Genomic DNA, 71,964 nt, shown 5'->3' with positions numbered 1-71,964 from the left:
GTCAGTGGCAGAGCTGGGTTTTGAACCCAGACATTTTGGCTCTAGAGTTTGTTCATATAATCTCTTTGCTCCTTCACCTCTGTCAAGAACATGTAGCCTCTTCCCAAACCGTGCATCTGGTTCTAAAACACTAGCGCAGTTAAAGATGACCATGAATCCAAGAGTTAGGGAGTCTAACCCTAACTGGTGGGCCAGTGGCTGAGACTCCACGCTCCCAATGCAGGGGGCCTGGGTTCCATCCCTGGTCAGGGAACTAGATTCCATGTGCCATGGCTAAGAGTTCACATGCCACAACTAAAGATCCCATGCAGCCAGATAAATGACTATTAGAATCCAAGAGTTAGTCATGAAGTAACTCTACAGAGATGAAAGGCAAGTATGATTACATACCAAATTACAGCAGCAATAGGTACTGGGCGGTGAAAAAAGGAAAAAACCGGCTCACTGAAACTGAATTTTGAATTTTTGTTCTAGAACTCTGGAAAAGAATACCTCTGGTAAGAGTTATGATCCTTATACACTGTGGCCCAGAAGGTCTCCCCTGAGGCACATACCCTAGTGAGACACATCCTTGCCCTGATAAGCTTGAACAAGAATGTTCAGAGTAGCACTGGAGAATTGGTAGGTTCTGGAATGTCTTTGTCACATTATGCTGTGGTTAGTATGGGTGAAATACAGCTACGTGACATGTCTCAATGGTAAGCAAGTTTTAAAAGATCACAGAATAAAACTTACAGTTGGATCTCCTTTATGTAACTTGAAACTGGAAAATGAAAGAATAAATGTATATAGATACACATCTAAAAAAATTAAGAGGATAGACAAGATTCAAGATAGTAGTTACCTCCCCGTCTCTAAATCCTTGTACTTAATCACCCCTCATCTAAAAAATTCTGTTTCCTGTATGACATGACACTGTCCAGGGGTTAGGACGTGGGTATCTGGATATCTTTTGGGGGAGTGTCATCAGCTCACCACAGTATGTGATGTGACACTTTGGCAGACGGGTGAGTCAGGGGAATCTGAGGATGGCCTGCCTACTCCTTCTTTCATTCACTCATTCATTCACACTTGGCAGATATATTTTGGGCAACTACCACAGCCAGGGGGCTTCCCTGGTGGCTCAGACAGTAAAGAATCTGCCTGCAATGCAGGAGATGTAGGTTTGATCCCTGGATTAGCAAGATCCCCTGGAGAAGGGAATGGCAACAACCCACTTCGGTATTCTTGCCTGGAAGAGCCTGGCAGGCTATAGTCCATGGGGTAGCAAAGCGTGGGGCATGACGGAGAGACTAAGACCTCGTGCCAGGCATTGTGCTAAACACTGGCTCAGCGATGCCACCTAGATTATCTCTTACCAGCAAACACACACACAAACACACATTTATTTTAAACAGCTAGCCATTCTTTGGCTTCCCTGGTGGCTCAGACGGTAAAGAATCTGCCTGCAATGCGGGAGACTTGGGTTTGATCCCTGGGTCAGGAAGATCCCCTGGAGAAGGGAATGGCAACCCACTCCAATATTCTTGCCTGGGAAATCCCATGGACAAAGGAGCCTGGTGGGCTACAGCCCTTGGGGTCACAAAGGGTCAGATATGACTGAGTGACTAATGCCTTAACTTCAGTCATTCTGTACACAGAGAAGAAATAGGCTAAAGACCTGCCTGAGGGACTTCCCTTGGCGGTCCAGTGGTTAAAAGACTCTGAGCTCCTACTGCAGGGGGCATGGGCTTGATCCCTGGTCTGGGAGCTAAGATCCTGCTTGCTATGTGGCCAAAGAAAGAAATAATGACCTAAAGATCTGTCTGGTATTATTCTGGGCTTCTCTGCCCGCAAGTCTGCTGGATATTTTCAGACATTCCCAAACCTAGAATTTCTTTTTACTAGATTACCTTTCTGTCTTATTTCCACACCCCCTCCCCAACCCACCATCGAGTTTCTACTGATTTTATAACCCAAATTGGGAGTTACTCTGCTTCTTTTTTATCAGGGCAGAATGAGCACAGGGTTAAACGGTCCTGTGCTGGCCTCATTATTATGTGACCTCAGGCTGGTCACGTCGTGTCTCTGGGCCTCAGTTTGGTAATGAAATGCAGTTTGAACTTTAAAATGCTATGATTCTACTATCTAAATAGAGGGCCCCTATCACTAACTATCCCCCATAGGTGCTATTTCCACATCTGTGCTCCATCCTGAAAAGACCTTAATCTCAAGACTTAATTACAATGAATTATCTGCTCTATCAATCTGGAAAATTTTGTCAGATTGAGTTTAATCAATTTGAAGTACATCTGACTTTCATTCACGGATTCAGAAACAAGGAGAACTGTAATAAGGGTTTTAAGATAATTTTTTATGGACACAAAAGTTAACTTTGGCTCACTCAATCAATATTAAGTTTTCTCTTATGTTTTAAGGTTCTGGAGATGTCATGGTAAACAAAAGCAGACAGTTTATTGTTCTTGCAGAATTTATCACCAAGGGCACAGATTGGAATAAAAAACTACTGGGCTTCCCTGGTGGCTCAGTGGTAAAGATTCTGCCTGCCATTGTGGAAGACATGGGTTCAATCCCTGGTCTGGGAAGTTCTCACAAGCCACAGAGCAACTGGAACCCGTGCGCCACAACCACTGAGCTGCAACTACTGGAGCCCTAGAGCCCATGCTCTGCAAAAAGAGAAGCCACCGCAATGAGAAGCCTGAGCACCACAATGTAGAGTAGCCCCCAGTCACCACAACCAGAGAGAAGCCCTCACAGCAACAAAGACTCAGCACAGCCAGACAGAAATCAGACAAACTGCTGCTACTAACTCACATGATTATGAACTTTAATAAATGCTGACAGGGATTTGGGCTTTGATTTGAGATACAAAAATAAAAAGCAGTTAACCAGGTAAAGGGTCAGGAGGAGAGCATTTTAGGAAGAGAAACAGAAGATGCAAAGGTTCTGTGGTGGAGGGATCACAGCTTCTTTGAGAAACCGAGGAAAGCCAGTGAGGCTGCCGTGCTCTGGGGTTGCGTTTCACGGCCCGTGATTAGCTTTTCTCACGGACCTCTCCATGAGCTCACTGTTCCATAACAGAATCCCACAGAGTGTTCACTGTATGTATGTTTACACTGTAATTCATCTAAGGATTTCTCCAGTATCGGTTATTTTGATCATTTGCCATTTCCACACTTTGGATTCATTTTTATAAGGGATTAAATAGAAGCTTGATCCTTGGAAGAAAAGCAATGACAAACCTAGACAGTGTATTAAAAAGCAAAGACATCACTCGGCCAACAAAGGTCCATATAGTCAAAGCTATGGTTTTTCCAGCAGTCATGTACAGATGTGCGAGTTGGTCCATAAAGAAGGTTGAGTGCTGAAGAATCGATGCTTTGGAATTGTGGTGCTGGAGAAGACTCTTGAGAGTCCCTTGAACACCAAGGAGATCAAACCAGTCAATCCTAAAGGAAATCAACCCTGGATATTCATTGGAAGGACAGAGGCTGAATCTCTCATACTTTGGCCACCTAATGTGAAGAGTTGACTCATTGGAAAAGACCCTGATGAAGGCAAAAGAAGAGGGCAGCAGAGGATGAGATGGTTGGATGGCATCACCAACTCTGGACATGAGTTTGAGCAAACTCCAGGAGATAGTGAAGGACAGAGGAGCCTGGTGTGCTGCAGTCCATGGGGTCACAGAGAGTCAGACACAACTTAGTGACTGAACAACAACAAATATGTGGAATATAAAATATGACATGAACGTATCTACAAAACAGAGACAGACTCACAGACATGGAGAACAGATGCACTAGTACTAGTCCATCCATATAGGATGGATAAATAACAAGGTCCTGCTATATTTTTAGCACAGGGAACTATACTCAATATCTGTGACAAACAATAATGGGAAAGAATATGTGTGTGTGTGTGTGTGTGTGTGTGCGTGTGTGTGTAAATCACTTTGGTATACAGCAGAAATTAACACAACACTGTAAATCAATTATACTTAAAGAAGTAAATCAATGTGATTAGTTTTATCTGTTTGGGAATGCTGTTTGCATTTATCAATTAGTTTTCCTTTCACAGTTGTATAAGAGCTATAACATAAATTGTCATGGACTGAACTCTGCATGCTAAGTTGCTTCCGATACTTTGCAACCCTGTGGACTGTAGCCCACCAGGCTCCTTTCTCCGTGGGATTCTCCAGGAAAGAATACTGGAGTGGGTTGCCATTTCCTACTCCGGGGGGTCATTCTGACCCAGGGATTGAACCCAGGTCTCGAACCCAGGTCTCCTGCATTGGCAGGTGGGTTCTTCACTGTCTGAGCCACCTGGGAAGCCCAAAGTCATAAAACTTGGATTTTAATCCTGACTCTACAACTTACTATGTAATGCTGAACAAGTTGATTAACTTCTCTACACCTCAGTGTTCTCTTCTGTAAAATGCATAGAACCACAGTTCCTACCTTTTAGGGTTGTTGTGAGGAATAGATGAGTTAAATGATATAATCAATGAGAATACCCAGCACAATATATAGAAACCTACATTAAAGCTGTGTCTTGTTTGAAAATTATTCATGCCATTTTGCTCCTTATCTTCCTAATTCTGATAAATTTCCCTAGTAAAACAAAAAAATTGATAGAGCCATATATCTAACTTACAATTTTTCTGTGCTATTTGTAAATAGCTCTTATAATTGAAAAAAAAAAAAAAAACCTTAGAAATAAAGGATATAGGACATTTTAAAATTTCGAAGCAAAAGGGATTTAGTAAAGTTGCCAACAAGAAATCTTGGGGGAAAAATAGCATGAGCTATCCTTGGCAAGATTTAGCTTGGGTTGCTAGTTCTAACAAAGGTGCAAATTATTTGCTTGGAAAGCTGCACATACCTTTGGTATGGAAGAGTTGTAATGCGGCTCACTTCACATGGTTTTCCAAGGACCCAAAGGATTAAAAATTCAATTTCCTTTTTGCATTAGGCAACTGAATCATAATACTCTCTGAAAACATAATACCATAAAACACATACTTGGACTTTTGGGGCACTCTGTAAACTATATACCCAAAGTTTCAACTTCCAACTGGGAGGAATATGAGATAGAACACGGGAACTTTTCACCTAGCTGAGGATTTGCCATCTGTATTAGATTCCTACTGCTGCTGTAACAAATGACCACAACTCAGCGGCTTAAAACAACATCAGTTATTAGCTTAGAGTTCTGGGGGTCAGATGTTTGGAACGGGTCTCACAGGCTCATCAAGTGTCATCAGGGCTGCTTTCCTCCTGTAGCTTACAGCAGGGGACTCATCTCCTTCCCTTTAAGCGAGGGATCTATTTCCCTGCAACCCCCGGATGCCACCTGCACCTGCACCCCTCGGCTCCTGGCTCCTGCTTCCATCTTCAAAGATGGCAGCGTGTCATCATGTTTAAACCTCTCTCCACCTCTGGCCCTCCTGCCTCCCTCTCCAGTGTAATCACTGGAAAGCCCAGTGTAATCACTGGAAAGCCCATGATACCCTCCCCGTCTCAAAGTCTTTACCTTCATCACATCTGCACACCTTTTGCCACCTGAGGTGACGTGTTCACAGGCCCTGAGGGATGAGGATGTGGGCATTTCTGGGGACCGTGGTTTCTGTCCACCACACCATTTGAGGCTCTGTTCTTCCTTGAAGTCAGATTTACTTGGGTGTGTTTCTGTTCTGTGCTACCTTGGGCTCCGTGGATGATGACGCTACGTGTGTGACAAATGCTTTCTCTGCCAAATCAACTCTGCATGCGTTTTTGTACAACTCGAATGCAACTGACATTGTCCTAAAACTGTTTTTAGTTTACAGCTGAACACACTTCTCCCTGTCATCACACAGGACACGTGGAACCTACAGACAAGAGGCCCCCTGACATTTCTGTAACAGCTCATCATGTCAGTTTGCACACGATCATCACCTCCTGGTGTTCTCACATTTTGTTACGGAAGGTGGAGCACCTCAGAGAAATGCTGGCAACAGGGTGACGTGAGAACCGCCTGGTGATGGCTGGAAGCCAGCCTCTTTTATTATGCTACTGTTTCTTACTGTTTCCAAGGATAAGGTCTCTGGATTGGCCCTTAAGATGCTCAGCACTAGCTAATTTAGAAAATTTCCACAGTGGCTCTTTAGGAACTACAGGTAAGGGAAATGACCTTATGGATGAAATCATAGCTAAATTTAAATAGACTTCCAACAAACAGTTTTAGAAGCCTTTGCAAAAATTGAGTTCATTGCCACTTTCATGGGGAATTCTATTCCAAGAGATGATTTCAACTGCAATTCCCACTAAGAGTGAAAGATGGATTTAAACAGGGATATTCTGAAAAGCACAACTTAACAAGAAAAGTTCCGCTTTTGCATTGTGTGCCATGAATGACACGAGCCCTCACTATGAGACTTACGAATGTGTTTTTCTGGCAGGAAACCTGGGAGTTCAAAAGAAGAAAAGTAACTGAGAAACACGCTCACCAGCCCAAAACCAAGGGATGGACTTAGAGACACAAAGCACAGCAGAAATGACACTTTCAATGATGGTCTTGCAAGTTCGGGTGTCTGGTGGGCAGGCACCCTCAGGGCAGTTACAACAAGCAATTTGTTTCCTAACACGCAGGTCCCTCCCCCCAGTTCCTCATTGCCCGAGTACTATGGGATGTATAATCTTTCTAGATGTCACCTAAGTTTCATTATTTCCTTACAGGATATCGTTCTTTCTCCCTTCCCAACTTACATCCTCATTTTTCAACAAAGATTTTCTTGCTAGTTTGTCCCTTCCCCAACATCCTGTTTACTTAGGGACCCTCCAGGCACATGAGCTGCATCACATCCACAAGCCATCAGGCAAGTTCACTGCCAGGGCACAGGCCACAGGTGGAGTCCTGTCTCTTCAGGATCCAGTCTGATCTCCCTCCCCAAACCTCAACTTTATCTAAAGAGTCCAGGCATCAATGTTGTCTTAAAAATGGACCATTCAAGTTTCTATTTCTTACAACTGTTTTCAAATGATTGCATTTAAGTTCTATTATTTGCACTTTGAGGGAGCAGAGAACCAAATACCAAATCCCTGAGGAAACTGCCAGGCATCTGTGGGCCATGTGGTACCTCAGGTCAGATCAGACAGGCCCACAGAGAGTTAGGAAGGCTCGACTGGTAACAGCCAACTGTGGGGAGGGGGAGCACAGGTTAGAAAAACACTGTGATAACTCAGAACCGTTCCCTGGAGATACTGCTTCTACAGAAGATGGAGGAGCCAGAATCCCATGGTGACTCTGAAAAGAAAAGGGAGCAGATCGGGTGGCTAGTTGCTGTAGCACACACAAAAATCACCTCAGAAGAGAAGTCTCTACCGAGTACAGAAATACAAAGAACAAGCCCGTGTTACTGAACGCTGGAGGAAAAAGAAAATATGCTGGTGTCTTTGGGGGTGTGGGGGTCACTTTAAATATTTTCCACCTTTCCCAATTAGGTGCCACCTCCTGGCCTCTGCCACCCCTGGGACCCCATAAATCACACTGCATTTAGAGACTCCAGCTCTCTGGTAGTGGATCCCACTGCAATTTCTGCCCAAGAAGAGCAACCACACAGAGTTCAGGGATGCTGCGGCCCCTCCCAAATCCATCGTCCACGATCATGGTAATGTTAAGGTAGTTAGAACAGAAAAGCGAGTCCAAGACGGTGGCTAGAAGAACCGCTCATTGGGTAAACAAAAGAAAAAGGCTGTGAAAGAGGAAGCCAAGGACTGGTCTGAGAACCTCTGACAGGATAAACATGCCCCAAACAGCTCCCCTCCTCTGATTGGCCTTAAGCCTATGCCCCTTGGCATTCCCTTCCCTGATTGGTGGTGGGTACAGCCCTATTTTGCATAAGGCTGAACCAATCGGGTTCCAGAGAGAAGAGACAGAACCTATAAGATGGGAAGCAAGAGGGAGCCACTCCTATGGGGTCAGTCCCGGTGCATTATCTGCTGCCTACTGGAACTGTAAGTAGTCTGTCGAGACAAGAAACTTGAGGGTACACTGTCTGCTGCCTCTTTAATAAATCCTGCCTACTTGAGCTATAATTAGTTGTTTCAAATGCTTGCTAGGATGAGACAAGAGCAGAGAAATCCCATCTGCTCTAGTTGTAGGTTAGTCTGTCGTTTCAAATCTTTGTTACAACAAGACAAGAGCCAAGGGAGATGAATAAACTGAACTGACAGTAATAGTGTGCTCTCTGGTCCCACTCAAGGTGGGAGAGCAGGGTCTATATGATAAATCCACTTTAACATTCCAACATCCCTCAATCTTGGATGCCTTTCTCTGCAGTCCACCAAGGCAGTCCTGGCATATGCCATCGTTAGTCCATATTTCAGACAATCCACCAAAAAGAGCTCTTCCTCTCTGTTCCAGCTAAAACATTGTATTCAGAATTGTGCTTTGCAAGCCCATCTCAGCCTTATCCAATTTTACATTCCTTCCACTGTGATTTCATGCCCTTGAGATCCATTCCCACACAGACTGTTTTCTATCTATATAAATGGGAATGATCAGAGAATTCTTTTGGTAAGTATCACACAGCCTCAAATATTGGATGTCAGGGAAAACAGCTTATAAAGGACTTGACTAGAATAAATGATGAAATTTATGGATCAGCTCCTATGTTAAATTTTCTGAGTTTGATCCTTGTGCTATTCTTTATGTACTTGTTCTTAGAAAATACACATAAATCTGGGCAGAAACAGCCTACTAATCCTCTGCTGCTAAGTCGCTTCAGTCGTGTCTGACTCCCACCAGGCTCTGCTGTCCCTGGGATTCTCCAGGCAAGAACACTGGAGTGAGTTGCCATTTCCTTCTCCAGTGCATGAAAGTGAAAAGTGAAGGTGAGGTAAGTGTCCAACTCTTCATGACCCCATGGACTGCAGTCCACCAGGCTTCTCCGTCCATGGGATTTTCCAGGCAAGGGTGCTGGAGTGGGGTGCCATTGTCGTCCTCTAAAACATGGCTAAACATAAACCACATACTTACACTTAGAGCATTATTGTTCATGTAGCCCTTAAAAGAATTTTGAAAAATTACATTATTCTTACCTTTTCAAGTTAACATTTAAACTATCTCATCATAAGCTTTCCAAGGAGAATAAGATAAAGATGATTCTACGAACTTTTAAAAAAATTAATTTTTAATGGAAGGATAATGAAATCTAGAAAGATGGTAGTGATGATTTTGTGAACTTTTAATATCTTGCTAAGAGTATTTTTTAACAAGTTAGTTTTAAGGCAATCTGACTGTTTCAGGGAATGGAAGTTTGACTTAGTTTTACACTTGATTAGAGTCCAGTCATTTTACAATTTTACATTTCTGTAAAATTAGAGGTTAGCTTGTATAAAAACAATAAGGTGCATTGATTTTTCTTCTGTCTGCTAGAGCAGATAACCTTAAGGGTCATGATTTTAATGCAATATAGGAATTAGCCACTTTTGTTTCTAATTTAATAGTCTTGTTTCATCATTCCTTCTCTTACTAACTACATAAAACCCCAGAGTCTGATAACTTTTAAAAAATGGCTGGGCCTTCCCTAGCCATACAGCGGTTAAAACTCGGTATTTCCATTGCAGAAGGTATGGGTTCAACCCTTGGAGAACTAAGATCTTGCATGCAAACCACCCCCTCAATATACCCCCGCCAACAAAAAAACTTTGTCTCGTGTTGGTCCCTTCTTTAATGGGTTAACTAAAGTGTTGATTCATCTGTTTGTATGGTAATTATGTTCTTAACATTTTGAGTTATGCTTTGACAGTTTAAATAGTCATAAAACATGTAACTGCAGTATACTGTAAAAAATTTTAAACTGCTAAATCACCCTTTTGATCCATCCAAATGAATCCAAATACCACAGTGATTTAACACCTATCATCATTCTCTTAAAAAATAGAGAAATGAGCTCATTTTTAACAAGCTGAAGGTTAAGTCACTGTTTTTCCTCCTTAAACCATGCCCACAATTCTCAAAAGTCATTAATAATCTTATCATACTTCTTGGCAAAAATGTATATATATATAAATTATTTTAAAAAATTTCCTTTGACTCTAAAGATATAGATGTTAAAATAGTCTCAATTGATTTATCATAATTATTATGAAAGCACAATAAGTCAAAATAAGAGTTTTATATGAGATGTTTTGATAGTTATTGATTATAAGAAAGTATTTTATTGGAAACTCAGCTCAGTGAAATTAGTGGAGCTTTATACAATGTTTCTATATATTCAAAGATGAATATTACTTTTTGTTATTTTAATTTTGCTAATCCAATGTGTAAGCACCTCAGTAAGTAGATGGAAATGGAAATATTATCAATATTATAGTACTGTCATTTAATTCTTTGAAATCCTCTGAATTACACGCCAAAAATTACAATGTAGTTTATTCATATAAAATGATGTTTAGTGATCTGTCAGCTAATAACTCCATTGCATCATCCTTCAATTTTGTTGACAGCAAAGAACTGGAAACCACCTGATTTACATAAAGATTTCTAGCTGGTCACTTCCCATGGCTGATACCAAGATTTTGAATGGATCTTTTATTTTGTGCCTAGGGGGCTTTCTCGGAGAAGGCAATGGCAACCCACTCCAGTACTCTTGCCTGGAAAATCCCATGGATGGAAGAGCCTGGTGGGCTGCAGTCCATGGGGTCACTAAGAGTCAGGCACGACTGAGCGACTTCACTTTCACTTTTCACTTTCATGCATTGGAGAAGGAAATGGCAACCCACTCCAGAATTCTTGCCTGGAGAATCCCAGAGACGGAGGAGCCTAGTGGGCTGTCGTCTATGGGGTCGCACAGAATCGGACACGACTGAAGCGATTTAGCAGCAGCAGCAGCAGGGGGCTTTCTACCCAGAGCAATGTATTCTAGTGAGATTAGGGGTAGTAGAGTGCAGGCCTTTCTATTATAGAGTGAGAAGGGAGAAGTGAGAACTCTGCCCTGAAGTACAGAGTTCAGAGCACGGATGCAAGTGCAGGTCTGGAAATGAATTCTGTTAAAAATCCCAAACTACTTACAGTTTGAAAGCTGCTACTCCAGAGAACTTAGCTCACAGTTTTGTGATGCTGCCAAGCAGGATTCCCTTAGCCACCAATACTGACCTTTCCAGGGGTTTAAATGACTTCCCAGCACAGGTGTACTGAATCCATCCCACCGTGCCATTTGTGCAGTTAGCCAATGTAATTCCAACAAGAAACTCATAAAATGAAGAAAACACAACCTAGAAATTTGTATCAGCATTTGACAACAGTTTTTTGAGGTAAGCACTTTAAAAAAGATGAAAAATATTCTCTGTCTTCAGACACTAATGGCAATGTTTTATTCTGACATTAAAGCACAAAGTCATACTGACTCATCTGCGTGGGATTAAGATGCAGAAATGTCATATTACATCCCCAGTGATATGAAGAAAGGCAGTCAGTCAATCAGAGAAAGTTAGCAGAATGTTTCAAGAGTCTACTTAGAGCTATCATCATTTGCCAGAAAACATCAGTTCAAACCATACACAAGGGGAAAGATATGTAGTCCCTCCCCTTCTTCTTCCAACAATCTCTCAAGAAGCTTGTATTTAAATTTCAGTGACCGATCTTTGAAATGTAAAGGAAACAAGTTTTTATATTCTCTTGCTACTGCTGCTAAGTCACTTCAGTCGTGTCCGACTCTGTGCGACCCCATAGACGACAGCCCACCAGGCTCCCCGGGATTCTTCAGGCAAGAACACTGGAGTGGGTTGCCATTTCCTTCTCCAATGCATGAAAAGTGAAAGTGAAGTCACTCAGTCGTGTCCGACTCTTAGCGACCCCAGGGACTGCAGCCTACGAGGCTCCTCCATCCATGGGATTTTCCAGGCAAGAGTACTGGAGTGGGTGCCATCCACTTGCAAATCATTTCACTCTACAGCCTCACATGGGGCTTCCCTCATGCTCAGACAGTAAAGAATCCACTTGCAATGAAGGAGACCCAAGCTCGATCCCTGGGTCAGGAAGATACCCTGGAGAAGGGAAAAGGCAACCTACTTGCTTGGAGAATCCCAGAGGAGCCTGGTGGGCTAGTCCATGGGGTCACAAAGAGTCGGACACAATTGAGCAACTTTCACTTACTCACGTGGAAGTCAGGGCTAATTTAATTAATTAGAAAAAAAGCAAATACATATAAAGCTCCTCGAACTCATCCTAAGGCATGCAGTGTTAACTTGTAGATGAGTCTTTGCTAATGAGATTATGTATTTTATACACACACACACACACACACACACACATATATATATATTCCAAGATTTCAGATTAGAGTATTTATCTGCCCTCTGATATTATGAAGGAAGGCTATTTTAATGCAAGAAAATGAATATGCTTCCTTGGTATGGACCAGGGGCCCCTGCCGGTCCCCATCTGTGAGGGGTCAGTGGTGAGCACACTCGCGTTTCCTTCTAGTCCTGGGACTCACTCGTCATCACGCTAAACTAACCCAGCTGAGAGAAATGAGGAGACGATAGCTTCCTGTGCCTGCTGATGGCTTCCTGTGCCCGGTGGCCGAGGGGGAGGGGGCACAGCAAAACACCGTACTCCCCTCACCTCTGACCTAAGGAGCAAGGAAGTGGGAGGCAAGCATTGAACCGTTCAAGTCTGTATGAGTGAGTCCCCGTGGAGAGGAGGTCGGGCTGTTCTCCTAATTCTTGGCTTTCACCATCTCCAGATGGGACTTTGAAGGAAAATGATCCATTACACCCAACCTTTCATCCTCCCCACTAAGCAAGTGGCTTGGCCTGGGACGCGGATGGAGGGTGCAAAAAGAAAGCCATGACCGAACAGTTTGCCCCAAACATTTTCCCAAATGTTTCAGAAATTCAGGAAGTTTACGAGGTTTCTAGTGAGGAAAGGGAAGGTTTCTCTTTTTCTTGAATAAATTTTTTTTGTTTTGTTTCATCTGGTGCTCTGAATCCCTTGACTGCAGAACTGAAGAATGCCTTCCTCTAGTTAGTTAATGGGTTCATTTTCAGGCTTCTTCAACTTAAGAGCTTTAAGTCCTCACCTCTCAAGGATCGTCAGGATTTCTTGAGTGGCTTTAAAAAATGCAGATGCTCAGGCTCCGTCCCTGCAGAGTCGGTGACTACAGGTGTGGCCTGGGGACCCTCCACAGCACAGCAAGGACTGAGCTCTAGACACGCAGGCCCTCTGAGACGTCCCCTCACATGACTCGGATAACAGTGCCGGGAGGGCGCTGCTGTTCACTCCTGGGAAGAGAGGCCCACGGTCTGACGTTGTGTGTCCCGCTCCGTTTGTTTTAAGGATTTCTGCCAACCTTAAATGCGAGAACACCTTCCTCCTGCTCTTCTGGGGTGGCTCCCAGTTACGCTACGAAAGGCTATTTTGCTCCTGAGGCTCTAACTTCAGAGATACGTTGCTTTTCGTTTTTATAAATAAGAAACATCTTGTAATTGTTTCTGATTATAAAGGCGTATGTTCATTATTAAAAGCACAATGCAGAATATATAAAGAATAAAACCGTCTGAAGAAGATAAAAGGCACATGTAATACGTGCACCTGAAAACAACCGCCATTCACACATATCGTGCAAAACACCACTTCATGTCTGATCACAAAGTTGGGATCATATGGTATAAATGGGTTTGTTACTTGATTCTTTCATCGGGAAGATGCTTAAGGTCAACAAATAAATACAAAACCACGAATGTGTGTGTGTTTGCTCTCATGACGGTGTAGTATTCCACCACACAGATGTACTGTAGTTTATTCAAAGAACTGGATGTTGATTTCACTGACTTTCTCTAATTTTCTCTTTATTTTCTATTTCCAGCTTCCCCAGACATGATTTCATTTCCCTCTAGACAACAGACTCGGGGCAAAAAACTTGATCCAATCAGGATTTGAGGTGATTTGAGGGAAACTTCAGGCTTTCTAAGGGCTGTCCTTATATCTGGGGCTTGGCACTGCAGGATCTCAGGCTAAAAACCTGAACTGTTCATCAGGGCCCTTGTTTCCTGCCACACCCTGATGTGCAGTTTTACCTCCTCAGCTCTGTTAGACTGTTCAGGCTGTTTAATCAGGCAGCCTCTTAGCAACTATTTTCTGCTTACTTTCTTGGCTTCGAGACCCAGGCTCATCTATGGTGTGGCAAATTCCTTGAGGACAAACGCAACACACAGTAGTACAGATCGTTGGGGCTCACTTTTCTGCATTTCCCTTTACTTTACGACCTTGGCACCTCAAGCCCTGGCTGCCTTGCTAACTGTGCATTCACTTCTGCCTCCAAACTTGAAAAATCTCTAGGCAACTATTCTCTGCCCGGTCTCAACCTCCTGCACAGAAAATGAGCCTTTCCTTGAGGGTAAAGGGGACCAAGAAAGGTCAGCCCACCCCAGAATATTGTCGTTATTAACTTTGGGCTCTTAGCTCTTCAATATTAATTTTCTTGGGCTGTGCAACAAATTATACATAAACGTAGATGCTTAAAACGACACACTTTATTTCACAAGTTCTTAGGGTCAGGAATCCAGACACAGCTTAGCTGGGTCCTCTGTGTCCACTAGAGGCAGGATCGCCTCTCAAGGCGAGACCAGGGAAGGTTCCGCTCCCAGGTACACTCAGGAGTCATACTTGTGGGCTGCAGGGCTGAGGGCCGTTCCCAGCCAGCTTCTGGCCACAGTCCCTCTGTTCCCACCCCATGAGCTACTCCCCTGCGGCTGCCCGCTCCATCAGCATCTACACGCTGAGAAGCTACACACTGGGAGAGCTTGCTAGCCAGGTGGACCTTACAGTCTCACGTCGTGGAATCACAGAGTGACAGCCTGGCACTTTTGTGATAACGCTGGTTACAGACCACTTAGAAGTCACACCTGCACTCAAGAGAAAGGGATTGCACAGAGGCATAGACTCCATAGCTGGGGACCATCTGAGAGTCCACTATCATGGCCTGCCTGCCCTGGCCAATTTTTGATGACCAGATTCAAAAGCTTTCCCCCACCCCTCAGTTTTGTTTTTATAGTTTTCTTGGTAGAAAGTTGGGTTTAATACAAGTTACTCTATCAGTGCTGCAAGCAGAAAAGTATACGTGAACTTTTTTGTGGGAAGATACACATAACATATAATGCACCATTTTAACCATGTTAAAGTGTATGATGTAGCGGCATTTAGTTCACTCTGCAGGGCGTGCAAGCATCACTACTACCAAATTCTAGAACATATTCATCACCGCACAGGGAAACCCTACACCCATCCATCGACTCCACTCCCTTCTCCCCCAGGCCCTGGAAACCATAAGTCTGCTTTCCGCCTCTATGAATGAGCCTATTCTGAATATTTCATGTTAACTGAATCATACAGTGTGTGGCCTTTTGTGTCTGGCTTCTTTCAGCATCACTGAAACCAAGGATCACTCATGTTGTAGCATGGTGTCCAGGCTTCTTTTCTGTTTATGGCTGAAACATGTAATTGTACAGATATGCTGTGGCTACTTTTAATTCATGCAGATAAATCTGACTATAGATCTCATTATGCTTTTTACTCTGTTTTGATTCAGGAACTTAAAAAAAAATTATTTTCTTTGAGGTACAATGGTCAAGCGTTACAACTGGATGAGCTTTGATAAATGTATGCATTTATGAAACTACCACCACAATCCTTATCACACAGAACGCTTTGATCTCAATGTTCTCTTGCGCCTCCTGTAGACAAGCGCGTTGGCCTACCAGGGGCCCGGGACGGACACTGATCTGCTTTCTGTCACCACAGTTTTGCTTTTCCCAGAATTTCATATAAATGAAACCATTCAGTGCAGCATCCAATGATTGGGGCTTCCATGGATAATATGGAAATTGGAGAGGAGAAGTTATCAAAGAAACAATTTTCCATTACAAAATTCCCCAGAGAGATAGAGAGACTTCAATGTTATAATTAAAAGGTCCTATTCTACGTCTAGCATGATAAATAAAAAACAAGACATAAAGCAACACATAAGAACCTCTGACGCTTAGACACAGCCATGTGAAATTTAACAGAACAAAAAAGGGCCAATCTGAAAGATGAAGAAAACCACAGGACTCCTACAGGAGGGAGAGTAAGATGGGTGTCAAGCAATACCAGATGTTGGAATCAAAAGGATCAGTGCCTTGTAAGTGCTGAGAGTAAGTGATTCGGAACCTAGGATGCTATACAAGCCACACTGTCAATCAAGTCTGAAGAGCCAGTAAACAAACTATTAACTGTGCCAGGATGCAGACATTTTATTTCTCACGTGCTGTATACTGCTTCTTAGGAAGCCCTCGTGTCCCAGCCAAATGAGACAGTAAACAAAGTCTCCTCCTCAGCTGAACAGTAAGGGTTCCAGAGTTGACAGAACAAAGCAGGTTTAGAGAAAAACCAGTCCAGCTTGCTGCAGGAAGACGGACAACTCCAGCGGGGAGCTCTCCTGGGGAAAAGGAGGTCCATATGGCTTACAGAACTACTGAGAGGCGGGATGAACTCAAGAACGTGATGAAGGGAGGAAACACTAGATAGTCCATAAAGTAAAAGCTGTCAAGGAGACCCACGTGATCGTAACACACTAGCTTTGCAGTGAACAGTCTCCACACAGATAACAATGTCATTATTTTATTGATATGGAAGACCTTAAAAATCCACCTACAGACAAAGAGGAGAGCAATTAATTTTTGTTCCAAATAGCATACAAAGCGTGTAAAAGTGCTTATGACAAAGGGGTGAGGAGTGCGAAGAGGATGTGATAGGAAGGCTGTATGCTTATATTACAACCTGAAGTGTTGACAGATAATGTTCTAGACTGATGTTCTGATGTTCTAAGAAAGAGAAATTTAACTCTACTATCTGACGTTAAGGTAATTAGCAGAGAGATAAATAGGTGATATAACTACATTGGGGGCAGGAGGAGAATACAGGTAAGGGGATCCCTAAATTTGCTAAGTAAATAATGATAATAAAAAGTATATCATCTAACTAGCAGTGTTTTAAGTGAATGGGTGTGTGTGCGTGTGCGTGCTGAAAGACGGGCTTGGTGTGTTCGGGAAGTCAGAAAAATAAACACTGCATATATCTTTCATTGGGGCACTATTTTTATGAACATTTTTGGTAAATAGTAAAGCATTTGGTAAATGGTAGATTAAAAAAAAAGTATATCATCTAGAAATACACTGGCAAACACAAGAAGAGTTAGTGATGCCTGGGGATTTGAACTAGGGAGAAAAGGACTAGAATAAGAACTTCTGCTTTTCAGTACTTTCCCTCTGATTTTTAAGACTATGCATATGTGTTATTTTTTATAAAATGTGAAAACACAAACATTTCAAAAGCAAGGTAATTTAAAAGATGGTACTGACTTGAGAACTAAGGTCCAGATTTATGAAAAACTCAGCAGACTGTAAAAATGAGTCAGATTTTACCGTAGGTTATGATATGATCTTAAAAATTTTTTATCCAGGGAAAGACTTACTACACTTTGCAGAAAACAAAGATTCCGAGGCACTGGGTGACGTGGTTTAAGACATGAGACAGGTTCCAGCAAGGATGCTGCTGCCCTGGAACAAGGCAGAGGGGACGAGGGCCTGGGCCAGAGCAGTGAGCACTGGGGGTGAGGAAGGCTGGTGGGGGCTGTGCGGGTGTGCTGGGGTGGGAGGTGAAGAATCAAGGGTCACAGGTGGGCTGACTGAGGGAGCAAGACGATGAGGGCCTTAGACTTGGTTATAATGCACCTGAAATGAATCAAGTGGCCTTGGGAAGGTCACCGGGTCAGATGGAAACAGGAGTGTATGGCTCCGGAGGGAGGGGTCAGGCAATAACACAAATCTGCCCAGTGTCCACTGAAGCCATGATGGTGGGTTAAATGGCTCAGACAGCGCTCACAGGAGCAGCCTTGGCCAGGAAAGCATCACCAAAAGCATCTGATCACCACGGCGCGTGGAGTGGTAGCAGCATCCCGGGGCTGGACGTCTCAGTGGACACCCAGCCACCTGGCTTGGGCACACCTCTCCTAGCCGGACCTCCTCCTTCAAGGCTCAGCTTTTACTCTTCATCTCAGAACTCCTGCCACAGACACTGTGGGAGACTCCTTTTATCTTCATGTTCTCTATCACAATTGTCTTGTTGTGTGGCATGTAATGAACAGTTTATTTAGTGGCCAACAGAATACACAGGCTGTGAAAAATAACCAGAAAAGCAAATGAATTTTTCATTTAATCGTTCTGTAGGTAGAATTTTAGGTGGAGAAATGAGGGCAGCTGGTTCTCTCGGTCAGTGTATTTACTGGGACTTATTTTCCACGTAGTGCTGGGCCATGCTGCCTTGGGTTTTGATTTCAGTACAGGCAAGGTATCTCTTTACCTCTCACGGAATAACTTCAGAAGCAACTAGATATTTGGAAAAAGTGACAACGGTCTGAATGTTAAATAATAATCTGAACAATTTACTGATACACTTAAAGGGAAAAACAAGTGGAATTAAAGTGTTCAACTGCACTGCAATAGGCAAGGCTTGATAACTGTCTCCTTGGAAACCAATTACTGCTTGACTTCCTGTGGCCACAAAGACAAGGAGAACTGGGGGAACATAAAAACCAAAGGAAACTTTGAGTTGACAGATGGGTCATAAATATCAAGTTTTCTCAGTGGAGGCATGCATGCAGTCTCCTGCAAGATGATCCATACCAAACGCTTGGGCACACGGCTTCCAGGTATCAAATACATCATGAGATGGCTTACTCTCCTCCACTCTGGCCCATTACTGCAGACTAACAGTTTGATATTGCCTTCATTATTCCACAGTACCTGATTTATATATTTTCATCTTAAATGGGTCCAGAGAGATAGTGGTTTGAATCATTTTGTTGACCTGAGGTTGAATGATATGTCATTTGAGTCAACAGACACACTCACACACACACACATAAATGGATAAGAAACAAAGGTAACCAGAAAATCCACAGCCAGCACAACCATCTCACAAAGAAAGGATCCTTCATTTGGCATTAAGTAAGCCAAACTCTGGGCTTCCTGGGTGGCACTAGTGGTAAAGAATCTGCCTGCCAACGCAGGAGATGCAAGAAATGCAGGTTTGATCCCTGGGTCGGAAAGATCCCCTGGAGGAGGAAATGGCAACCCAGTATTCTTGCCTGGAGAATCCCATGGACAGAGGAGCCTGGTGGGCTACAGTCCATGGATCACAAAGAGTTAGACACGACTGAGCACACAAAACAAGCCAAGCTGTCCCAGACAGGAACAATCATTTTTCAAATCAACCTGTACAGAAAGAAACAAACATTTGAACTCTGTGGTTTTAACTGACCAAACAAGAAAGTTCACAGAGGAGACAATGGGAAGTCCAGTCCTGTTGTGGAGCATTGACGCTCTTTAGTGTTCATTCAGGAGTCCCTCTTGGGCTGACTGGGTTCACCAATGAATTTGGATAATATAAAATTAGGTAGCAAGAGAATGCCGCAAGACCGAATTTAAACACTTGATAATTTTGCAGTTATGAGAGCCACTGTTCTGTGTCATGGTCTGGAATAATGAATCACAGCTTTGTTTAGACAGTAGAACAACTTGAAACCAAAGAATTTGTTTTAGAAACCCACAAATACTGGGTCTACTTCCTCACGACACCAGGAACCATTTCAAACACACATAATGATATATTTGGAACACATGCAATCAGGTTAAGCAGGATCATCCAACTAGGAGTTTTCTGTTAGTATATCTGATGCTATTGATTCCTTGGGTTTGGTTGTCTGCTAACCTCTTAACAGATCAGGCGGCAGCAGCTCACGTGGGTGTGGGCACTATGGGAGAAAAATCTTAAAATCTAGAAAACATTACAATTCATTTAGTTTCCCCCTCCCCTAGACAATCAGAAAAACAAAAACAACTGTTGTTAAAATCTGAGTACTTGAGCATGATAACCTTGGCAAACTATTCTGTAGGAGTACCTTTTGGAGAATCGCTGTTGTAGCAAAAATAGAAATCAAGGCCTAGGCATCAGAGTTGTGGGGTTCAAATCTGTCCTTTATCGAAGGCAACATTTGCTTAGTTTCACTTCAGGAAAGTTACGAGTCTTTGATCTGTCATACTGACTCAAAAGTCAGCAAACTCTTCTGCCTGGTTGAATTAAGAGAACAGCGCATTGTCTTAATCTAGAAATTCAAGGGCTTCTTCCCTGGCTTAGCGGTAGAGAATCCACTTGCACTGACCATGCAGGAGACATGGGTTCGATCCCCGGTCCAGGAAGATCACACGTGCCCGGGAGGAACTCAGCCTGTGCACTGCAACTACTGAGTCTGTGCTCTAGAGCCTGCGAGCTGCAACTCCTGAAGCCCTTGTGCCCTAAAGCCCTTGGATCTGCAACAAGAAAAGCCACGGCAACGAGAAGCCCTCGTAATGAAACGAGAGAGTAGTCCCTGCTGGCTGCAATGAGAGAAAAAGCCTGTGCGGTGGCAAAGACCCAGCACAGTCCACGATAAACATTTTTAGAAAATTTAGAAATTCAAACCCTTTGAACTACTGCCAATTTAAATAAGTAAAAATTGCCATCACTCTCCCCCAGCCTATTTACAATATCTATGATTCAGGTAAGAAAAGACATACTGAAACTGTCAACATGTACAGGGTAGGGCAGTGGATTTTAGGTGATAGCTGGCAATGCACAGAGTAGGAGGCTCAGGAGGAGGGGGAGAATACTAAGAGGGCAGGAGAGAAGAAGAATTAACAAGAGATGCTGAGTTTTAGAAAGAGCGGGAAAAAATGTATTGCTTTTATTGAAGTATATTTGACTTACAATATTACATTAGTTTCAGTGTACATCACAGTGACTTGATATTTTTATATATTACCTACCACAGCAAGTTATTATAGCACTGACTCTATTCCCTGTGCTGTACATCACATCCCTGTTGTTGATGTACTCCTGGGTTGCTGCAAAATTGTGGTTTTTGCTGTTTGATATTGGAATACATTCTAAATAATGTATGTGGGTTATGTTATATATCATTTTAATTTGCATTTCTTGCTCTATGTTTTTTTGCTAATAACTTATTACTTTCTCTTTATTTCATGTTTAATTTAGACTATGGATATGATATTAGACAAAAAGCAAATTCAAATAATTTTCTTATTTGAGTTTAAAATGGGTCATAAAGCATTGGTGGTTCAGTGGTAGAATTCTCACCTCCCAAAATGGGTCGTAAAGCAGCAGAGACAACATACAACATCAGCAATGCATTTGGTCCAGGAACTGCTAACGAACGTACAGTGCAGTGGTGGTTCAAGAAGTCTTGCGAAGGAGACGAGAGCCTTGAAGATGAAGAGCATAGTGGGTGGCCATCGGAAGTTGACAGTGCAACTGAGAGGATCATCAAAGCTGATCCTCTGAGAACTACATGAGAAGTTTCTGAAGAACTCAACATCAACCATTCTATGGTCGTTCGGCACTGGAAGCACATTGGAAAGGTGAAAAAGCTTGATAAGTGGGTGTCTCGTGAGCAGAGTGCAAATCAAAGAAATCATCACTTTGAAGTGTCATCTTCTCTTATTTTACACAACAACAATGAACCATTTCTTGAGCAGATTTTGATGTGCGACGAAAAGTGGATTTTATATGACAATCGGCAATGACAAGCTCAGTGGCTGCACCTAGAAAGAAACTCCAAAGCACTGCCCAAAGTTAAACTTGCACCAAAAAAGGCTCATGGTCACTGTTTGGTGGTGTGCTGCCCGTCTGATACACTATAGCTTTCTGAATCCCGGCGAAACCATTACCTCTGAGAAGCATGCTCAGCAAATAGATGAGATATATCGAAAACGTCAACTTAGGCTAAAAAGACATTTTTCTTTTTTAAAAAAAGACTTATGTTTTTACCAAGATATCTTTTTTGTCTCCCCTCCAAATTTGGCAGGCCAAGAAAAAGCAGGTGCGTAATTCTAGATCTAAAACTAGGAGTCGTCATTGGACTGGAAATCAAAACCGCAGAAAGAGCAGGTTGAGAGAACCTTACAAGAATCTCTGCTGAGAGACAGGTAAGTTAGACAGCCTGCCTGCCAGCCCCCTCCCCTATCCCTCCCATGAGCACAGGTACCGGGCCTTCTGACGTGGGCAGAACAGGGCAAGGGAGTCCAGCACACTCAGCGCCCGGGGCCAGTCAACATCTATACCCACACCTGTCCACCAAGGGAGGAGCTTTCAGCTCCCATTGGGAATACAGTCTGGTGTGGTGACAGGCTCCTGATGGGAGAAATGTCTCGAGTCTGTGTTGACTCTCACTGGCTAACCTTTCCTGAAGACTAGGCCAAGCCGGCTGAGCACACTGGAGCTGGACAAGTCTTGGACCAACTGCAGGTAGGGACACCCACATTCATTTTCTCCCTTTCTCTCTCCCTCCTCTCTTTCAGCAGGGCTTTTGAGCCCCTGATGTGTGCCAGATCACTGTTCTTGGCACCCAAGATGGCTAGGAAACCGTCAAGGAGCTTCCATTCAAGAGGAGGGAAATGGAAAATTAAGGTCCAATTTATTTTTCAGATTTAAAAAACCTCTATGAAGGAGAATAACTTGTAGGAAAGCGGGTCAGGAAGACCCTTTCTGATGAAGTGACAGAGGGAAAGTGGCCCTACTGTTAAGGAAGGAGGGGAGAGCCTTCTTTGTCCCGTGACTTAGCCAGCTACTGTTTCATGGATGCTGACAGAAGACACATGATGCTGGGAGACAAAGGACTTTGTTTTTCATGGCACAGAGAACAGCAGGAACTCCACCTGTCTGTGTCAGTTCCTTTCACTTCCCAATCCCGCAGGGTGACATGTGGATGTGGTGAGCACCGTGGGCTGGCATTACACGTGAGCAACTTGGAGCTCAAAGAGCCCTGATCTTTTTAAGGAGCTCCAAGCAAACTGGCCTACTGCTGTCTTAGGAAGACATTGTCTGTATTACATTGGCCAGTAAACAAACCTGCCCCAGGCTCCAGAATGAGGCATAATTCCTGGCTTCTAAGGCTCTGAGCTCTCCAGACATCCTTCAAAAATGGTCTGGAAGAAAAGCTGTCAGTGCCTCAGCTTGTAAGACACACATCAGACTGGAGTGACCTGTCTACCCACGATGCAGTTCTGAGAGATGATGGCCACCAGTAGGGCCAGACGGGTCCCCCCTTGGTTGGGTGGGCCTTACGACTGCTTCCAGCCAATGAGCTGTAAGCGGCTGTTACTGACATGGTACATTCCGGAACCCTCTTTTCACTCTGGCTCGGGGATGTTTGAGACAGTGGCTGTTCAACCAGTCTGGGTCTCAAGGGGTTCACAGGGAGCAGAACCCTCAACTAACCCATGATCAACATGGAACATAAACAAAAATGAAAGCTTTGTTTTTTAAGTCAGAGATTGCCAAACTTCAACCCACAGGCAAAATCTGGCCTGTAGTCTGTTTTTGTGTTGTCTATGAGCTCAGGAATGCTGGGGTGATCTTTTTGTTATGGTTTCAGATAGATGAAGCTCCATTTTTAACGTATGACATTTCCCTCTAGGGATGTGAAAGAGTTAGGCATCTGTTGCGACCCCATGGACTATACAGTCCATAGACAGCAAGGAGATCCAACCAGTCCACCCTAAAGGAAATCAGTCCTGAATGTTCATTGGAAGGACTGATGCTGAAGCTGAAACTACAATACTTTGACCACCTGATGCAAAGAACTGACTCATTTGAAAAGACCCTGATGCTGGGAAAGACTGAAGGTGGGAGAAGGGGACGACAGAGGATGAGATGGTTGGATGGCATCACCGACTCAATGGACATGAGTCTGTCAGGAGTTAGTGATGGACAGGGAGGCCTGGCATGCTGCAGTCCATGGGGCTGCAAAGAGTCAGACACGACTGAGCAACTGAACTGAACTGAACTGATGAGCTCAGGAGTTTTTTTTTTTCCTAAGTGTTGTGAAGAAAAAGCAGCAGCAAACAGAGAAGAACATGGTTCAGAGTCCTGCATGGCCTGCAAAGGATAAAACATTTACTCTTTGGCATGTAATAGAAAATGCCCTCCAATCCATGGTTGACCTGGCCAATCTATCTGATGTGGAAGAAAATAAAAAAGATACAAGGGAAACAAAAATAAGAAAAGTGTTGGAAAAAGCAGTCAGTGTCAAAGGCTATCGTATCAATGGAATAAGGTGAGTTTCTGAGGCGTTGTCATTGGCTTTGAGAACATGGCAGTTACTGGGGGCTTGATAAGTGCAGGTCCGTTTGGACCGTCAGGGACAAAAAAAAAAAAGACCAATTGGAGTGAAGAAGTTGAGTCTCAAAACGAATACAACCGTTATCAAGGTTCACTGTGGACAAGGACAGAGACGTGACAGGAATGGGCTGTGGGGTAAAAGGAGAGTTGCTTTTAAAGACGGGAGAAAGCAGGGCCTCTGAATAATCTCAAGGATCAGCCAGGTGGAGGAGGAGCTGACCCAAGAGAGCAGGAGAGACATCAGGTGACTGAAGGAGTGAACTCCAAAGAGCAGAGAGGAAGTGATATGACCTCAGTGGGAGGACCCGCCATCGTCAGGAGGAGGATCTCTTCTCCCGTTGCAACAGGAGAAAAATGAGTCTGCAAATGCAGGAGGACCTGTGGCTTCAACAGTGATAAGACGAAGGAGTTCTTATCTGATGACTTCTATTTTTCAGTGAAATATGAGGCACGTTAGGGAGGGAGAAAGCTGTTGAGAAGAGGGCAGGGGACATTTGAGGGCAGAAGAGAAAATTGAAATGTCTCAGAGACTGAGGGGACTCAAGCTCCTAATGAGGAATCAGTGAGGAGGGCTGAGACACCTTTTGAGATGAATGATCATGAATTTAAAGTCAGCGTGACAGTCTGGCTTTGCGACATCTCCCGCAACTTTTAGTGTCTGGGTGCCAAGGGGAGAACGTCAATCTTTTGATTCGAACATATTTGGAGTGCGACCATTTGAGTGTAAATGAAAAACAGAATGTGCTGAGCTGCTCTGGGAGTTTTTTAAGGGCTTCTTGAAGGGTCCCTCCAAAGACACGCTGACCACTAGGCACCCCACTTCAGCACAGTGGCCAAGGGTATGTGCTTCAGAGCCAGAGTGTCCCGGCAGAAATCCAAGCTCTGTCACCTATGACCTCAACCAGGCTATTTAACTTCATTTGGAACAAGGTTAGTGGTTGGACTCACCTCATATGATGGTGGTGAGATTTATATAAATGAGTTCTTCTAGTAAAACCTTCAGAACAATGTCTGATCCATAGGAAGTGCTCCCACATGGCCTTGGTATTTAGCTGTATGCCACAATTTTCAGGTGACCTAGAAGCCGGATTAATATTAAATTTGCCAAAACCCTGCCTAGAAAGCTTGTGCTGTCCAGCCTTCATTTAAGCCAGGCTTTCTCCCTCTGGGGAACAAGAGTAAACACATTGAGAAATGAAGGTGTTCCCTAAGGCTCAAGTCCACTTTGAAATGCTGAGTCATTTGCAGAATCTTTTACAGGGTGAGACTCTTCACACTGAGTGCTTTAGACTGGCATTCGCAAGGGAGTATTTCCTGGCATTTTATTGGAAAGTGACTCTGAGGGACAAAGTGGAGTGAGCCAGGGACTAGCAGAGGCATTTTCCTACACAGCTTCCTGAGGTGAGTGGTTGGGGAAGACATCCACCGCACGGGGCTGGCCCCTGCAGGCAGAGCAGAAAAGATCACATGCCTGCAACTGTCTAATGTGATGAATGTACTGGAATCAGGAAGAGAAGCCTCTTCTTCCCGCGATGTCCCTCCATAGCACTTTACTGACAGAGCTTAACATCATGCTTGCTACAAAGGAAAAATGCTAAAATGGTCCTGCCCCAGGAGGCACAGCAGGTAATGGAGGATGGACTAGGGCTGAAGGATAAAGGTAACTTGAAACTTGTCCAAAGGGCACCAGAAACACTGATAACATCAGTCTAATGAAGGTCCAGAAATGACTCTCTACCATCTAGCTGCTGCTTCTGTTATATTTGCCTAAGAGGCGAGATTTAAAAACCAGACCTGGGGTAAACCTCCATGGAGGCAGCGGCAGCAGTGCCTGTGGCCGCCCCCTCTGCCACCTGAGCCGTGCTTCACCGCCGCTGCCACCGCGTCGCAGCCGCCGTGGGACCCATGCTCCCCGAACTCCCTGGGGACGGCCATGGCCAGGTGGGCGGTGGTGGCCGGTGCAATCCCGGCCCCCTGCTGCCCCCGCTCAGCCCACGCCTAGAGGCCGCCCCGGAGGCCGTGGCCAGACAGTCGCCAGGTCTAAACACAATTAAGAAGTAGAACTGCCATATGACCCAGCAATCCCACTGCTGGGCATACACACGGAGGAAACCAGAATTGACACGAAGAGACATGTGTACCCCAATATCCATCACAGCACTGTTTATAATAGCCAGGACATGGAAGCAACCTAGATGTCCATCCACAGACAAATGGATAAAAAAGCTGTGGTACATATACACAATGGACTATTACTCTGCCATTAAAAAGAATACATTTGAATCAGTTCTAATGAGGTGGATGAAATTGGAGCCTATTATATAGAGTTAAGTAAGCCAGAAAGAAAAACACCAATACAGTATACTAATGTATATATATGGAATTTAGAAAGATGGTAATGATAACCCTGTATGCAAGACAGCAAAAGAGACACAGATGTATAGAACAGTCTTTTGTATTTTGTGGGAGACAGCGAGGGTGGGATAATCTGGGAGAATAGCATTGAAACATGTATATTATCATATGTGAAACACATCGCCAGTCCAGGTTTGATGCATGAGACAGGGTGCTCAGGGCTGGTGCACTGGGATGACCCAGAGGGATGGGATGGGGAGGGAGGTGGGAGGGGGGTTCAGGATGGGGAACATGTGTACACCCATGGCTGATTCATGTCAATGTATGGCAAAACCACTACAATATTATAATTAGCCTCCAATTAAAATAAAATTTTTTTTTAAAAATTAAAAAAAAAAAGAGCTTCTACAATAACAGCAGATGAAGATCCACTAGTAAATTGATCAATATTTTTGGCTGGCCCTCCAAAGAAAAGGTTAGGAAACTGATGGTCCAAGTAAGTTAGGTGACTGGCTTACGTTACACAGTTTGTAAGTGAAAGAGCCACTATATGACCAGAAAAAATTCATAGGGCTCCAGAGCCCGCCCTCATTTTCCTCATCTGTAAATAATAAGTTGGCCACCTCTGTGACATCAGATGTTCCAGATTAAAAAAACATGAATAATAATTTTGAAAAATGAATAAGCCTGCTTTTTCCCATCTAAAGAAAGCCCCTCTAAGTAAGCAGCTATGACACGTGTGCCTCAGGAGTATGGATATTACTGCTGTGTGAAACATGCTGATTAAAATCATTGTTTCTGGAAAACAAAAACAAAACCCAGACCTAAGCAGCCTAGTCTATAGTTCAATTGTCAAGATCAGGGTTATTAGCGAACTGTTTGCAGAGCAATGAGTAAGTTAGCCCGAGAGTAGACGTGGCACCAGTGCTGAAGGCTCAACACTCAGTCGTTAATTAATGTTAGGTTTGGAGATTCATCTACTTCTCTCATAGTTATCTAAAAGAAACAAGGACGTATAAAGGTTTATTCACATGCTCTTCTGTTTCCTTCTGACTGAGCAATATTCTAGCTGCCAAGATTTCCCTTCCAGCAACCTGTCCATCATCAATTCTTTTCCACTTTGACTCCTCTCCTCTCTTAACCAGTTTCAGACAAAATGTAAAATAGGGAGCCCTCTTTCTAGGGCTACCCCTAGGGTATGTGGCTGTTGGAAAATATTTTTGCAGAGCACCTGTCTGTATATAAACAACTTGATCAAAAATGCATTACAAAATTCATGGACCCATGTCCATGAATAATGGGTAGAATAATGGGTAGAAAAGAAGGACTTATTGATTATCTTCCCATTAGTGCATGTGAAGATCCTTTGTCTTGTGTACTATGTGAGTGTCACTCACCACCCATCAGTGTCTCAGCCCGATTTTGGTGGCCCGACCTCATGTGATCCTGTGAAAGAATTGCTGTGCCAGCCAGCGGGAGCACCCTGCTCTCCAACCTGTCCTTCTGGGACTGGGTGCCACTCCAGAGCCAGGGGCTGACTCTATTAGCCTGACTTCTGGAGCCCCAGAGGACTTCTGGTCTACCCCACACAGGGAGCAGAGGGCTGGAGTGTGCTCCTGAGAGAGAGGAGATGAGGACTGGACCCATGAAGGCCACAGCCTTGGCTTGGGACACCCAGTGCGGATGACATGGTGGGCCCCAACAGGTACCAGGGGTCATCAGGGAGGGCCATCTTTCATGGAGGGCACTCCATTCACTGGGTCCTGGGGCCTGGAACCAGCCACAGGATGCTGCTTCCCTTATCCAAGGGCTACACTGCCTCTTTTCAGGTCTGGCTCACTGCATCTTTGACCATGGAGACAAAATTCACTCTCTTTGTTGTAACTGGAGATAGGCAAAGTGGCTGAGCCACAGCTTGTCACACAGTGAGCTCATGGTAGGGCCACAACCCTGGTCCCCAGGCCAGTGACCACTCACTCTTTCACGCCATGTGGCGTCTGATGTTCTCTTGCTCTTCCCTGAAACATTCAATGCCTCTTTCTGTTTCCTGGTATTATGGACTGAAGGTCTGCCTCTCCCCACTGTCCATACCTGAAGTCCTAAACCCCAGTGTTGCTGGTTTTGGAGATGGGACCTCTAAGGAGGTGATTGAGGTGAGATGAAGTCATTAGGATGGGGCCCTGATCCCAAAGAATTAGTATCCTTCGTTCATAAAGAAACATAAGACAGCTAGTGCACGCTACCCCCAGTAACGGGCACCAAGAAGAGGCCACGTGAGGACATAGTGATGAGGCGGCTGTCTACAAGCCTGGTAGAGAGGCCCACCAGAAATTGAATTTTCTGGCACCTTGATCTTGGACTTCTGGCCTCCAGAACTGTGAACAGATAAATTCCTGTTGCTGGGGCCACCTGGCATTTTGTGGTATTTTGTTATTGTGGCCTTGGTTTCCTAGGGGATGTTCACCCCCTTCCAAAACCAACTTCCAGATCCCTCTCAGCAGATCTTCAAATTCTCCCCTTGTCGTCTCAGTCCTTCAGAGGCTTGCCTTCAGTTAGCACCCTGATACATAAACCCACAACGATGGTTATTAACATCATAGCTTCTAGCTAAGATATTTAATCAGGACTACTTCTGGATAATCCCCTAATTCCAAAGACTGGTTTTAACAGTGGACTTGTAAAACATTAGGACAATCAGATTGAGGAAGTCAACTGCTTACATAGGCCTCCCAGTGGGCCCTTGAACCCCTGCGAAAAGCAGCTGCCTTCTCTCTCGTGAAGGCCTCAACCCTAACTTCCAGACTATAGCAAGCCTTTTGCTTTCAGTATCCAGGTGAGGAAAACTTATATTCCTACAGGGAATAGGGAAAATAATTCTACTTAGAAGTATCAGTCATTCATTACTGTATCATTTATTTGAAATTAGGCTATTACATATCATGTTTCATTTGAGTAACTGAAATGGAACTTAAGTACTAGTAATACATTGGGTTACAAGTGATAGGAAAATTAAACTCACAGAATCTTAATAAGAATTTATTTTTCTCTTAAAAGTAGGCAGATTCTGGCTTTGCTTTAGCAGCTGAAAAACAGGGACTCATTCTCTTTATACATTTTCACCTTGTCATCCTCAGCATGTTGGCTTTTGTTCTCCTGATTGTGCCTCATGAACAAAAGTGACTGCTGCAAACTCAGAAATCATCCTTCATTCGAGGCTGAAAAATGGGAGGACATGTCCGAACTGTGCCCAGTGGCCTCTACTAATTGTTAAAGTAGGCTTAGAAAGTAGCTATTTAGTTTTTTAACCTAATATAGATGCTGAGTGAGCCATGACTGGAAGAAATTAATTTGTGTTTAGAGATGGTGCTTTTCACAAAATCAACTGTTAATGCTAAAATGTATGGAGTGATATTTGTACATGATATCTTGGAAGTTTTTTGTAAATAATTCTAATTGAGAATTACTTCCTTTTCTCCAATTATAAAACTTGTGCATTTTTGACTTGCCTGTAGCTAAGATACAGAAAGCAGTGGCAGGTCATTATCCCCACCACAACAGAAGAAACTGAATGAACTGCAACAGAACACGTTTTAAAAAGAACATCGGCTACTGGGAATAAAATAGGTCTAGTTGCTAGGAGTAGGACACGACTGAGCAACTTCACTTTCACTTTTCACTTTCATGCATTGGAGAAGGAAATGGCAACCCACTCCAGTGTTCTTGCCAGGAGAATCCCAGGGACGGGGAAGCCTGGTGGGCTGCCGTCTATGAGGTCACACAGAGTCGGACACGACTGAAGCAACTTAGCAGCAGCAGCAGCAGCAGCAGCAGAGGAACTGAATGCCAGAGTAGAAAGATCTCCTTTCCACTCTGAATGCAGATCTGTAGCTCTCTTCCTACTTTAGGTATTTGACAAGTGTGTGCATGGGCTCAAAACTGGACTCAATATTGCACAGGAACTATGAAAGAATAAAGAGAAACAGAGCTTTTGAGGACTGGTGTGAAAGCCAATTCTGGAGCATTCCTAAGGCAAAGACACTTTTTTCCTGCTGATTTCTTGTCATGGCAGCTTTAATGAGTACTTTGGTGGTAAGGGAGGTGCAAGCTGAGCTTGCAAGGAGAACAAAGTTCCTTGCACTCTGAAGGAGCACAGATGCCAAGATCATGCTGAAGAGAGAAGTGCAGGATAAACCAAGCACACCTCTCGCCCTTGAGACATCTGAACCAGAGGTGAATTGACTGTAACAAAATCTACAGCCTTTCCCCAGTGCCACTGCTGGCTCCATCATACTGATCGGCATTTTATCTTACCCTGGCTGCCTGACACAGGAAAGAGCAAATCCTCTCTGGGGGGAAAGAACACTTACTTCAGTCTTTACACAACTTTTACACACACAGTTTCTGGCAAGTAAAAAAAATAATTACAATACTTGGGGGGAAAAGGGGGACAATCATGAGAAAAAAAAAACAGGATAAACTGATGACCCAGATATTATATTTAACAAACAAGATTTTATGACTATTATAATCATGCTAAAGAAAACAGGGACAGAAGGTGAACAAAACTGATGACAAGATCTTGGGAGAACTTCAACAGGGAAATGGAATCTGTTTATCTATCCCAATGGATACTCTAAACTCTGAAAAATGTAAAGAACTTACTGGGCAAATTTAATATGGCATCACCAACTCAATGGACATGAATTTGAGTAAGCTCCGGGAGCTGGTGATGGAAAGGGAAGCCTGGCATGCTGCAGCCCGTGGGGCCTCAGAGTCGGACATGACTGAGCGACTGAACCAAACAGTCGGAACTGAGCGACTGAACCGAATGAGAAGACACAAGTACTGAACTAAAACTTGGGTCAATGAAATTACCCAAACTTTTAAATAAGCACACAGAGACAATGGAATTTAAAATAAAAACCAACATAAAAAAACTTGTGAAGAACATTGTCAAATCACGTATGTGGCTGAAGTCCTAAAGGAGACAGGAAATGGGGTGAATGCAGTATTTGAATTTTCTAAACCTGACAAAAGATCTCAATCCACAGATTTAAGAATCTCAGTGCATCCCAAGCAAGAAAAATGTAAGTCAAACTGAGATATATCACAAGCCAAATCCTGAAAACTAACGAGGAAAACTAAGTAAAGGGGGCAATCTTTAAAGTAGCCAGAGGAACTAAAAGACACATTAACTTCAAAGGAACAACAAGCAGATTGATAAACTTTTTAACAGAAACTCCAGGATGGGATCCACATGGCAATTGAATATGTTTAAGGTGCTAAAGGCTCTCATGTTCTTAATTCTGGGGAAGCTATCAATTAGAAAGGAAGATAGTCAAATAGAAAAATAGATATCTGAAGACAAAATCTAGACAATTCATTTCCAGCAGACCTAGAGTTAACAAGTACTAAACAGAGGTCTTCTAGCTGAAAGGAACAATCTGTGAAGGAAAAGAACTGCAGAAAGGAAGGAAGAGCCTTGGAAAGGATAAATTCATGGCTGGATATATAAGGGCGTTGACCATTTAAACCAACAATAACAAGGACCTGTGGGATTTAGATCCAGTCTATGACAACCCAAGTGCAAAGGGCAGAAGGGAGTAAATTTAGCTGTACTTGTTTACCATTCTACTCATGAAGAGGTAAAGTTTATGAGCGATGTAGATAAATCAAGAATGCAGATGGTAATTGCTAGAGTAATCACGAAAAGCAGAAGAAAAGCTAAACACCTAGCAGAGGAGGGATAATGGAATGTTAAAATACTTAATCAAAATAATCAGAAAAAGGAAGAACATATGAACAAACAGACGTGACTGATAGGAACTAAGTAAAACCACACAAATCCAACAATATCAGGAATTACCTTAAAAATAGAAACTGACTAAAAACTTTCATTTTAAGAATGAATTTTATACTGGGTTAAACAGTAACATTCAACTTTATACTGTCTAAAAGAAACACATTTTAAAATATAAAAAAAAGCCCTTATAAGTTGAAAATAAAAGGATGGAAAAAATAGGCAATGCACACACTGACCTATGGGGCTTCCCTGGTTGTCCAGTGGTTAGGACCCAGTGCTTTCTCAGAGGGGGTGCAGGTTCAGTTCCTGGTTGAGAGCCCACATGCCAAGTGGCGCTCAAAAAAAAATAACTTGTTTGCAAAATTAATAGCAATGGAGGACATTTGAGGTGAAAATACTATTAAAGGCAAACATTTCATAAGCATAAAAGGGAAAATTTAATGGGAAGACATAACCATTTTAAATGATTGCATTGAATAATATAGCTTCAAAATACTTAAAGCAAAAATTGAATGACCTAGAAGAGAAACAGACAAATCCATCCTTGTAGTTGCAATTTTTAATAAACTCTTTGTGTTTTACAGTACAAGCACACAAAAAATCAGTGAAAACCCTCAGAAAACTAGAAATAGAAGGCAAATTCCTCAATATAAAAAGGGTGTCTATAGAAAATGCAGTTATCAGACTAATGTCACCAAATTGAATTATTTCCCCCCTAAGCTTAGGGAAAAGACTAGAGTTTTGACTCCCTATTCAACACTGTTTAGGAGATCCCACATAGCACAAGACCACAAGGAAGATGGAACTGCACAAAGAATGGAAATAGAAAAGTAAAAGTATATTTGGAGATGAAATGACTGTATTCAGAGAAAATCCAAAGACACTTAATAAGTACCATATCTAATGAATTTATCAAGATCACCAGATATAAGGTTGACATAAAAATTAACTGCATTTCTACACACCAGCAGCAGTCAGAAAATAAAATTAGAAAAATAATGTTTACAATAATATAAAAAATATCACCTCCCTAGAAATAAATTTAATGAAATAGTTGTAAGACCTCTACACTGGAAGCCATAAAATGTGCTGAGAGATATTTAAAAGGAACTAAATAGAGATTTATCATTTCATATACTGAAATATTCAATATTATTAGGACTACAACAATCTCACATTTATCTACAGATTCAGTTCCAATCAGAATCTCAGATTTTTTCGTGTGTAAAAGTTGACATGCTGATTTCTAAATATACATGGAAATGTAGCTAACCTAGCATGGTCAGATCAATCTTGAAACAAAGTCTGAAGATTTACATGACCAGATTTCAGGACTCAGCAAAAAAACTCATAAAAAGTTATTGGCAGAAGGATATAAATTAGACAAACTGAATGGGATGCAATCCAAAAATGGGTGCACACATATGTGGGCACTTTAAGACAAAAGCAGTAAGTACAATTCACGAGGGAAATTATGCAGAGAAATCGGGTCTCTCTGTGGAACGATATGAAGCAGCCACATAGATTCTGGTGGATGACAGCATACAAAGCTTAAACTGAAAACACAAAGGAACAATGGTCCTCAGCTGGGGGAGACAGTTGGGGGGGTTGCTGGCCGTCACAATGGTGAAGAGGCACTCCAGACATCTGGAGGCCATGGATGCTGCCAAATACGCTACAATCACAGGAGAGCCCCCAAAACAAGGAACCGTCGCACCCAAAACGTGATCAGTACCACCAAGGCTGATAAGCCCTGGTCTGGAAGGAAGAACAGAAGACTCTTTGTAACCTCAGGTGGACAACCCAGTGGTGAACAGATCATAAGAAAAACTGTCCATAAAATAAAGAATGGACAAGTTTGGTTTCGTTTGAATAAAGCCGTTTTTTCTATCAAAGAAAAGGATGAGGTAAGTTACAGACTTGAAGACGAGCTACGTGATCAATCCACACTTCGGACCAGGACTCTGGCAGGCAGACTCTAAAAATGGTCCCTCTAACCCCTGATTCTTGGGATTCAGGATCACACCCTTGGGCTATCTTCCCTGGAGTTGTGTGTGAGGTGGAGGTGGGGGGGTTGTAACCTGGGATGTGTGTGAGCGTGCTCCGTGAGCCTGCGAGGAGACACACTCCCTGGCTGGCTAAAGGAAACAAGTCTTCTGGAAAGGAGGGAAGAGCAGGCTACAGGCGGCAGCGGCAAGAGGCTGAGGCCCGCAGGCCAGCCGACAGCCCACGTGGACCGGGCACAGCTGACAACCCTGAGCCTGGATGCATGTCCTTCCGCAGATGAACCCCGGTGAACCCACAGCCCCGACCAGCACCTCGACTGTAACCTTGTGTGAGGCCCTGGAGGGAAGGCCCGGGGGAGCCAAGGCCAGACTCCTGGCCCATGTGAACCCTCAGGCGGGGAGCACGTGTTGTGCTGTGTCACCGGGTGTGCGGCAGTGCTGCTCTGCAGTAACACGTGCTACAGATTCACAGCCAGGGTGCCGCCTACATGTGCCTGACACAAACACCACCCACCCAGCACGTCCACAGCACTTGAACCACCCCTTGGCAGGAATTCCAGGGGCTCATAAACACACATTTTCGGTGCTCAGCATCACTCATATCATGCCATCACAAGGGAAAGCCACAACGAGACATGCTACATGCCTACAAGGCTAAAAGGAGTAAGACCGCCAATTCTGAGCATGGACGAGGATGTGAAGCAAACACTGAATTCTTGGGAAGTATTGCTTAAGAGTTTTAAAAGAGCAGCCACTTTGGAAAACCTTTCGGCAGTTTTTACTAACAAACCAAGCATCTGCGCCAGGGTTCCACAAATGACAGCCCATGTGCCAAATCCAGCCTGCCACCTGCTTTTTAAATGAAATTCCATTTATGACTTGCAGAGCCTGAAGTATTTATCTGGTTCTTTACAGAAAAAGTGTGTGCTGATCCCTGGTCTACACTATGTCTCAACAAGGCTCTTCCGCAAAATGCATGTTCGAGGGAGTTTATTTAAGTTTTATACTTTAACAGCTTCAAGCCAGGAAGGGAAAAAAACTGAAATTCCCACCAAGAAAATTCCCATATATTCACATATGGAGTACTTTACAGCAATTAAAAGGAGCAAAGTATTGGTAGATGTAACATATATGATGCTCTCACAGGTTGAGCAAAAGACACCAGACACAAAAGAGAACCATGTAGTTCCATTTACATGAAATTCAAGAACTAGTAAAAATATCTGACAGAAACTGGCACAATGGAAACTGCTGGTGGTGGGGTACAAGGTGCCTAGGGGAGTCTTCTGTAGCACTGCAAAGTCAACGTCGTGACCAGTGCGTAGACACTGGTTACCATGGCCCTCAATTAGAAACTGCATTGTCTCCTACTGAAGAATATCTGGAAAGTGCAACAAAATTTAACCAGACATTGAAAAAGCAGGCACGTTCCCAGCATTTAGAAGGCAACTACTCTCAGGATTTTTCTTTACTTTTTTCTGGTCTTTTTTTCCTTTTAACGGTTTCAAACCTACTGAGAAGTTGCAAAAACAAAACAGCCCTTTCACCCAAGTTCCCCCTTACCACTATGTATTCTGGGATGTATGCCTCCCTACCTCCAAACAAGAATGCTCTCCTCCACTGCCACAGGGCTTCCTTTTAAAACAAGACTGTCTGAAATTAACCAGAACCCCAAATGGTACTTGATCATTTTTCTGACGATGCACAGTGACTCAACATTAACTAGTATTTAACCGGAGCTAGGAGGGGAGGGAGCCCCCACCCACAGGCTGCGTCTCACAAGAGTACACATGGGTGGGGACAGGGCATTTGTCCTAACTGCAAGACCAAATGTTAAGTTTTGGTCTCTGGTTTGATTTCAACATTGCATTTGGTGGCGAGCAGCGTTACTGGTGCAGAAAGGCTCTGGAGGATGCTGACCGCAGTGCACGCCCATGGCCCTTCTGTTCTGGAGGCTGCAGACTGGCTCCTAAGCAGTGTTTTGTCAAACATTCTCTTCAGGCCCTTCTGTAGGAGTATAAAATAGTCCCCACACGCCACAGCCCTCAGGTCACATCTGCTTTACAGGGTGTCTCAAGGGTGACAATCCTAAAGACCCTAAAGGAAATCAACCTTGAATATTCACTGGAAGAACTGATGCTGAACCTGACGCTCCAATACTTGGGCCACCTGATGCAAAGAACTGACTCATTTGAAAAGACCCTGATGCTGGGAAAGATTGAAAGCAGAGAAGGGGACGACAAAGGATGAGATGGTTGGATGGCATCACTAACTCAATGGACATGAGCTTGAGCAAGCTCCGGGAGATGGTGATGGACAGGGAAGCTTAGCATGCTACAGTCCATGGGGTCACAAAGAGTCGGACATGACTGAGTGACTGAACAACAACAGCAACAAGGGTCACAGGCTTTTGTTCATCCTCCAATAGGGTCTCAGTATTAGGGAACCATCAGAGAGGTCAATGTCAGTCGCCATAAGTGAGAAAGGAGTCTTTGGGCAAGGGGTGTTTCAAGGGCCCACTCTTCTGATCATCAAATGATACAGAAAGCCCTGAAAGCCAGATGAGGTGTGTATCTGTGGACTGGTTGGGAGGTGGTAATTTGCCATAATTATCTTGCCCTGTAGTATCAAAAAGCCCGAGAGCAAGTGGCTGTCTGCCAACCCGAGCCACGCCAGCATGGGGAGTGGGGACGACTGGACACCTTCGGGGCAGATTTCCTTGTTGGAGAGACTGGCTCTGCCCAATGGCTCTTTCACTGACAGCACGATTGTTTGTGTGGCTGAAGTCCTTCTGTGCCCACTTTACGTATTTCATGTTCAACATTGGCCTCAAATTCTCTACCAGGGTACTGGCCGCACTGTAAGTGGGTCTCACAGCTGCTGGACAGCACTGCCCATTTTAATTCAGACGCTCAAATATTTCTAGATTTGGCCTGTGGGGGCCCCCTTCAGGCTGGCTCTTAGTCTTTTTGTTCTTATAATTCTTGGAACCTTTTTGCATTTTCTGGCAAAAAAAAAAAAAAAAAAATTGTACTCTTCCTAATCCACTGATGGGATCAGCTATTTCTCTGAGGAGCTCTGGTTCTTTTTGTGAAGGAGGACATTTAGAAGACAAGTCTGATCTGAGCACTCAAGTGTGCTCATTGCTACTGGGTTTCCATTGCTTCTAGGCCTGGCCAGCAGACGGAGATGAAAATACACACCTGTACACAGATACAGACATAGATAAAAACATCAACATACCCACAACACCTGTAACTGTTTCTATATCTATCTGTACATGTATGTATCAACCATTCTGGAGCTGACACCAATACATCTAATTCTGATTCAATACTAGTGTTATTTCTAGCCTTGCTCTTTTCCATGTTGGTGAACCCCCTCTCAGATCTGATCAGAAGACTTTTTTTCAACTGAAGTTTAAGTCGGTGGGAGGACAGTCAAACATGTGAGCCTGGGTACCAGTGAGGCAACAGACACCACACGGGAGTAGATCATCAGTGGCTTTCTGTAACTAGTTTATGCATAGCTCAGCTTGTCTAAGCAGAACAGTTTCTGAGTCCATAAAGGCTCGGTCACTCTTGTTGCACAGACTGAAGTGGGATGTGGTAGGACCCAGATGTGGGCATTGGCAATAGCAATGCCAGGACCCAGGAGGTAAAGAGAGGTAAGCTCCCACCCCCTGCTGCCGGGAGCCACCACGAGAGATCCCACCCATGACAAAGGTCATGCAGAGAGGACCTGACAGGCAAAGGCAGATCAGGACTTGAGGGACTCCCCTGGACCTGCTCGAGCATCTACCCCAAAACCAGAATCTGTCTGTCTACTGTTTATTATATCATGCCTTTCACCAACTCTTCTGACATTAACAGGGGGCTATCCCTGATCACCTTTCTCTGAAGGAAATCAACTTAGAGCTCTAGTTAATAAGTCTCCTGGGCATAATAGGAGTGTTTCAATTCAAACCTCTCAGATGGCTTTCTAACTTGCCTGACAGGTTTATCCGGACTCTTACAACTATGCATGTGATTGTTTACAGCCTCCCAACCACGAGAGGCACGGGAAGCTTAAGATATTCTAACAGTATAGAGCTTCTCAGGGAGTTAAAAATTATTAGAATAGAACTGGTGGAGGATTTCATTGTTGAGCCAATGCTTGCTGCCAAGTTTCCATATCCCTTACCCATTGTGTCCTTGTGCGTATATTAATTAATATAGTTGGTATACAGGAAAAATAGGTAGTAGCCTTGATGTTAACAACTTTAGACCCTCGAGGTAATAAATTCCTTCCTTGTTACACCCCACACCTTTGCCCTATAGGAATGCAACTTTATCCAGTGCTTTCGGGGAGTGGCGCCAAACTTTAGAAAAATCACCTTTGTAGAAAAAAACTTTTCTGGTTGATCAACCTTTATCAGAGGAAAAAATGTTAACAGACCTCCTGGCCAGAAGATGATGTAAATCACCTAAAGCCTTTTGCATACGATAGGTTTGCAGAAAGAAAGCCTGGTCTCAATAAGGGTCAAGGACTGCTGACCTTGCATGACTCCGCACCCCCCTATTATCCTCTATGTACAACTGAGGATATAAAAGTTCCTTTTAAAAATAAAGTTGCAGGCCTTGCTCACCAAAGCTTGGTCTCCCCGTGTCATTCTTTCTTTCTTTCTTTTTCTCTCTTTCTTTCTCTCTTTTTCTTTCAGGATGACTCCTTGGAGCACAGGGGCCCTCTGAGTTCACTTTTTTTTGCCTGGGCTTCTAAGACCTGATCGGGAAGGCGCCCTGTGTCTTCACCAGGGAGAGGGCATCCTGTGTCCTCATCCCACCAAGAGGGCACCTGAGGCCTCCGTGAACAGAGCAAGTTCCATGTCAGGAGCTTTATTGGCTTTCTGTGTAAACCAAGGAAGATCAAGCATCTTTCTCTCCCCTTTACTTTTAACTCTTTCTCTCTCGCTGACGCCATCATCCTGAAGGTATCCCTGGATCCTGCTGGGGCTGGACCCCAGCACCCTGCTCCTGAAGGAAGTGATTCTTCACACTCAGTCTCCAGCCTAACATTGGAAGGCTCCAGACTGTACTGGCCTACAAGGGGTAGGCCTGTTCCTGGCACTCTGGGGACCTCCTGCAGCATCTGGCAGCTTGTTTCAAGATTAAGTTTATTGGCAGACCCCTACCTCCTCTTCAGGCAGCCAGAGCCTGACTCCTCTGCTCTCCAAGGGGCATCACGGTGAGGAGGCTGGATTGCTAGGGTCACATTCCAGAATCTAAACCAGAGACAGCAGTGATTAGCCTGCTGCTAGAGCTTGGCTCACAGACATTTTGTTTAAGCCTTTTTTTTTTTTTCTTTTTAATTCTGAGTCTTCAAATAAAAATCCGATTTCTGACTTCTCTTGAAAAATATGAAGATGTGACAACAAGGGCCCCACGTGCTTATGCATGGACCCTCAGCTCTAATTGAGGAGGGGCACGTTTCCCCAGGGCTCCACGTGCCCCTGCCAGGTCTCCTCCCATTGCCCTTCACCGTGGGAGAGTCTTCTCTGCATGGCTGATGCGGATTGCTGCATCAGAGGGTGTGGGAGTGTCTCTTGCTTTGTGTCTGCCTTGATTCCACAGTCTTGTTTCAGGGCCACCTTGAGCCCACCAACCTTCTGGAAAGCAGAAGCCCAGCACCCCACAGCTGAGGCCAACTTTGGGCCAGTTGGGAGAGATGAAGCCAGGAAGAATGGTGGTGTACACCAAGACTGGACTTCAAGTTCATTTTTGAGACCAACGTGGAAAAGAAACCAGGCTCGCACAGCATATCAAACTGCCCAATCCCCCATGTACCCAGTTAGCACAGGAAGCACAAAGAGCTGAGGGACATAGAGAGGTAGGCTCAAGCCGCACTGTTTGCTTTTCTGGGTGCACACCTGACCCCATTTCCCAGACAGCCCTCTGGTCAGAGGGGGGTCATGTGAGAGCCAGGCAGACACCCTTGTGGATCGCAGTGATGGACACAACCTCCTAGCCTCGCCCTTACTCCTCCTCCCTCTCCCCACCTTCCACTCAAAAGCTCTTTCTTTGACTAAGGAGTCACAGATTCAGCAGAAGATTCTGAGGTCTGGAGGATGGATGAGCTGCGGGTGAGGAGGAGCCCAGGTCCCCGCCATGATCATGCAGAGCAGAAATTTCCTGCTCTACCTCCTCATTGGACTCCAATGAGAGCAAGAAATAAAATGTCTATGGTTTTAAGCCATTGAGATTTGGGGTTAACTGTTAAAATAGTGTGTCCTGACTAGTAACACTGGCCTTGACTAGTACACAGAGATTAAGGGTTTAACCAAGGTACTTCCAGAAAGTTCAGTTTCTTTTGTGGTCAAACTTCTCAAATAAATGTTACATAACCAAATACTTTCAAATCGCTTCCATCTAATCATAGCCTTTTTACCAATAATCTGGTTTGTGTTTCTGTGGTGCACTTGCCAGAAATTTTAACTGCCAGATCCAAAATACTTTCCAGCTCTCATTTTACTTGTGCTCCTGTGGTATTGGACACTGTCAACCACACTCTTTTTCCCAAAGCTCCTCCTGCATCTCTCCCCACACCCAAGAGGTGGGCTGTTCCATCCTCCAACTCCATCACCACTTACTAGCATGTGACCCTGGGCATGTCTTGGGTTTCACTTGGCTCACTCACTTGGGGGCTTCACTTGAGAATTCCCTAAGATAATGTGCTGCTGCTCACTGAATGAACGCAACGAGTAAATGGTGTGAAAGCCCACTGAATGTTAGCTGCTGTCACTGTTATTAATCACACAGTGTCTTTGCTTTTCTTCTCCTGTCTCCTCCTCTGTAAAATGTTTTGGTTCTTTTTTCTCCTCTCTGCTCCCTGACTGCCGGCTTTTCCAAACTTACTATCTCGAATCTTTTCACATCTCCTTTCTCCTCTGTGACTGACAAGTTTTTTATGTCAGGTTCTGAATGTTCTACCAAGTTTTATTTCCAGTCTGGGTTCCCTATACCTCTTCCATCATGGGTCATCAAAACAATCACACATGCAGAATAGACACACACAGAACAGACGGGATTCAGTGCTTTCCTCTGGGCACACCCCCATCAGAGACTGGATCTGTAAGGAAGACTCCTCGCAGACCTGAACTGTCATGTGAATGGCACCCCACTCCAGTACTCTTGCCTGGAAAATCCCATGGACGGAGGAGCCTGGTGGGCTGCAGTCCATGGGGTCAAGACTGAGCGACTTCACTTTCACTTTTCACTTTCAGGCATTGGAGAAGGAAATGGCAACCCACTCCGGTGTTCTTGCCTGGAGAATCCCAGGGATGGCAGAGCCTGGTGGGCTGCCGTCTATGGGGTCACAAGGAGTCGGACACGACTGAAGTGACTTAGTAGCAGCAGCAGCAGGTGACCCAGCCATGGCACAGCCCGATGATCTGGCAGAGGTTCCTGAGAGGACTGTGGCTGCTCACTAACTTCCAACACCTTCCTACCCTTCTGGGTTCATGACTCGTGGTCCCCCTAGTCGTCTCTCCCAAATGCAGCCCATTCAACGATTATTTCAGTTGACTTATTTTTCTTTAGAATGGATATTCCCAGGGTATGAGCCACACAATATCTGACTTAAAAGATACTTCTCAAAAGGAGACTAAAAATTAATTTAAAAAACAAAACAACCAACCCTGTTGGGAATTCCCAGAGCACGTCAGGAAGCCAACGGGCTTGGGGAAGCCGGCTGTGGAGAGACCTGGGGCTTGGGTTAGCTCAGCTGCCTCCAAGCTCACGTGCACACTGGGCTGAGCCCAGTCTGTGAAGTTCCCTCGGCTGCCATGGGAGGGGGCTCAATGGGAGCAGAGAGGAAGGAGCCCCCATTGCCTGGAGCCCCCCACCCCCAGGGGCAACTGGGGGATCAATCAAGCCAGAAAGGGAGGAGCCAGCTCCCTGAGAAGCCATGAGGTCTGTGTGGTGTCCCAGGAATTAAGACATCTGAGAGGTTTCACAGAGATCGGCTGGTCAGCTACACAAAGTGATAATATGTCTAAGAGTGTGTTCATTCGTAGGGCAAGTCCATTCTAAGAGAGTTTTCTGGATTACTGGCACCTACCTAAGGGTTTTGTGTTGGACAAGTCCTGCTAAGATCAGTGAGTAGCAGTGAACAAGAACAGACACGGTTCCAGCTTTTGTGACTGAGGGACTGGAGGGGCTGGGGGTACCCACAGCAAATGGAGACCTAGGAGGGACAGCCAAGAGGGACAGGCACGTGCCTCTGGGCTGAGGGACTGAGAGCATGGAGCAGGAGCTGGTGGGGAATTAGGTGGTTCCGAGTCCCTTAGGATAGCTCTCAAAACAGAAGAAGAATGCTCGAGAAACTGCCCAAGAGGGAGCCCCGGGCATGTGAACTAAGTAGAGAACCCTCAGAGGAATCCTGCCTCTTGTTCATGGGTTCATGGGGGTGACTCTGGGAAACAGTGCTGGAGTGAGCTGCTTCCTGTCACTCAGATTCCATAGGAATAAACAAACTTGGCACCTTTAAAGAAGCGCTTTCAAAATGTTTTGAAAGGAAATGCTGGGCTGGGCGGGGGGGGTGGCAGGAATCTCTGTGCCCACTAAAGCTCAGCAGGAGGATGGCGTGTGCATGGGTTGGAGCCCTCAATGGGATGACTGTGGTGAATTACAAGGCTATCTGCCCCGTGGCCATGGGCGAAGGCCGTGGAGCAGAGAGCGCACAGTGGATGTCCAAGACCCGGGAGCAACGAGCAGACTTGCTTTGTTTAACCTACGCAGTGTTAACAGAAAACCGAGGAAGTTGCCAACATTTAAAAATAGGGGGATGTAGCATAAAACATGGATTTTTAGCTTCTTTTGAGAAAATGGAGAGTCTGAGCAAATAAATTGGCTGCACACATGGAGCTGTGTATTTCTACACCATGGCAGATTCATCCATTGATATCACCTGCATGGCCCTTGCAGAGACCTGAGTTGGTAACCTTTTGCTATGGCAACTGATCATTCAAGCAGGTACTTTTTTTTTTTTTTGGCTGAGAATAAACAGATTCTGGGGCTTCCCTGGTAGCTCAGCTGGTAAAGAATCTGCCTGCAGTGCAGAAGACCCCAGTTCAATTCCTGGGTCAAGATCCCCTGGAGGAGGGATAGGCTACCCACTCTAATTTTCTTGTCTGGAGAATCCCCCTTACACAGAATAAATAGAATGCTTGGGGCTGGCCTTGTCTCTGTCCACACTGGTTCCTTGCAATATCCAGAGTCTCTCTGTTGCTTCTGCCAGAGCTCTGCTTGTGCCCTTTTGGCCATGCTGAACTACATTTCCCGGAATCCTCCTTTCCCCATGCTTCCTGTCAGCTCAGCTCTGAGGAGATTCTCTCCACAGTTGGAGGACAGAAGGGGGCAGCCATTTTGTAACACACACACACTTTCCAATCTGTTGATCCATCTTTCTGGCCTGAAGCAGCAATGTGATCTGCAACTGCTCTCCCGCCCACCTCCCCACCCCTTCCCTATCCTGGAAACTTCTTCCATGTTCTCTGACTCCTGGGTAAGCTGTCCTTGATGAAGGACCTTGGCCTCTGCAGGATACTCGTTACCTAGGTCAGAGGCAACAAAACCCAACGTGGGTGAGCTAGTCCTTGTGCCCGTGGGGTTCCAGCCTACTCATGACCTTCCTTCCTGACCACCAGCTTGGAGCTCTGGACTCTACAGCAATAGACATGGAGACAACTTTGCAGAGACTACTTACTGAACCACCATGAGTATGTAAGCCAAGTCCCTTGAATAAATCCACATGTATTTATGTCTAATTAGTTTTGCCTCTCTGAGAAAACCTTGATGACACTACACAATACTGTTCGCTGTTGCTCTCCCAGGGCACAAGCCTTTATCAAGGCTGGAGTCCCAGGGTCTGGGACAGGGCCTGCCGACATATATACCTATAGCCTCTCCTCGCTAAGGCCCTGTGTTACCCAGTCACCTTCCCAGAGATGTGCCATGCTGTTCTGTGCAGCTCCCCACCAAGGCAGGATCTATGACTTGAGCCCCTTTCTTCGTCTGGTAGGGATCCCACTGCATGACTCTGTCCCATCGCCTTCACCCTGGAGTATCTAATGACACTTCTCCAGTGATCGCAAACAACAGGAAGAAGCCTTGACTTCAGGCCACTTCTGCTTTTAACCTCACTGAGGAAAGCCAGTGCAACCTCTTACTTCCACGGAGTTGAGAGGTCTGTGTGCGAGGAAAAAAATAAAGGGAAACAGCATAAACACTCCAATAATTATCCAGCACTAAAGATGTGGATGGAGATGTGTTCCTTTGCTGGTGGTTCCTAAAGCCAGCTAGTCATTCCCAAATTATACACCTGCTAGGGTTGGGAACAGGGAATCTGTTTGTAATTTTAAAAGCTCTGTCAAATGGTTCTCTTATGCACAGATGAATGAAAAGTAACTGTCTTCTACCATATTATCCATATTCAATGCCAATTCTCTGAGTGGAACATTTTGATGGCAGTGGATAGCAGATAACAATAATTACCCTAAACTAGGATCTGGTATGTTGGCTACTCCATATGGCTAAATATGCATTTGAGTGAGTTCTGGAAGCTATGAGAGGCAGTATCTTATCCAATATTCTTATGTAATTGGGAGACAACCCCATGTGTGGGAGAACACAGCACTGGGGATTCTAATCAAATGAATACATTTTAGGGTTAGGTCTAGACATCACTGGGGCTGCACCTCACAGACTTGAGGGGAGGGGGCCAGAGTTGGGGGCAGCCTCACTTTTGCCTTTGTGCCTCCTGGTGCAGAGGGGAGGAAGCATTCTTGCAGCTGTGGGTCAGACTGCATGGAGCTGCCCTGGCAGAATTCTAAGAGGCTAGGGGAGTTTCAGTTCACTGGGGAAAAGAAACACAAAAGAAACAGGCAGAAGCATGACGATGGTGATGGAGACTGGTAAAAAAGTAAAGCCTGTCTGGAACACTGCACTGAGCTGGGTTTCAGCAATAGCATGCCTGATGGACACGAGAGCCACAGGGCTACGTGCAACAGTCAACTGGCCAGAGAGACCTTCTCTGTGAAGCAATGGAGTTGCCAAGGGAGGTTGTCCAGAGGAGGTTGTAGGAAATAGAAGACAGAATAACTAAAGATAAAAAGGTTGAAATTGACAGAAATAAGAATGTCCCCCAGTCTTATGCTAAAACACATTTGAAGAGGGAGTCCAATGAAGTCTTTACAAAGAGATGATTGAGTCCGTGCTGCATTCTGGGAACTTTCCCCCAAACTTTCTTTGATAAGCCAACACCATCACCTAGTGCTGAGAGCTCCAGAGAAAAAAGCCCCACAGTGTGTGGGCGCCAGACCCCAGCCCCGACGGGCGCCTGCACAGTGGGCTGGAGACAACTACTCACACAGGAGATGGAACTCGAGAAACTAGTTTCCAAACTAATACTGTCTCATCCGAGGAGGCTCCTATGAGCACCAAAGAGGGACTAGACAGTTCTGTGAAATCCGTGTAATAACAGGAATTTGGGGTGGGGGGGTATTTTGGGTATCCAATTTATTGAATTCAGCTTCTTGCCAAGGAAGCTGGTCTCAAAAGAAAAGCCATTTTCTAGGTGGGCTTTTTAAAGGAATGTTCTCTGCAAGTCCCTGCAACAGCAAGGGTAGGAAGCTATGTGTAAAGATGCCTTTAATCACCTGCTACACTGGCTAAAAACCAGTAGAACTCCCTGGAAACAGTCTCCGACATGAAAGAGATGGTTGAGAAAGAAGGCTCTCCTGCTCCAGTGCTACCTGGAAGCTGAGTCACAGCCATGAACATTGGTGAGTAGGCAGAAGAAATCAAGAGCTTAATTCTACTGGCCTGGAGGTTATACATTAGTGGTCAATTAACACAGCTCTGTTGATTACAGAGCCAGCAGAATCGTGGCTTACCTCTGCCTCTGAAAGTACTGAGAAAACACACAAAGTTTTCTCCCCCAAGGTTTATTTACCATATGCTAGTGCTGCCTCTTGGCTTCCCCTCTGCATAACTGACAAAGCCTAAGCCTGGCTGTTTAAGATGTTTAACAAGTTAGCGATGAGAGGTCAGGACAAGGGAAGTGGGTCTGGTGCAGACTGGCTATGGGAGGGAGCCCAGTGGGCCCTGAGGAAGTGCTGAGTCAGCCCAGTGACTTTTGTAGTTCGCAAAAGTTACACCTCTATGGGCAAGTTGAATTTTGTTGAGGGCTAATTTTGAAAATGATAATGAATTCTTAACTGAGAATGTATTGGCAAGTGGCATTTAGGATTTACTTAAATAGCCAACTTGCTGGGTGCTTAAAATACTGTGCAGTAACCTTCCACATCAACTAGCCAGTTTCCTGCCAGCAGGGAATCATCATGGGTGCCCAAACCAGACTCGGTGTCCTGGGGGCACACAGCGCTGAAGTTTAATTTCCCAAGAAGAACGCTTCGGTGTGGAAAGAACTTGTAGTGAAAAGTGAAATGACAATTCCTTGACTGCTTCAGAATCTCCACAATGACTATGAAAAGTGTACACAGCTGATCCTTGAATCACGCAACAGAAGATCATCCAAATTTTTATTCTGTTTTTTCCTCTTAGAATTGAGTATTTGTGCAGAAAAGCATGGTTTATGCCAATAAGAGAAGTTTTGAGAAAGCCTCTTCCACACCTTTTTGAAACCCCGGCTGAAATCTCTTCCCTTGCCGCAGATGGTAGAGACAAGGCTCAAGTCTATCAAACTCCACTCCATGTCTTGCCTGACATCCCTGCTCTGTTTCTGTCTGCAGAGTCAGGAAAATGTCTAATGTTTAATATCTGAATACAATATTTGATGTGTACACAGTAGAAGTATTCAAACCTCGAACCAGTATTGAAACCAAAAGACAATGGTTTCTTGATCACAGACTTGGAAATGAATGTAAACTCTATTTTTTGTGAAGTGTGTTTTAAAAACTCCTGCCCCAAGATCACTGTTCAATGGGATCAACTGTTAAATTTATTCTAGTACAAGACCAAAAAAAGGAGAAGCCTGTCTAGTTACGGGAGGAGGTGTGACAGCGGCTTTAAGGCTGTATTCTATGTTAAACTATATGATACTGTTCTTAAAAGAATCTATAAAAATTGCTGGGCAGCTTTCTCAACAAAAGGTGTGTACAACAAAAGGGAGGAAAGCAGGGCCCCCAAATAAGGCTCTTAAATTGTTGGTAAAGAGAGGGGAGAACTAGTATTCTGTTAATATTCAAAAAGAACCTCGTTTCAATAGTCTTCACCTGACATGATACTTATTTTCCTCAAAAAAAAATAAAGTCCCTTTTTGAATTGTCTTCCTGCATATATTTTTACAAACATTGTTTTCTTCATCTCTGTGATGTTTTCCTGTTTCATTTAGTGACTTCTGCAGCATGGATTAGATGTTAACTTACTATATTAATGTGTGAGAGGAAAAAAATTATTTAGTACATGGGAACTTTAATGAACAAATGTTTATTTTCTTTAAGTTTTGGAGTATAATTGTGTTTGGTGTTTTTTGGTTGTTCATAAAAAGGAAATTAAGTCTCATTCTTCTAAATATTAAGGAAGAAACTGTTACAGATGTAAACTTCAGAAAAATAATGGGGGAGGGCAGAAGCACCAGAATATTTACTAGCAAAGTATATTTTTTCTTTGTTGCTGTTTTAATAGTGGCAAGAACTGGGCAGGACTCAGGAAGTTCTAGAAGATGTAATAAATTTTACTTTAAAATGAGAATGTGATTTTTTTTTTTTTTTTTGGTATGCTACTTTTGATAAAACTTAAGTGATTTGCAGGACGGTGGTGGCGGTGGTGGTGGTGGGGTGATGGATATATCTAGTTTCAATTCCCATTATCTTTATCAATTGTTCCAGACATAGGTGAGGATTAGCTGGGTTAAGGGTCCAAGGTTAAGTCAAGGTTACAGTGTCCTGATTTGAGGCAGAGCTGTGGATCAGACTGAGACCTCAGTCAGAGAAACTGCCTCAGCAGTCAGTCTCTGAGCCACTCTTGAATTTTAAAGTGCCCCAGAGTTTTTTATTTTTTGAGTATTTTGATGGAGTACTGATAATTTATATATTCAGTGTGTTTTAATCAATCCCAGTCATTCTTTTTGATGCTCACAGTGTCCCAGATTTAATCACTGGGGGCCCTTCAATTGGCTACTGTTCATTTGGCATTACCATTAGTATCAGGGTACTTCTGTGCTTTCCAGAACAAAGCTCACTTTCTTCACTCCCTATCCCAGACCTGTAATCAGTAAATTCTTGTTTAGTAGCATGAGAATACAACACTATTTTGAAACCAAACTCGACACCAATGGGAAGCCAAAGGAGACAGGGCATCATCAGGTGACGTATGCTCATTAAAACGTTAAACTCGAATCTGGGTGATGTTTTAGCACCTTCTTCCAGTTTACTAGAAATGCAGGGAGCAGGAAATAAGAGTTAAATAACATGGGGATGAAAGCAGCAGACAAATCCAGACTCTTAGGCCACCTATCAGACGTGTGGCCTGGTTTCTTCAACAAGTCAATGTCACAAACAATGTGGGGAAGACTGTCACAGATTTGAAGAGACTTAAAACATGCAAACACGGGGTCGTTACTTGAATTCCATTTTCCAAGAAAAACTATAAAGCCATTCTGGGAGTTGCTGGGGAACTTTAATATAGATTCACAATTAGATGATACTAGACAATTATTAATTTTTTGAAGTATAACAATGGTATTGTGATTGTTCAGCTAAATATTTTTTGGTAATACAGGCCAAAATGTTTAAGGGTAAATTTAATGACATCTGTAACTTAAAGTGCTATATAACTATATATTACACATTTAGGAAGAAGATATGGTAAATTCAACAACTGTTGAAGGAATGTTGGACCTAGGTGATTTATTGCACTATTTTCCTTTTCCATAGAGTTACTTTTTTTTTTAACTGCTAAAAAAAAGTTTTAAAAAAGGGATATAACAAACTCCCAGCCTTTGGGACACAGGAAGCTTCTTGCTCCTGAGAACATCATGCCAAAGTTTCTTCCTGCCTTTCCTGCCCAGGAGATGGTACAACCAGGCTTCCCAGCCTCCAAGTCAGAGGTCTTTCTCATCTCCTCTTCCTTCTTCAACCTTTTCATTCAACAAGTACTACACTTTTTTTCCAATTACCTTTTCCAAATATACTGTGGATCTGCCCCACCCATGGCCACTATCCCAGGGTAGCCCAGGACTGACCTCCCTCCTCAGTGATCATCTGCTCCTCACATCAGTTTAACTCAGAGCCATCTTTGTAAAGTCCAACTCCAACTGCACTGCCTCTCGGTGACTCCCCATTGCTTAGAGGATAAAGTCCAAGCCCCTAGCATGGTGTGCACTGCCGCACCTCCCAGCCCTGCTCCATCGACATGGAGCTGGGCTTGTGTGGTCCCCTCTTTTGATGCCCTTTGCGTCCTCCTCTGCCCCTGGCCAGCTCCTCATGGGCATCCTGGAATTCCTGACGGCAGGAGTCCTCCTTCCCCAGGACAGCTCCTCAGACCCCCTGCTACCTCACTGGGCTGCAAAATCCCCCATAATAGCATGTTTACACTGCTGTTACTGTATCTGCTCGCAACTGTCTGAGGCGGTGGGTGTGTAGGGACTGGAGCCAAAGTGCCCTGCTACCCACCTATCCTTGTGTGACCCTGGGCAAGTAACTTAGCCCTTTCATGCCTGCCACCTGGTCTACAGAGTCAGGGTCGTAATACCAGAACCTAACTTACACAGTGCTGAGCATGAAGGGAGCCCAGACGTGTCAATCTTGGCAAACAGTGCCTGGTCCATTACAAGCACTCAATAAGTGTCAGCTATTAGTATTATCTCCACTGTGTTCCTGTTGTTCCTGTCTTCTCACTCCACGGCGAGCTCCGTGAGATGAGAGGTGGTGTTTATAGATACTGCCATGTGCCAGGCACGGTGTTAAGTGCCTGCACCTCATTTAATAATCCTCACAGATGAGCTGAGTGCCAATCCTTTCTCCCCGCTCCTGTCTACCCCTCCTTTCCTGCCTCCTTCCTTGCCCCCCGCCCCTCCCTCCTTCCCCTTGCCCTTCCTTTCTTCCTTGCATACACATTTTAGTGGCTTGTGTGTGCTGTCGGGAGCCAGCACGGGAGTCCCCACCCATGACAAGGTCATGCGGGAGAACTCTGATGGGCAAGGCGAGTCAGAGCTTGAGGGGGCCCCCCCACTGGACCTGCCTGAGCGTCTACCCCAAAACCAAAATCTGTCTGTTTTACTATTTTACGACTTTCACCAACTCTTCCGACATTAACGGGGGGCTATCCCCGACCACCTTTTTCTGTAAGAAAATCAACTTAAAACTCTAGTTAATAAGTCTCCTGGGCATAATAGGAGTGTTTCAATTCAAACCCCTCTGATGACTTTCTAGCTTGCCTGACAGGTTTGTTCAGATTCACAGCCTCCCAACCATGAGAGGCACGGGAAGCTTAAGATATTATAACAATGCAGAGCTTCTCAGAGAGTTAAAATTGTTAGAATAGAACTAGTAGAGGATTTATTTGTTGAGCTAATGTTTGCTGCCAAGTTTCCATATCCCTTACCTACTGTGTCCCTGGGAGTGTATTGATTAATATAGTTGGTGTATAGAAATGTAAGTAGTAGCTTTAATGTTTGTAACCTTGGACCCTTGAGTTAATTCTTTTCTTGTTATAGCCCACCACACTTTTGCCCTATGGGAATGCAACTTTATCTAATGCTTTCGGAGGTGGCACCTGACTTTAGAATAATCACCTTTAGAGAAAAATAAGTTTTCTGAAGAAAGGGTCATAAAATGTTTAACAGGCCTCCTGGCCAGAAGATGATGTAAATCACCTAAAACGTTTGCATATGATAAGTTTGTAGAAAGAAAGCCTGGCTTCGATAAGGATCAAGGACTACTGACCCTGCATGACTCTACCTCTTCCCCCATTATCCTCTATGCACAACTTAAGGTATAAAAACTACTTTGGAAAATTAAGTGTGGGCCTTGCTCACTGAAGCTTGGTCTCCCCATGTCGTTCTTTCTCTTTCCTTTTCCTTTTCAGGCTGATATCCCCTGGAGCGCAGGGGCCCTCTGCGTTCACTTTCCTGCCTGGGCTTCTAAGACCCACTCGAGAAGGTGCCCAGGGTGGGGCACCTTCCGCGATTCGAGAGGGTGCCTGCGGCCTACGTGAACAGAGCAAGTCCCGTGCTGGGGCTTTACTGGCTTTCTGCGTAAACCAAGGAATATCAGCCTCTCTTCTCTCCTCTATTTTCTTAACTGCAAAATTCTTTCCTTATCTCTATCTATCCTTTTAATCGCCGACGCCGTCCTCCCGAGGGAACCCCTGGATCCAGCTGAGGCTGGACCCCGACAGTGTGCAGTCTTTCCTAGTGTACAGATGAAGACACTGAGGTACAGGAAGGATAAGGAGCCTCTCCACAAGCACCTGAGCCAGTTGCACGCAGCCCCTGGGCTGGGCTGCACTGCCTAACTCAGAGGTTGGTGTGTGCACCACTGGACCAAATGTTCTTTGCACCCACAGCACATAGCATGTTGACGGCTACTCACTGCTCACTAAGTGTTTGTGAAATGAACGAATAAATGGTTAGTAAACTAAGTTACAACAAGGAAAAGAGGAACATAGGGAACTCAGGTTTGCGGGTGGGCACGATAAGCTCTGAACATGTAGGTGAGAAGCCTGCCCGGGAGATATCGGGGAAGTCCAGGCTCAATGGCAAACCATGGTGGAGTGGAGGCTCAAGAGGGGACCAGTGAGGACATGCGTGCCCTGTCCTTCAAAAGGCAGTCCCGCATTTTATTGAGAATTCACCTTAAACTGAAAAATCTGGACAAATATTCATTGAGGTGAATATTCCCTTGTGGTTGTTGTGGAATTGTCAGCATTTTGGGGTGGCTCCCTTCTTATCTAACTCCATAATTCCTCAAAGATTACTCCAAGATGACGTCAAAAAATAATTCCTTGAAGATTACTCCAAGATGATGTTTAAAAATTCCCTCATGATTTTAGCTCTTCTGAGCAAGGATTTAAAGTAGTTGCTACAAGTTCTCTTATTACTTCCATAGTGGAAAGGCTTCTCTACTACCTTCTCTGGGATTTTTCAGTTTGAAATTCATTCTCTTTGACGGTGTTACTCAAGGGGAAGGCCAGTCTCCACTGGGTGGGGGCGGAAGGCCAAGGTCACATCATCAGGAAGCCTTCCTGAGTGCCCACTCTGGATCAGGCCCCCAGTCTCCATTGCTGTCATGTTAGCCTACACTACACAGTTCTAATAGCATTTTCTTTCTCTGAAATTACCTGAAGTCACAGACACAGTGTTTCCAGTCCCTCCCTCGTGGAATGGAAGCTCTCTGAGAGTCTGGAACATCCTTGCTCACACTACTGGGTGGGTTGGAGGTACCCGATAAAAACTGCTGAACAGATGAAATGGGGACACATGTGGCGTGGAGAAAGGAAGACGCAGAAAGAGGGGTACAAACACACAGGAAAGAGCCCCGACGTGGCCCCATGGGCCACACCTGCTGTTGGGGCTTTAGCTCCTATTTTAATCAAAAATAGAATGCCTTTTACTCCATTATTCTACTGTTTTCTATGCTGCTTCGTCACCGCCGCTGGCCTGTGGGCTCCGAGCCTGGCAGTGCTTACTAAGTCAGTGTGTCCTGTCACTCATTCACTCGTCCCCTGATTTCACTTGCTCAAGGGGATGGAGTGCGACTCCAGGCTGGGGGTCTGGGAGCTGAGGGTCCTCATGCGGCAGACAAACGAAGAGGGACCACACATCGCAAGGCTTTGACTTCATAATTCTGCTTATTAAGCCTGAAACACCAAAGAAACACTTGCCTTCTCTCATTGGCCTGGAAGGCTCTATTAGAAGCTGTTAGCAACAGGAAAGCGACCCACTCTCTGTGGCCCAACTGCAGCTCCCAAAGAGACCTTCATCAATCTTCTTAGAATTTTTATTTAACTACTTTCAGAAAACATCTCACTGATCAGTCTTTTTTTTAAAAAATGAGGCTAGAAGTTTATATTTCTTTGCATTATAAGTGGAGTAATTTATGTTCCAAATTTGAAATAGGTAACAGTCCAAATTCAATGACAACACTTTCCACTTTTCATGTTCATTGATAAATATTTTTAAAATGTCATTTAAAAAATATGTTATTATTTGGTATAAAAAGACCTGTCATGCTCAAACTATGTGACATATGGGGAAAACATTGACTTCTTTTAAGAGAGCCACTGTTAGTATAAAAAAAAAAAAAAAACCTCTCATTTATTAACCAGATTCCAGAGTATCAGGTGCCTACTTTAAAGACGATATTCACACGTGCTATTTAGAATTCTATGCCTGAAGCGTCCATGAACATTATCATGGAATTATGAGGTCTGTTTCAAAATGCATCCTGTGTGTCCACCATCACCTCCATCTCCTCCACGTGGCCCGCTGTAACCCTGACTCCCACCCCAGCCTCCCCCTCCCCTTCCTCATCTTCGCTCTGGCCACACCACTATGTCCTTGCTCCCATCACCCTCCTCCACCTCCCCCACCTCTTCCCACCTTGTCTGCGTACACCACCATCAGCCCCCAGTCCCTCTGCATTGTCCGCCACGTGGACATTCCCTCAGGCGGTGAATCAGGGTCACTCAGCTTTCCTTGCCTGTCGGGGGGTGCTGCCTACTAACTCTGTGCTGTTGGTGTCTGCAACCTTCCAGCTTGTGCTATTACGCGACCTGCCGACGGACCGGCAGAAGCAGCACAAAGATGGGACAGCGTGATTGGCCGTCTTAGTTACGCAAAGCTTAAATTAAGCTGGCAAATTCTTTCCACGTCGTTTCTTTTTACTTTGTTCTATTCCAAAGGGCTGTACTGTCACATCTAATTGCCTCATTAATATCTGAAAATGGTGTTAATTTCTTACAGAAAAAAAAAAGGGCAGGGGGTGGAATCATTGGTTTCTTCCAGTTGTTTCATCTATTTTGAGTTTTTTTTTTTCCAAACAGCATTCCTAGACTTTCGAGAGCTGACTCTTCACCTTTGACTCCGTATGGTTTCAACGTAAGAGGAATGTGAGGAACAAGAGATCCTGGTGAGCCAGAGTTATCACAGGCAGCTGGAATGCTTGGCTGCACTTCATTATTTTTCACCAAATGACAATTTTTCTTATTCCTTAACATCTGCTAGGGTATAGATTTGTTCTGTAAAACAATGGCAGTTTGACAAATATTGTATATTAATGCATGTCTAAGGAATCTAGAATAATGGCACTGATAGGCCTACCTGCAGGGCAGGAATAGAGATGCAGATGTAGAAAACGAACTTGTGGACACAGAGTGGGAAGTAGCGGGTGGAAAGAATTCACAGAGTAGCACTGACATACATACACTCCCATGTGTAAAATCTAGCTAGTGGGGACCTGCCGTATAGCGCAGGGAGCCCAGCTCCGCACTCCGTGATGACCTAGGGACTGGGATGGGGGAGGGAGGCTCAAGAGGCAAGGATATAGGTACACTTACAACTGAGTCACGATGTTGTACGGCAGAAACTAACAACGTGGTAAAGCAATTACACTCCAATTAAAAAATTAAAAAAATAACAATAGCAATTTGAAACATCACCCTCTAAAAAAACGTAGTCATTAATATTTTCTAATGTGAGATCAGAAAGCAGACATGTCATTTCTTTTAAAAAATCACTTAGCTCAAGTTTGGAGTTTTCTGTACCATTTCTTCCAGTCTTAGAGACCCCTCCTTCCACCCCACACAACAGGTCTGTCTGGGAGACTAAACAAATACACACATGCCAGCTTCCAGGGGACAGTCCCTCTGCTGCTCTGACAAGGGCTCGCCCTTCACGAGTCGGCACCTCGAGGTGCCCAGCATGACCCTGGACAGCATCATTTTAGCATCTAGCTCAGTCATCTTGTGGTCCTTTCCAGGGGACATTTTCATGATGTCGGAGGATTTATCACAGCATCAATTTGTCTCTTCTCTAGTTTGTCTACATCACAAGGCTACATGCCCCATGGGGACTCATTATATTCTAGTATCTGGCATGAAAATATTTGTTGAATAGATAAACCATTAGATGCTACGTAGGAATGGCATGCTTCGTTCAGTACCTCTTGTGGGCCTCTTGAGATTAGAAAGGAACAGACAATGAAAAGGTGAAGCTATTGGATGATAAGAGTTTCACTGACAAGAGTTCCCATCCCAGAGCAACAAACTAGCACAGTCAGGAAGTTAAGACCGACAGGTCACCAGGCTGGGACTGAACAGCGAGCACTGGAGACACAGCCAGCACCACACTCAGGGATGGCACGGTGAGGCATGACATGCAGCTGGGCGCACGGTATCCGAATGGGGCTGGAGGAGCCCCGCAGGGAGGACAGAGAGTCCTCTGATAAGAGCCGCATGGAGGAGAGTCTGATTAACTTACGGTGTCTCCTTCTGCAGCTGAAAAGGTGACTGAGCCTAACTTCAAGTGGCCACAATGGGGATAAAACAGTGGGATAAAAAGGGGCCAGAAATGTACACAGGTCCAGAAACCAAATTAAGGTTAGTACTGCGCATATCCAACTCCAAAGAGATGAATGTCCATGGGAAATGTTCCAAGACAATTCAAAGCACGGCTCTAATCCATCTGGGGGGCACTCTGCAGCCCTGGCTGAGCTCCCGGGGTACTGAGAACGTGCACCTGTCCACCAAATTTCTCCAAAGTGTTCTAGAGACTCTGGGAGATTCTCAGCACCTGTGGTTCAGGAGAGGCTCCAAAGGGGAAATTCTCCCAGGAAGAACCGGGCCAGCCAAGGGTCTGTTCGGAAGACCAGAGTTGCCCCCTCCCCAGAGTTCTCGCCATTCTACTGTCACTATTGTGCTGATTACTCTGTTCTTAGTTAAATCAGGGGAGCAGTGGGACAAAGACAAAAACAAGATCTCATCGGGGTTGGCGATTCAGTGTGACAGCGTGTAGCAACCCTGAGCTCATCTAGAATCAGGCAACCATAGAAGAGAGGAGAAATGTGGAAATATTGTACCTCAGAGCCTTAAGACTTCAAAGCTGCCAGCTTCCCAGGCTCCTCTGGAGATCTGACCCAACTACCTGCTCACCCTGGAGACCCTCCCCCTCGCATCTTGCAGAACCTGCCCTTCTCTCAGTCCTCTTCCTGACCCACGGGCAGCTCATCGCCAGAGCTTGGGACGGGTTCTTCTCACACTGCCTGATAGTCCCACCCCACTACGTCTCTGCCCCAGGGCCCTTTTTTTTCTCTTTTCACTCTATGCTTGGCTGCTGGACAAGCTCATGCATAGCATGACTTCAGCTACCATCTGTATGCTCATGACTCCCCAACGTTTATTTGTTCCTTTCCAGATCTCTGTTCTAGGTTCCTGGCTAAACAGACCGCCCTGTTGAGTGTGCTCCTCAGCCATCTCAAATCCAGAATTTTTCCTGCTTTCTCTCACCACCCAAACCTGTCCCCTCAGCCCCTGGTCTTTCCTGGGAGAAGCCGTGAACGAAGTCACCCGGAACCCATCAGCTTCCATTGTCCGCTCCTTGGCCTAGCATCAAACAGCAAGTTCTCTTGCCTCTGCCCCTGAAATCCATCCCTTCTCAGCCTTTCTACTCCTGGGCTGGTAGAAGTCAGCTTCTTTTCTGGTTGCCAATCTCCATCATAACCCTCTGGCTCCATCTCTGTTGCTACTGTTGTGAATTTTCTATGGGAAAATAGAGGATTGGCTCTCCAGTTTTGCACAGAGTTCCCTGGCTACCAGACCCTCTCCTGGGACCTCATCTTCTCACAGACAGGCTCCCACCACTCTGCCTGCCTTGCCTTCCATTTCCCACACAACATTCCTGCCCTACTATTTTTCTACTTCCTTTGGCATGAAATGCACGTCTACATCAGACCATCACGAACTTGAATGTGAGCAAACGTGACTTTTTTTAATACAGAATTCAGCTTTGCTTGAGTTGGCCTGGGCTCCCTCGGGTTACGGCCAAACGCCTTCCCACCAAACTCTGCATCTTCCTTTTCCTGATCGGACTCCCCCGCTTCTGGCTCAGGCTTCCTCTCAGAATTCCAACATCTCCTCAAAGGCCTGGGAACAGGCCTGTGATGAGAGAGCTGTGCTGCTCTCCTCCTCCTCCTCCCCCTGGGGTGGTGCCCCTCCCTCCGCCGGCCTGGGCCATGGAAGAAGCCCTCAGAATAGCCCATCCTCAACACATGTTACTTTTCTGTGAGTTCACAAATCTTTCATTTGAAGGGCTGTCTTCAGCAGTGACAGCCCAGGCTCCCAGGTTCCCACCCTAGTTCATAGACCTGTAGGATGCCCAAGTATCTGAAGGCCACACCCCTCAGAAATGGACCTTTCAGTTTCTCTTTGCAGCTGTTGGTCTGATGGGAATGGAATCCCGGTCCAATCAGAGATGCTCCCATTTGGCTCCCACCCTAGCTCAGGGTCTTGGCTAAGTTCAGGGGTTTTACAAAAGGATCCTCTGGGTCATTCGCTTGGAGAGTTCTACTGTGATGTCCACTGTTGCATTGGGCCCACAGCTGCTGGACCACACAGGCTGGGAGTGGAGTGTCCTTGGGGTCCCCCCTTTCACCCCCTTTCTGCTTCATCGGTATGCTGTGTCTCAGCCAAAAAGGAACCAGCTTCAGATTCTTAGCAGTTTTTCGAGGCTGTCCAAGGCGACCTTTTTGCCTACTCCTTTCACTCATCCATCTTTTGGGGTCTGGTCACTTCCCGTGGATTCCCCAGGAGATAGGGGCAGGTTCCTGCTTCGTATGGTCCCCTCTTCAGACCTCCCAGAGCCTGACTGGGAAAGTGAGGTCTCTTCCAGAGACCCAAGACCTTGGCCTCACACCCACCACCCCCCCACTCCCTGCCCTCTTTCCGCCCAGGAGAGGTGCCTCCTCTTGTCACTGTGGGGGTGGAGGGCAGTGAGTGGGGAGTCCTGATCCTACCCAGCAGGCTTTCTCCCTAATCTTTTCAAGCCAAAGGCCATTCAATTCCCATAAAGGTCTAGGCTCTTGCAGCTCCAAAGGCAGGAGGAGGACACGCGTCCTCTCAGCCCTCCATGGTCTCCTCTCTTTGCTGAGCGCTGTGGGCCCCGTGTCTCACTGCTGAGCAGCGTCAGCCTGGGGACGGCCCTGCATCCTGGCCCTTTGCTGCCTCTGGAGGGTTGTGATGCCAGGCCCACGAACGGCACGCAGGCTGGAGGATCATGGGTCAGGTCCTCCCTTGGAAGGGACGCACGTCCTAATGCTTGACCTCTGTTGCCTTACAACCTTGAGCCAGGACTAAGGGAGCATGTGCATCATCTAAGGAACCCGTTTCAGGATCCAATTCAAGAGCTGGTCTTGCTCTCTGTCTGCCTCGCTCTCCCCTCTCCCTTTCGCTCTTTTCCTGTTTGGCACTGACAAGCCTCTGAGGCAGGGGATCTGCTTGAAAGGGAACACAGAGAACGTCAAGGCAAATGAGGCCGAGTGGCCCCCAGGGGCCAGGGTTTGCCTTCTCAGCTGGGTGTTTGCTCTGCTCACCCAGGACAGATGAATATGGGAGCCATGTGCTTCTTCTAGGAGGAGGAGAAAGGGTGGCTGTACCATCGCAGGGCTCGGGGTAGGGGGCGGGAGGGGGGAGCTTTTAAGTATTTCTCTCAAGAAGCCCCTGCAATTAATTGCTTGTGGATCTAAAAACATGGCTGGAAATGCTACCAACCATTGAAAGCAATCTGAGGACAGAGCAGAGAAGGAGACCCCTGGAAAGGACAGAGCGCTTCCTCACGGGCTCCCCTGCTCCCCCAACTCTTGCTGGCTGGCGACCTGACATCTACTGAGCGCTTGCTCTATGCCAGCAGACACTTCATAAGAGCCCCACACGAACTAAACCATTCAATCTTCACAACAACTCGAGGAGGTAAGGACTCAGAGGACGAAAAGTGAGATGCTGAGATGTCGTGGCAGGACAGCTGCCACCCAGGCCCTTCCATCACCATCTGTCAGCTGCGAGGAGTTAGCTCCCCGAGCTCTTGCCCCACACTGTCGCTAAGGGCAGAGGAGAATGAATTTGTCACCCCATCCTTCCCGCTGCTGACCACACTCCCCTCCCCACCAACCCCCCAAACCTTACTCCGGGCCCGAAGCTGCCCCAAGGCGTGGAGTCTGTTTTGAAATCTTGTGTTTTGTCTTAAAATTCAGGCAGGTTACTACGTGGTATGTCCACGTTTACTTCTGGACTTGCCCCCTACGGACACATGGCAACAACAGGCTCAGGATGACAGACCAGGCACGGGCCTAGCAGACCAGAGCTGCCCTGCATCTCTGGAGGATGAAGTCCGGGCCAGCAGGGGGGACAGCAGAGGAGCTGCTCCCCCCCGGCCCCCCACCCCAGCCTGAGCTCCCAGGCCCCACTCTCCCCCAGCTCGAGCTCTGACCAGGAACACGCACGGGGCTTCCCCCGCAGGGTGTCCCCGCTCCGTGTCACTCCACACACCGCGGGAGGCTGGCCGGCACCCTTAGGTGGACAGCCTCCTGACTTGTCACCCGTAGCCTCTCCATGAACCCTCCCTGCTCTTGGAGCTGGGAACCCCAGCCAGGCCCAGGCACCGAGGGGTCTCTCTGCATCAGGCGGTGGGAACCATTCTGCAGTTCTAACGATATTGAACTGTTGACTCCAGGCAAATATCCACATTTTATCTAGTGACTGGTATGCCCCCAACCTTCTGTCACTTATATCCACACCTAAGCACCCTGCTTTTTTGGGAAGTGTTATAGTACCGGGGTTATGAGCATAGGGGTTCTGGGGACTGAGAGGGGATGCCAGGCAGTAGCAGTGTCCACAGGACTGTGCACGTGGCTCATCACATGGTCACTGGCAGTCACTTGTGTCCCCAGAGCCCTGGACCGCAAGCTCCATGTAGCTGTCTCCCCCTTGTCTGTGTGGCCAAGAGCCAGAAATTGGAGAAATGGTTCAAGGATCCTCAGCCCGCTGTGCAGAGACATGTGTCCATGCTGGGAGGAGCCATGTTCTGCCAGCACTTGCTCTCCAGGGTCACCAGATGACAGGGACCTTCCAAGTCACTGCTCCTTAGGGGCAGGGGACTATGGCACGGGCAGGGGGCTGGGGGAGAGGGTTGGTATGTCACTTTAGAGCCAGAGGCTGCTGACTCCACAGAGGGAAAGTCAACCGTATGCCTCTGTTTGGATACAAAAACAGAAGCCACTTGAAGTGCTTTAAACTCTTCTGGCCATTTCAGACACTTTTCTTTATTTGACCCAGTAGAAACATTACTTATGTCGAATCAAAACACATGCTGATAAGCAATTCAAGTCATCACAGTGACTTATATCTTGCTAGCATGCTCCTTTAAAGAATGCTGTCAAGACGGCATCTTTGGATTACCATTTCATACACTAACCCTTCACTGCCTCCTCTACGGGGGGGTGGCACGGGGGTGTGGTTTTGTCTGAGCAGCTGTGTCAGTAGCGAGCTGGCCTTGGAGGGCACAGCCCTGCACAGCTGCAGGGTGGCAGGCTCCGGGTAGATCCGTCAACACACATGCAATTTGGACCGATATTCCTTTCTCACCTTGCTAAGACAATGTGTGCATCTGTAGAATGGGCATAGTAACATCTTACCAACAGGGGTGCTGTAGGGCGCAAGTTCAGCACACGGCCTTGGCCAGCGCTTAGTGGCTGTGGTTTGTACGTTTACTGCCCAAAGTCCTACAGTTACTAAGATACGGGCCAGGGGGTTGGCTCTTAGCTCCTGTGCTCTGCTATTTTTTAATTTTTTTATATTGTAAAATAAAACTACAGAAAAATGCATAAATCCATGCAGTTTAATAAGTACGTGTAAAACTGATACCTGTGTGCCCACTGCCGAGGCCAAGGAAAAGCCCTGAATGCCACCCCGCCCCTCCCTTCCGTCTGGGGCCCTCCCTGCTGGCCAGGGGTCTCCCTGTCCCTCGCTCCAGGCAGAGCCAGAATGGCTCCCTGGAAAGAAAACTTGAGCATGAGCCACGTTCCCCACAGCACAGTACTCGGGAGCTTCAGAAGGTCCCTAAGGACAGCTCCCCCATCCCGCTCCCCACACAGAGATGGGGGTGGCTCAGCTCCCCACGGGCTCCTTTTTCAACTACACAGAGTGACGAGCTTGCCTAGGAAGCCACCGTCCAATTCTCCTTTGTTTCCATCCCCTGGAAACATCCTTCCTGTCCATCCTTCCTGACTGGCAACCAAGCTCTGCTGGATTTCTTTGCTCCCAGTGCCTCCAGGCTCAGTTCCCTGGCCCCAGCAACACCCTTGCGGAGAAGGCAATGGCAACCCACTCCAGTACTCTTGCCTGGAAAATCCCATGGACGGAGGAGCCTGGTAGGCTGCAGTCCATGAGGTTGCTAAGAGTCGGACATGACTGAAGTGACTTAGCAGCAACAGCAGCACCACCACCACCCTTGCAGAGAGAGGCAATGGGTAACTGCCAGGTATCCTGGCAGACTGCCTAGATTCAGGTACTATGTCCAGCAAGGATTTGTGCTCCTGGCCCTTAGAGTACTAATTCTTGAGTTAGGTTTAATCTTATTTTTGACTTTGGTCTCAAGAACAAAGTTTATCTCAGGATAAGACTGTTCATTGTGAAAAGTTTCCCCTTCATTCTCCCATTTAGTATCAACAAAGCACCTCTGTGGATGGCCAGAGCAGTGGGAGGCACCAGGCCCAGTCCCTAACATTTGGACGTGGGGTTTTCTGGGTGGGGTGGCAGTGGTGGGTGATCTTATCAAGGGCCACCCCAGCCCCTGGCCCAGTGCATAGCCCTCAGCAACCACTCAGCTGCAGGAGTTCTTGGGCCCCTGGAGCTGGGGACCCTGGGTAACAACCTATAGCTGGATCAGAACCTTGCTTATACAAATGGGGCTTTGAGGGATTCTTCAGGAAGTAATCCTGAGACCTCAGTATGACATATCCTTCTGTTCATGACCCATCCTGGTGGTCTGCAGTATGTCTGTAAACGCACTGCTCTACAGACAACATCAGCTATCTGGGCACAACTACGCAGCCCTGGGTAGTAAACACCAGCGAGAGACGCCCGTGTTACATGGAGTGGAGGAGGCTTGCCAGGCTCGCCCGCTGACCCAGAGACATCTGAGTATCCATGTTACAGTATTTGTCCCTCCTCACCCCAGGCACACCTAATCATCACTCAGGCAGGTCCATATACATATAGGCCCTTTCAAGAAGCAAATCCTTGAACTGTAGCAAATGTTTAGTAAAAGTGTTATGAATTAAAGTTGAGTTATACAAGGCTGTGTTTCTTGGCATTAAAAGGGAAAATTGAAGAATTCCGATTAACAAAGGTATTTTGGCAATAACCAATAACCAGCAAAAATTCTGAATTCTTACTATATCTGGTCCTGAATTTCAACAGCTGAAAAGCAAAAGTTTAGAGGCAGAGAGAAGAGGTATTGTGTCCAGATGCAAAACTACTTTCCTATGAAAGTACAGAAAGCACTATGATAGATTTTCTAAAAATCTACGGGAACTGGGAAAACTATTCAAAATGAATCAGGTGAATTGCATTCATTATTCCCCCTCGATTGTCTTCTTGTTAATTTGGCAAATGAGAAAATTAAATTACCTTTTTGATGAATTAAAAGTATCTTGTTAATATTTCTAACCTTTTACAAAGTTAAGACCAAGCCAAATCAAAGACAGATGGAGCAATCACATCCCATCTCGTCAGTGTACCACAGAAGGCATCAGGAGCTGCTTTCCACTGGAGACAGAACTTGGTTCACAACACGTCAAACCTTCAAACTGACTTGGGTGGGGGTGGGTAATCAAGACAGAAATACGACAGTGTTTAGAATGGCAAGTTCGATGTTGGCCTGGAAAGTCACTACAGAACTGCAGTGTGTAGCAGTTAAGAGCTAGTAAGTCTTATTCTTCCCACCATCAATGCATTCAGGTGTGTTTGGGCAAATGTGCATATGAAGTCAAGTCTAAAGTAAAGGAGCGGCAGAGAAACGGCAGGAGCAGGAGGGAATGGAATGCTGAAGACACGGAGATGAGGGCATGGCTGGAAAAAAGAGATGAGTTGGTGACAGCAGGGGTGAGAGGTGGGAAAGACAGGAAATGGGAAGGAGGAGCCAGGGCCATCCAAGCGGGATCTGTAAGCCAAGATAAGGAATTTGGACTTCATCCTAAGAGCAATGGAGGACCTCTGAGGGACTTTAAATAGGGAAGTGACAAGGATTGGACATGCATTTTAGAGACTGTGCCTGCATTAAGGAGAAGAGATGAGAGGGAAGAGCAGTCAGGAAGGCATTACAGGTAAAAATGAGAACATATACTATCCTTCCATGTCCACGTTTCTGAAATCCTATACCAAAATCTGAAATCATATAATAAAGTGAAATATCAGATGGAAATGACAAATTGTAATTTTTGATAAATTTGGTGACAAATTTTATCCAATGGAACTTGACTATGGGATCAAAATCCCTGTGTCTCGGGCAATTTCTGCAACACTGTCTAGCATCTGTCTAAAGTAGAAGAGATTTAGGATGTGATGGTCATGTATATTACTAACCTTTCAAAGCACTTTTGGATCAAATAGGTTTTCTTTGTTAGGGATAATGAATTTTTGTGTCTCTTGATATTTCTGGGAAACAAATAATAGCCCAAGACCTAGGAATCTTCATAATCTCTAGATCTTGATACATGGTTGAATTCATGGCTTATTTTTGCTGGAAAAAAAAACCTGTTTTTCTTAATAGGAGGAACTTATCCTAACTAGGTAGCTTGATTTTTTTTTTTTATCCTATCCTGAAAGATCGAAGAATGTTGGGAAAGAAAATGACTGAAGGTTATCCTAGCAAAAGTTAATGAGTTTGTAGAATTTTGGAGCTTGGGATTGAAGGTTTTTCTTTGGTCAAGAAAAATATAGCATTCATTTCAGTTTTTCCCCCCCTTAAACTTGAGGGCACAGTGTGTTCTGATTCACACTATTATCTATGTTATGTAAATAATTATGAGATATGTTCTAGGAATAGCTGATAAGAATGATTAAAAATGCTGTCTCTAGCTTCCTTAATGTTTTAAAAATCATTCTGCTTTCAATTTTTCAATTACCATAATAAATCTCTCTTATTCCTGAAGGAAATCATGGGAGAGGAAATTCAGTTGGCTTTCCTTTGAGAAGGGAGATAAACCAAGACTTCCAAGACAATCTATCACTTAAAAGACATCCAGAAAAATAAAAGCTGTCTTGAGCTATCTACTTTGTCAATTTTCTCCAAAACTCCAATTTAAACTTTGAATAATACAGTCAGTCTGCTTCAAATAAGATTAACTAGATAGATTCTAACTGGATAGATTCTCTGCAGGCACAGCTTCAGGCAAACTCATTTTTCCCTTTTCTGACGTCTTAGTCTAACCTCAAAGTGCCAGACCCGGGCATCCTGACAGTCTTGACTGGAAGGTGTCTGCTCTCCTTGGTTAGTGCCTGGAAGCCTGGCTTCAGTGATTTCCTGCCTCTGAGAGCTGGACATGCAATAGCACCATCAATGTTGATCCTCTGACCTGAACACTGGAGGCAGTTAGGAGGGATGTGGCAGTTTTAGAAAGAAAACTCAAGGCTGGAACACCTCCATATTGGTGGGTTGGTTTGCTTTTCCTGTATTTTAATCCAACATTTATTGAACAGCTACATGCATGCACTGTGTCAGTAACATGGGAAGTTTAAAACATATGTAAGGACCATCTCTAAAACTTCCCTAGAAGTTTTTAACAGCTGGGGAGATGAGACACATATTAAGCAGTAAGACTGTTTGCAAATGAAAAGCAAAGCAGACTTTTGGAGCATGGAGCAGGCAGACAGGTGCCTTTCAAAGGTCAAAGAGGTGGGGAGGAAACAGATGATGGAGTTACAGAGGAAGGCTTCGGAGGCAGACGACAGAAGAGAAAACAGCAACCCAAGCCAAAACACAGAGGCCCGAGAGCAGTTAGTACAGTCCGTCTAGGGTTTCTCTCTGTAGGAGCAAGAGTGACCAGACAGGGAGCAGGACAGGAGATCACACTGGGAAGGAAGGCTTGGGCTGTACTGTGATAAACCGTGTTTCCTGCCCAGGAGCCTGATCTAACATATCAGCAATGGGATGTCATCTAGGGCTTTCAGTGAGAGGGTGGCATTCACTTCATACATGTTTTTTTTTTTTTTTTTAATTAAAAATGACTTTTAAGTTAAAAATGAAAAAAGAAGATGACAAAAATGAGGATGCTCTTACACCAGACGCTAATGTCTTTCTTAGAGCTAGGAAGCTCTTCCTTCAAAGCTGTCCAACATGCTAGTAAAAGAACCAGATGGAGAAGTGTCTGTCCTGTGCTGCGTAAAGGAATCTCAGGATTCTTTCTCTGGTGGTCCCTGAGTCTCGGGAGCAAGCAGCTTAATGAGCTTTGGGAGTCAGGAGACACAGAAAAACACAGCAACAACAGCTTTGACAGGCCACACACACATGGCAGGTGACATAAAACAGCTGAGCCATCTCAGCTGCAGCTGCCTGTCCCCACCGCTGGATCCCCAGACCCACAAAGTTCCCAGGAATCACCCTCTCCAGGTCTGCCCAGCCTCCCTGAAATTTGGATAGAGTCAAGATTGGAAAGTCAGTGACCCGCTCAAGTTCACTCAATCGGGCAGAATAAGAACCGGAAGCTCTTGTGTGCTTTCCTTAAACATCAAGGGTCCTTATCCGATGTGAATCTCCCATTTTTATTTTCCACACTTTCAACTCAATTTTGGAGTTCAACGTCTCAGCTACACTTTCCAGATCCTTCTCTTCCTGTGAACCCTCTAAAGGGGACCACAGGGACTGGGAGCAGGAGTCCAGGCCCGGTAGGTGAGCAGGTTACCCACAGGTTAGGTTATCAGGGTACTGGGTGGCAAGTTAAGAAACAAAGAAGCAGAACAACCAGAGGCAGGCAGTTAGGTCTGAGGACCTGCTCCGTGGAGCTTTGCATTAATTACAGGCACAAAATTGGCAAAATACACTTGCCATCAGCTATTGCGGCAAGGGGATAGGGCTGGAAGGCTAAGGAAGAGGCTTCATGGCCTTTGGCTGTGTAGGAAGGGATTGTTGTCCATGCTTTGGCTTCGTGCGGACACTTTTCACCTCCACTTTCAAGCAGGAACTGACTTTTCATGTTAAGTACATTAAACTCTATCCCCATTTTTTGTCTGATGGGGATTCTTTTGAGCTGAAGATCAGCTCCTGAGCTGCGTTTGGATCACATTACTGTGGCATGGAGGAAGTGGCTGGGTACCAAAGAGAAAGCAATTGCCAAAGAGAACACAGAAATAGGCACAGCAGGCTTGGGCTGGAGAGGCAACAGCAACCTCGCAGGGCCCAGTGTGGGGAGGCAGAGGCCAGGAAATAGTTGGGACGGGACATCACACACAGGAGCTGTGCTGTGAGCACCTGTATGAGCCAAGACCAGGATTCAGAAATAAGGACGAAGGAGACAGCTGGTGGAGAGGACGCACACACGGGGAAGAGGATGCAGACAGGACCGGGATGATGCCCTTGTCCATTCGGGCTAAGAGTCACCACCCATTCCCAGTGGGGAAGAATTCCAGGTTCATACCCACAACCCCTCATTCAATCCTTCTTAAGTTCAGAGCCAACTTCACCTGTGGCCCAGGGCACCCACTCCGCATTTGTGGTGACCCTGCCACGCTCCCTGCTCCGGGCTCCCACTTCTTTTCCCAGCAGAAATCCTGTTTTTCCCCCTTCAGGAGCCTTCTTCCAAACTGTTTCGCAGGACTTTACAGGGCACTTTCATTTGTAATCTGAATATCCCTACTTCCAGGAAGGTTAAGTTCACTTTTCTTCCAGAAGTACCTGGAAGGAGTCATGGGGGTTTGCTTCAGAAAAGCCCCCATACTTTTTAGAGACCCCCCCACCCCTGAACAGGCCCAGCTGCCCACACTGCCGCCCAGCCCCGCTGGGTCACCACTCCACTCCACTCGCGTTCCCCTGGACCACAGCCCTCCTGTCTCTGGAGCCCACTTTGCTCCTGGGGAAGGGTAGGTGGGGAGACAAATTGGCTCAGGCAGGTGCAGGCTCTCCCTGCCCTGTCTGTATTCACAGGGATTTCCTCGCAGGACTCCTGCAGTTTTTCCCTGCAGTCTGATTTCTTTTGGGGACACCCAGTCCAAGCTGAAATATTTGAATATATATCGCTCTCCAGCTCCTATAGAGCTCCTGCTCCATCAGGCGCATCAAGAGGAATGACTGCACACTGGTCTGAGTGGCAGTTAAGAACCTTCCAAAGTTCTATGGCAGTTAAGAGGGGAGTCTGCCTGGAGCATCATAGCTGACCTCTGGGTCAACGGTCATGAGTTCTAAGCTCCTCAGCTCTGGTCTTGGATTAAAAAAAAATGCCCTTTTCCATGCATGTAACAAACCTCATATAATTTTCATTTCCAAGTATTGTGTTCAGTCATACCCAGTATGTTGTTTTGCTATTTTCACATAAAATACCGAGTTAAGGAATGCCAGGAAATTCTCTCTGCCACACTTGGATTGGCTAGACCTTTAGTCTAGGTTCCCAGAGTTGACACGCCCAAGGTGGGCAGCACTGTTGGGCTAATGAGGATCATTTCTGCATGGGGTGACACAGGGCCAGCAGGGAGAGGTTGTGAGCAAAGGGGAAAGTTGACTGGGCAGGGATCAGAACATCAACAAGGACCGCAAAGGGCTCAGAGTTCTGATACACCTGCATAAGGGCAGGAAAAGCATGCGATTTTATCTTTTTATGAGGGACACTGATGTGCAGTTTTCTTTTTGTATTAGTTTTGGTATCAGGTTAATACCAGCATCATAATATGAGTTGGAAAATGTTTATTTATGTTCTGTTTTCTAGAAAAGATTGTATAGAGTTGGTGTTAATTCTTCATGCATTTGGTTGAATTCTGCCATGAAATCATCAAGGCCTGGAGATTTTCTTTTTGGGGAGTTAAAATTTTTATGAGTTCAACTTCTTTATTTAGTTACAAGGCTATTTGAATTATCGATTTCATTTGGGTGACATTTGATAGTTTGAGCTTTAATGTATGTATGTATAATTACATATAACATTATATTAGTTTCAGATTGCAATATAATGATTTGATATTTGTATATATTGTGGCATTATCACAACACCTGTCACTATACAGAGTTACAAATACCTTGTATGATGAGAACTTGTTAAATTTACTCTCTTGGCAACTTTTAAATATGCAATACCTTATTATTACTATGGAGAAGGAAATGGCAACCCACTCCAGTATTCTTGTCTGGAGAATCCCATGGGTAGAGGAGCCTGGCAGGCTACAGTTCATGGGGTCACAAGAGTTGAAAACAGCTTAGTGACTAAACCACCACATTATTATTAACTAGAGTTAGCATGCTGCACGTTACCGTCCCTTAACTTACTCATCGTATAACTGAAGATCTGTGCCTTTTGACCTCCTTCACATATTTTGCCCACCCTTCGCCTTTGGCAACCACCAATCTAGTCTCTGCTTTGTGGGGGTGGGGGGGGGGTGGTTTCATTGCTATTGCTGCTATTTTAGGCTCCACATATTTGTCTTTGTCTGACTTATTTCACTTAACAAAATGCCTTCAAGGTCCATCAATGGGGTCACAAATAGCAAGACTTCTTTCCTCTTTACAGCTGAGTAATATTCCATTGTGTGTGTGTAACTTCTTCATTCATTCACCTACAATAGACACTTAGGTCATTTCCATATCTTGGCTATCATAAATAATGCTGCAATGAACATAGGGGTACATCTATCTTTTTGAGTTGGTATCTTTGTTTTCTTCACATATAAATACTCAGAAGTGGAACTGGTGGATCATTAATAAAAATTTTTTTAGCAATCTCTAAACTGTCTGGGCTTCTCTGGTTCCATTCTTTCCATGCCTCTGGCTAGGGCATTGGCTCTGCTCCTCTCAACACGGAGCTTCCTTCACTGAGTCAAAGCTGCTGTCCAGTTGTTCTGTGTCCCAGCCACTGGGACAAGGCAGAGACTCTGGAGTCTTTTAAAGACATGGCTTGGAAGCTGCTCAAATTGCCCCTCACATCCTGTTGTCAGAACTGAGTCTTTTAGCCACACCTGTCTGCAGAGACTAAGGAATCTATTCTCCAGCTCCGTGTCCATACGTCCAGCTAAAACTTGGGGTGTTCTGTTAGTAAAGGAGAACAGGCATGCAAACACAGGGGCAGGGGTTCACAACCAGTTAGTGACATGAATATTCAGGCGTTCAGCTTTACAAGACAATGCCAAATTGTTTTTCAGGATGGTTAAATCAATTTATACCCATCAGCAGGACAAAAATTTCCATTAATACACATCCCAACAATAGCTGATACCACCAAATGTCTTATATATTTATTTTTAACCCATTTAACAGGTATATAATATTTCATTATGATCTTAAGTTGCAGGTCCTTGATGCCTAATGAAGGTGAATGTCAATATTTTCCCTTTAGTGAAATAAATTAGTTGTTCAAATCTTTTGCCCATTCCTTCCCACCCTAGCCCCAACATGTTTTGTTTTTGTTTTTTGTAGGAGATTTTTAATTTCGTATAAAATTTTAAATACTGATCATTTGTCAGTTATGTGTTGTAAATATCGTCTGCTTTTAGGGCCTCTCCTTTCACTTTATGATGTCTTTTGTTTAACCTAAGCCCTTAACTTCAACAACATAATTTTGAATATTCTGCAGTTTGAGCTCTAAGTCTTGTTTAAGATGAATTTCCCTACTCAAAGGTTGTAAAAATGCTCTTTCATTTCCTTCTAGAATTTTAACTTTAGTTAAGCTATTAAAATATCTAGAATCAATTTTTTGTAAGGTATGAGATAGAAATCCAATCTGGCCTGTCTTTCCTGTGGATGTGAAGTGTCACTTTTACCACTTAACTTTCTATGGAGGTGTGAGTCTTCTTATCAGCGCCACACAGATCCACTGACCGATACTCCATCCTTGCATCCAGTGAAACAACGTTCTACTTTACCATAGACTCCTAATGAGTTTTGAGATCTGGTAGGTCAAGTCTTCTCAAGCATATTCTGGCTACTTTTTTTTTTCTTTTGCTGTTTTTTTCCCTACATTCTAATTCTTTTAGAATAAATTGTCAAATTTCTCCAACAAAATGTCAGTTTGGATTTCAGCAAACATTGCAAATAATGTACAAATAAACTGGTGGAAATTGATATCTTTACAATATTAACAAATTTACAATCTTTACAAAAGTACTGATATCTTTATAACACTGAATCTCTCTATTGAGTATCTTTTCATTTAAGTAATCTTTAATGTCTTTCAATAACATTTTAACATATTCTCTGAAAAGGTCTCTGTATACAGTACAATCTAGATAGCATATTCAAAAGCAGAGACATTACTTTGCCAACAAAGGTCCGTCTAGTCAAGGCTATGGTTTTTCCTGTGGTCATGTATGGATGTGAGAGTTGGACTGTAAAGAAGGCTGAGCGCCGAAGAATTGATGCTTTTGAACTGTGGTGTTGGAAAAGACTCTTGAGAGTCCCTTGGACTGCAAGGAGATCCAACCAGTCCACTCTGAAGGAGATCAGCCCTGGGATTTCTTTGGGAGGAATGATGCTAAGGCTGAAACTCCAGTACTTTGGCCACCTCATGTGAAGAGTTGACTCATTGGAAAAGACTCTGATGCTGGGAGGGATTGGGAGCAGGAGGAGAAGGGGACGACAGAGGATGAGATGGCTGGATGGCATCACTGACTCAATGGACGTGAGTCTGAGTGAACTCTGGGAGTTGGTGATGGACAGGGAGACCTGGTGTGCTGCGATTCATGGAGTTGCAAAGAGTCGGACACAACTGGGCGACTGAACTGAACTGAACTGATAGTTTGTAAAATTTATTCCTAGGTATGCTTTTTTTGTTGTTATTAATTTGGTTTCACTTTTAAAACTATTAGGTAGTTAGAATAGGAAACAGGAGTCCAAAATGGCAGTGGCTAAAAAGACAAGGAAGAGAAAAGCCCACAAAAATAGAACAAAGGAAGGTCCGAGGACTGGAGTGAGGACCTCAGGTAGAATAAACAACACTCCTGGCTAGCCCAATTTACGTAGGGCAGGCCCAGGGGGAGAAAAAACATATACAGAGAGGAGCCAAAGGGCTGGGGTTCTCTCTCCTGCATGCTGGCGCGCTCCCCCACTCTCTTTACGTCTTTGGGTTGACATGCTCTCATGCCTCGAGGATGGGTCTTCCTGCTATTTTCTAAATAAAATAGAGCTGTAACACAGAGCTGTAACACTGATTTGTCTAAGAGCTATAACATGGTCTGAGACCTGAGAACTATAACATGGCCTATCCAAGACCCGAGAGCTGTGACACGCTGAGGGCTTTAATGTCTGTCACTCCAAATCTTTGTTGTGATGAGACCGAACTGAGAAGCATACACTCTCCTG

At 45.0% G+C, this 71,964-nt stretch overlaps 1 protein-coding gene and 1 long non-coding RNA gene across 2 annotated transcripts in view; one reads left to right on the top strand and one right to left on the bottom strand.

Annotated features, from left to right (window-relative positions):
• Positions 1 to 14,501: 14,501 nt before the first annotated feature.
• Positions 14,502 to 42,569, bottom strand: LOC132346749 (uncharacterized). The gene is made up of 2 exons (XR_009496696.1): positions 21,220 to 42,569; positions 14,502 to 18,198 (listed from the first exon to the last, which is right to left on the bottom strand). It is a non-coding gene; the product is annotated as an uncharacterized lncRNA (long non-coding RNA).
• Positions 42,570 to 65,328: 22,759 nt separating this feature from the next.
• The window catches only part of LOC788183 (E3 ubiquitin-protein ligase RNF146-B), a 14,357-nt gene continuing 7,721 nt past the window's right edge, over positions 65,329 to 71,964 (top strand). Inside the window, exon 1 of the mRNA XM_059892350.1 lies at positions 65,329 to 65,472. Within this exon, the coding sequence (XP_059748333.1) occupies positions 65,329 to 65,472 (144 nt within the window). The remainder of the gene's footprint in view (positions 65,473 to 71,964) is intronic.

The sequence above is a fragment of the Bos taurus genome, chromosome 12 (genome assembly GCF_002263795.3).
Source record: "Bos taurus isolate L1 Dominette 01449 registration number 42190680 breed Hereford chromosome 12, ARS-UCD2.0, whole genome shotgun sequence".
Classification (NCBI taxonomy): Eukaryota; Metazoa; Chordata; class Mammalia; order Artiodactyla; family Bovidae; genus Bos; species Bos taurus.
The sequence above is the reverse complement of the archived record's forward strand: the minus strand, read 5'-3'. Positions and strand labels throughout refer to the sequence as shown.